General features: G+C 45.2%; 6 protein-coding genes across 15 annotated transcripts in view; 1 reads left to right on the top strand and 5 right to left on the bottom strand.

Annotated features, from left to right (window-relative positions):
* rfx5 (regulatory factor X, 5) overlaps positions 1-419 on the bottom strand; it is a 9,990-nt gene extending 9,571 nt beyond the window's left edge. For 2 of the 4 annotated variants that reach the window (XM_085262401.1, XM_085262402.1), the window contains exon 1: positions 1-317. This exon is cut by the window's left edge. The gene's annotated coding sequence lies outside the window, so the exon portion shown is untranslated. Of the gene's footprint in view, positions 318-345 lie in introns of those variants that run through there. The other 2 variants (XM_085262400.1, XM_085262403.1) reach the window with 2 other exon arrangements.
* Positions 420-5,856: 5,437 nt separating this feature from the next.
* psmb4 (proteasome 20S subunit beta 4) lies at positions 5,857-9,025 on the bottom strand. Its single transcript, XM_085262679.1, has 8 exons — positions 8,866-9,025; positions 7,417-7,543; positions 7,261-7,340; positions 7,022-7,168; positions 6,677-6,758; positions 6,377-6,493; positions 6,207-6,295; positions 5,857-5,995 (listed from the first exon to the last, which is right to left on the bottom strand). Exons 1-8 carry the CDS (start codon positions 8,988-8,990, stop codon positions 5,983-5,985), a joined length of 780 nt encoding a protein of 259 aa, XP_085118805.1. The 5' UTR covers positions 8,991-9,025; the 3' UTR covers positions 5,857-5,982.
* Positions 9,026-10,927: 1,902 nt separating this feature from the next.
* On the bottom strand, positions 10,928-12,645 carry LOC146548443 (DNA-binding protein RFX5-like). 2 transcript variants are annotated; one of them, XM_085262662.1, is made up of 7 exons: positions 12,381-12,645; positions 11,902-12,056; positions 11,736-11,769; positions 11,570-11,652; positions 11,335-11,457; positions 11,107-11,223; positions 10,928-11,012 (listed from the first exon to the last, which is right to left on the bottom strand). In XM_085262662.1, the coding sequence occupies exons 2-7, from the start codon at positions 12,021-12,023 to the stop codon at positions 10,928-10,930; spliced, it is 564 nt and encodes a 187-aa protein (XP_085118788.1). In that variant the 5' UTR covers positions 12,024-12,056; positions 12,381-12,645. The 2 variants fall into 2 exon arrangements, with proteins under 2 accessions (XP_085118788.1, XP_085118789.1); XM_085262663.1 differs by having other exon boundaries at positions 12,560-12,639.
* Positions 12,646-18,994: 6,349 nt separating this feature from the next.
* On the bottom strand, positions 18,995-25,353 carry LOC146548442 (uncharacterized). Its single transcript, XM_085261266.1, has 7 exons — positions 24,116-25,353; positions 23,444-23,788; positions 22,472-22,810; positions 22,291-22,392; positions 21,870-22,196; positions 19,960-20,289; positions 18,995-19,879 (listed from the first exon to the last, which is right to left on the bottom strand). Exons 1-7 carry the CDS (start codon positions 24,141-24,143, stop codon positions 19,800-19,802), a joined length of 1,551 nt encoding a protein of 516 aa, XP_085117392.1. The 5' UTR covers positions 24,144-25,353; the 3' UTR covers positions 18,995-19,799.
* A 576-nt stretch (positions 25,354-25,929) lies between these two features.
* Positions 25,930-37,096, top strand: LOC146548441 (BCL2/adenovirus E1B 19 kDa protein-interacting protein 2-like). Of its 3 annotated transcripts, none has more exons than XM_085261269.1 (15): positions 25,930-26,085; positions 26,414-26,464; positions 27,131-27,252; positions 27,475-27,534; positions 27,611-27,706; positions 27,780-27,815; positions 27,899-27,949; positions 31,858-31,941; positions 32,027-32,188; positions 32,265-32,504; positions 34,382-34,484; positions 34,796-34,927; positions 35,970-36,056; positions 36,214-36,312; positions 36,454-37,096. In XM_085261269.1, the coding sequence occupies exons 2-15, from the start codon at positions 26,424-26,426 to the stop codon at positions 36,476-36,478; spliced, it is 1,338 nt and encodes a 445-aa protein (XP_085117395.1). In that variant the 5' UTR covers positions 25,930-26,085; positions 26,414-26,423; the 3' UTR covers positions 36,479-37,096. The 3 variants fall into 3 exon arrangements, with proteins under 3 accessions (XP_085117395.1, XP_085117396.1, XP_085117394.1); XM_085261270.1 differs by having other exon boundaries at positions 25,931-26,085; positions 26,411-26,464; positions 27,783-27,815; XM_085261268.1 differs by having other exon boundaries at positions 25,931-26,085; positions 26,411-26,464.
* Positions 37,097-43,078: 5,982 nt separating this feature from the next.
* The window catches only part of cdc42se1 (CDC42 small effector 1), a 17,113-nt gene continuing 191 nt past the window's right edge, over positions 43,079-60,000 (bottom strand). Inside the window, exons 1-5 of one of the 4 annotated variants that reach the window (XM_085261275.1) lie at positions 59,908-60,000; positions 49,897-50,155; positions 45,894-45,998; positions 45,258-45,329; positions 43,079-44,473 (exon numbers count right to left, since the gene is read on the bottom strand). The exon at positions 59,908-60,000 is cut by the window's right edge and continues 46 nt beyond it. In XM_085261275.1, coding sequence (XP_085117401.1) covers positions 45,261-45,329; positions 45,894-45,998; positions 49,897-50,046 — 324 coding nt within the window. In that variant the 5' untranslated portion in view covers positions 50,047-50,155; positions 59,908-60,000 and the 3' untranslated portion in view covers positions 43,079-44,473; positions 45,258-45,260. Of the gene's footprint in view, positions 44,474-45,257; positions 45,330-45,893; positions 45,999-49,896; positions 50,270-59,907 lie in introns of all 4 variants that reach the window. The other 3 variants (XM_085261274.1, XM_085261273.1, XM_085261271.1) reach the window with 3 other exon arrangements.

The raw sequence follows: 60,000 nt of genomic DNA, 5'->3' as shown, positions 1-60,000 counted from the left end.
CCCAGACTCGGTGGCTGAGTTGTTCTGAACAGATGTTAGAACCGTTTCACGACTGTCACGCGTGCGTGAATCGGCTCCCGGTTAGGATGCCGGTGATGTTCCGGATAACAGACATATACGGGCTACCTGCATGCTAATCATCATAGGGTGGCTCACAAGCTAAGCTAGTAGCTAACTGATAAGCATTAGCTAGTAAGCGCTGAAACAGCCCGTTAAATCGTTTCAGCGCGATCTTTTTCATTTCCAAATAATTCTTGATAATGATACATAAATTCTGTTATTACTGTATGATCCAACAAGCGAAGCCCGCTTCACTATTTATTTTAAAAAAGAAAAAGAAAGTACCTGAGCCAAGATACAGCAAAATTCCCCTTTTCAGATTTTTTTGTGATTGGACGAGTTTGTTATGTCTGCCTGACTACAAACCCAGCGTCTATTCCCATTGGTCAGTTCTCAAAAATCTACCCAGACACCAAAAGCGGGTTTAATCCTATTCGTCGAGTAGAAATGTTTTTAGAACAGGAATTAATTTGATTGGACGCCTTTTCCTGGTCTGCCCAGTTACAAAATAGACGAATTCTTCTGTCGAATTCTGCATAGCAACAGCGAAAGCGAAACCAGCTAATACAAAACGTAAAATTGACATGCATGTAGAAATGTTAGGAAGAAGCAGGGAGCTCAGGTTCTCAAGTCTGAAATGATCATTTAATATTAATAAACTGAATTCTCATTAACCACATAAAGGATATGGTTAAATATTATCTCTAATTGCTTAGGGTATAAAATCTACACTACTCTGCCTGGTTTACACCCAATGTCATTTACCCATTATATTGTATATTGTATAGCTTTCTTGTTATATGTAAAATTGTATTGTATTTATTTAAATTTTTACTTTTTAATTATTTTACCTGCATTTTTTAATCACTCTTATATTTAAATGTTCATTTGCTATTTTATCTAGGGATCGAGAGTAACGTAGTTTCTATTCTCTGTATGTCCTGTACATGTGGCAGAATTGACAATAAAGTTGACTTTGACTTTGACTTGATCTGTTTTTTTGCCTACAAACCCCAAGAATTTTATTGTGGATAAAAGATTAATTAAAAAAAAACACATTAGAATAAAGTCAACCATTCAAATGCCATGCTATGGTAAAACTATGTTGAACAGCTGATGCAAATCAGTGATTCTACTTTTACTGAGGACATATTTAGCTGTTTAATCTTCAAGGAAAACAGCTCTTTATTTTGTCACATGAATTTTCCATCATACAAAAGAGAAAGTACACAGAGTAAACAGGAACAGACAGGAAGAGAAAGGTTTGTTAGTGATGCTGAAACCCCTGCCTCTCGTCTTCATTCAAACGCGCTGCAGAGAAACATAAACACAAACATTAGTCACATTTACAGATTGCAAATAAAGCTTTGTTCACGCTGCTTACATATGACTGCTCACCCAACCATCCAGGCTGTCATGTTGTAAAGTTTGCAGACGACACAGCTGTGGTTGGTTGCTTCAGAAACGATGAGACCGGCTACAGGAAGGAGGTGGAACACTTGGAGGACTGGTGCAGGAAAAATCTCTGCTTAAATGACAAGAAGACGAAGGAGAAGATTGTGGACTTGAGGAGGGGAAGACACACACACACACACACCCCTGCACGTTGGAGGATCTGCACTCTAAGTAGTACCCAGCTACAAGTACCTGGGTGCGTACCTAGATAGCAACCTTACCTGGAAAAACACTTCCAGCCTGATCAGGAAGGCTCACCAGAAGCTCTACTTCCTGAGGCAGATGAGATGCGTGGGAATGGAGAGCTCAGTCCTCAACTCCTTTTACAGATGTGCGGTGGAGAGTGTTCTGTGCTCTGGCATCAACGTGTGGCACAGAAACTGCACTGAGGCAGAGAGGAAAGCTCTACACAGGGTGGTGAAGGAGGCAGTGTCCCAACCATCACAGACATATACACCTCCGGATGCAAGACGAGGGCCACCTGTATAGTGAAGGACCCCACTCACCCAGCACACTCACTTCTTGTCCCGCTCCCCTCAAGCAGGAGGCTGAGGAGCATTAAATGCAAAACCACCAGACTGAGAAACAGCTTCATTCCAGAAGCTGTGAGACTTTCTCGATACATAAATGGACAAGAACTGATATTGTAGTACCTTAACCACTACTGACACCATCACTTTATCAGTGCTGGACATCATGGTCATTTGCTGCTGTATCTATACTCCATACTGGTACTCAGGTTTTTGCACTATTTATTTTTTATTCTGTTTCTTTCGCTCCGGGACCGTGTGCACATCATTTCATTCCACCTCATGTAAACATGTGATGCGAATGACAATAAAGAATCCTTGAATTCTGTTCATCTGGACGTAGCGTTTTCAGTGGGAGAAACGTTTCGTCATCATCCTGGTGACTTCTTCGGTCTCAGCTGACTGCAGGTTTCCCCAACCTTATAAACAGTACATTTTCATAATATTGGGGAAACCTGCAGTCAGCTCAGACTAGCTAGCAAGCGCTGAAACAGCCCGCTCTTTCTCATTTCCAAATAATTCTTGATAATGATACATAAACCCAGCGTCTATTCCCATTGGTCAGTTCTCAAAAATCTACCCAGTCACCAAAAGCAGGTTTAATCCTATTCGTTGAGTAGAAAGGAGGCTGAGGTCTTTTAACATCTGCAGGAAGCTCCTGAGGATGTTTTACCAGTCGGTGGTTGCTGGAGTACTTTTCTATGCTGTGGTGTGCTGGGGGAGCAGCACAGCAAAGAAGGACTCATCCAGGCTGGAGAAACTGATCAGGAAGGCTGGCTCTGTGGTCGGCATGAAGCTGGACACTCTGGTGACAGTGGCAGAGAAAAGGACATTAAAGAAACTGATGGACATTATGGACAATGCTGGGCATCCTCTGCACACGGCCATTAACAACCAGAAGAGTCTGTTCAGTGACAGGTTGCTTCTCCCCAAGACAAGAACTAACAGACTTAAAAACTCCTTTGTCCCACACGCCATCAGACTGTTTAACTCCTCTCTGGAGGGGAGAGGGAGGGGAAACAGGAGGACAAAGGAGGGGGGAACAACTAAGCTGTAGTGCCTCTTCACCTCACTGTACAATACCTTTTGTGCAATACTTTTTGTAAATAGTCAACAGTGCAATAGACTCAATACTTGAAATGTGCAATTCACTTGTATTTTTATTTTTATTCCTATTTATTCTATTTATCCCCTTTGTATATTTTATTTATATTTGTCTCTGTATTTATATATGTGTGTGTGTGTGTGTGTGTGTGTGTGTGTGTGTGTGTGTGTGTGTGTGTGTGTATATATATATATATATATATATATATATATAACAATTCTGTAACTGTAACTTCGGTCGGTGCTGTGCTTTTTGGAAGTCGAATTTCCCAGAGGACCCACCCGAGGGATTAATAAAGTTCTATCTTATCTCTTATCTTAAATGTTTTTAGAACAGAAATTAATTTGATTGGAAGCCTTTTCCTGGTTTGCCCAGTTACAAAATAGACAAATTTTTCTGTCAAATTCTGCGTAGCAGCAGCAAAAGCGAAACCAATTCAAACAAAACAAAGTTGACATGCATGTAGAAGTGTTAGGAAGAAGCAGGGAGCTCAGGTTCTCCAGTCTGAGCATTTTATAATAACTGAATTCCCATTAACCACAAAGGATGTGGTTAAAATATTTACACGATCTCAAATTTCTTAGAGTAAATAATGCTTTTTCCCTACAAACCCCAAGAATTTTAATGTGGATAAAAGACTAATTCCAAAAAGTAAAAAAAAACAAAACCCCCATTAACCTCCTTTTTTTTTTTTTTTTTTTTTTTTTTTGGCCTGTCCCGTTTGGCTCTTTTGCCATCAGAATTGTTGTCTAAAGGCAAAGAAAGATGCCCAACGGATTTACTTTACCAAACTGACCATCCCAGCCTTGCCGTAATGGTCCATTTGATTCACCTTTTATTGTTTATTTTATTTTCACTTACTGAATACGGGACAGACTTGACTGGGGGAAAGAAGGGGAGAAAGAAAGAGGGAAAGAGAAACAGCTGAGAAGAGGGACGGGGGAGAAGGGCAAAAGACAAAACCTCCTGGGTTTTAAATGCACCTTAGAACACACATGCATCAACATTACAATGAGCGGGTGGAGGGAGGTTTGGAGTCTTCTCTCACCCCCGTTCTCTGCGACCTGCTGGAGCAGGGGGGCTAGGACTAGGAGGAGGAGTTGGCCGTCCGACTGCGGTCTGGAGTGTGGAGCCTTCCTGCTGCTGCGGAGTCGGGGCAGTCTGCCTCCCCCCACCGCAGGGAAAAGGGAAACACCACCTGGGTCTGGGTGCAGTTCCCCCCTCCAGGGGCGGGGGCACCTAGACCCGGTTTGTAGAGTACGCTTGGGGAGTGTGATCGTGTGTACAGCGTCTCTTTATGTCTGTCTCCACGTTGGTTGAGTGTGGAGTAAGTGCATATGAGAGCATGAGGGGGGGGAATGGATGTTTGTGTCTGTGTGTGCCTGTATGTCTGTGTCTATATGTCAGGTTGGGTGTCAGGCGTCACCTCTCTGGGGACATCTCAGGCCCTCCAAGGTTTGGAGGCCTATCTCCCCCCACCACCACTTCCCCTGCCAGTGGCGGACTCCCTCAGACATCGGTGCGTTGGTGGTTCTTTGTGTCCGGGGATGGGCGTCCAGGTACACACCGGCTCACTCCTTGGCGGCCGCTTATCGGGGCCTGGAGCCTGGGGCTCGCTCGGGCCACTTCGGAGGTGGGGTGCCCCCGGCCTCTTGGCCTGGGGCTCGGTCACTCAGGCGCAGCTGGCTGCCGGCGGAGCTCACGGGCGCGTCACTGCAACCCCCCCTGGCTTCTGCTCCGCGGCTGCTGAGTGAGCCCTCATCTGGGACTCTCCTCAGCTCTTTCTGGGACAGTGGCGCAGCTGCCCCTCTGTTGGGCTTCCTTGGTCTCTTGTGTTCTGGGGGCCTCTGGATGTCTGGAGTTTTGATCTCCTCCACACCTGCTTCACGCCCTGGAGGACGGGGCTGTGGCCCCCCCACACCCTCTAGCAGATTATTACATGGAAGAACCTTTTAAAAAACAAAAAACAAGCGCGTCCATGCTCACAGGTGTACACACGGGTGATCGCACCCACAAACTACACCCTTTTTGGCTCCTACCTCAAAGCACACTGTGTTCTGTTGATCTTATGTGCTGCACAATAATGTTTAACATTTAGTATTTACTGTCATATTCCCATATATCATTGTGATGTTGTTTATTCTATTACTCTTGTTCTCTTCTGCTTGCTTTCTTTTTTCTTTCTCAGCAGGTGATCCAGGTGATCGATATATGCATTTTTTTTTCTCTGCCCGTTCTGTTGGTTTTTGTCTTTTGCCCTTCCCCATTAACTTCCTAGGACCTGGCGTCCACATATGTGGACATCACATTTTGGGTTATTTAGACCAAAATACTCAATTTTCCTCTACATATCCACTTACAAGGACATTATACTGCTTGTGTTCTATCAACATTTTAAACAAATATCCTCATATGTGGCTCTCATTTTTCTTAGAAACAAAAATTAGGTTTTAAAAAATCTGGTAATTCTTTGTTTTTACATTCATCGGGTCCCAATCAGCCCAAATTTCAAAGAGAAATTAAAAATGCTGCTGTGGAAGAGTTCGGGTCTTAGGAGGTTAAAATAAATTAAACTCTTTAAACCAACGTGCAGTAGTAAAAATCTGTGGAACAGCTGATATAAATCAGTGATTCTACTTTTACTGAGGACAAATTTAACTGTTTCATCTGAAGATAATCTTCAATAATCTGCAGATGACAAATAAACCAAGGAAAACAGCTCTCTTTATTTCTTACATTTATTTTCCATCATACAAAAGAGAAAGTACAGAGTAAACTGGAGCAAACAGGAGAAGGGTTTGTTAGTGATGCTGAGACCGCTGCCACTTCTCTTCATTCAAACCCGCTGCAGAGAAACATGAAGAAAAATGTCAGTCACATCTACAGATTGTAAATAAAGCTTTGTTTGTATCTGATCAACATTTTCATTACAGTGAAGTCAGGTGTTCTGCTTGGTTATGCTATCGACATATTGGTGGTGGTTACTCTCAGAAACAGTTTTTAAACTTGGAGGAAAAATCCCTAACTCTTCCTCGTCTTCTGACCTTTGACCCTACCTGACCATGTGGGCTATGTCCCAGTTGGTTTCAGAAGACAGGGGTCCGAGGATCTCCACGCCCTCTTCGGTGACGATAGCGATCTCGTGCTGAAATGAAACAGAAATAAAATTGTTACTTTCTCCGGATGGCGTCCAGTACACCTGAGTGTGCGCGGCGGTGCGACTTACTCTGTTGTAGGAGCGAGCATCTCTGTAGTACAACACCTTGAGGCACCGCTCCACCAGCTCCCGTGCCTCCTGTTTGGTGATCTCCACCTTGTTCTCCACCACCTCCCTCATCAGAGGCTGCACACAGATTCAACACAGCTTTACTGGCACATGTCCAAACTCAGCACAAACACTCCATCACTGGTCTCCGCGGTAACGCTCTAATGCCTCAACTGTTAGTCAGCTGTATGACCACACCTTAAAAACCTTTAGACATGATTAACCTTCTAAAGCCAGCAGAGCGTTACAGCTGAAACTCACCTGAGCCAAGTATGCACCAAAGCCTGTAGCCACTGTGGGAGCCTCATAAGCCACGCCCAGTTTATCCACGTAACCTAGGAAACTGGAGAGAAGGAAGGCGGCAACCTGGTGAGAGAAGAGCTACTTCCCATTTCAGGTTCACCTCTAACAGGTAAACATGCTGAAATGCATCGTGGGAGTTATATACTTCTTTCTTTTTTTTTTAAAAACCGCCGTATCCATGAGCACCAAAAACATAAAACATTAAAGAAACAAAACTGACCTAGAACTAAAAAACAGGCGGTAACAAATACGAATGCAGCTTGACTGGTCTGACCCCAACCACCCCCCCACCCAGAGTCTCACCTCTCCCCGTTGTAGAAGCCACCGATGACTACGGTATTCCACAGTGGGTTCATGCGGCTGCGGCGGTTGTACATGACGCGGGTGAGCCACGAGTGCACGGCCTTTGGGCTGTAGCTGTGCCCGTCACCTAGCAACTCCTCATCGATACTGACGGAAAACGACACCAGTGAGATGGGAAGGGGGATGTACAAGTGTGTGTATGTGAGTGTGCACATACGTGTGTGTGTGCACGCGCTTACACCATCTGCTCGATGACCTGTTTCAGGTGTTGGTAGTCGGCGTAGTCGCCCGAGGCTCCCAGGATGGTGCTGTTGTTCACCTGTGGAGGAAACACCAATATTAAAGTTGCTGAAACAAGCAGTCGGTCAGCTGACCTCTGCTGGTGGTGGCATCACCTTCATGAGGCGGGAGATGTTCCTGAAGCGAGCCAGAGAGCCATACGAGCCCAGCATGTCTGCGGCGATCACCACCCCGCCAGTGAATTTCACACCAAGTACCGACGTTCCTGTAACCATCGGGTTCCTGTGGAAGGAGGACGGGGCACAGTTACTTTAAACAAGTCCAATGGTGGTGTAATTAGCCTGTGCGATGGAACATGTGAAAACCCAGAGGGCAGAGATCATGTCCTACTGAGAGGACATCTCAGCTGGCCCTGGCATGCCTCGATGTTCCCCCAGATAAGCTGGGGCCATTGCCCCGTGGCTCGACTTCAACTAAGCAGAAGAAAATACCTAGATGCTTTACTGTCTCGATATTTTAGATGTAGAACTTTTATTGAAGTGGTTGTCATGAATTTTTGAACAGTGTGCATCGTTACTAATGCACGGCACAACACACAAACAACACGCATGTTTCTTCGTTGTCTGGACTGTGTGTGTGTATAGATATATATATTCTAACACACATACATTGTGAACTTATATATTTCACAATGCACGATGAAAGGTGTCACACAGTTAAGCAGCATGATTCTGCCTTTGTCCAGTTAATGGTCGTCAATTTTAACTTGCTATCGAAGTGATTCTTACTTTTAGACTAGCCTAATCTTTCTCCTCTTTTACTCAGCTAAGAAACTAGTTGCCAGGAACACGCCTACATGTAACAGAAAATAACTATGCTACCCACAATCCTCTGCTTAAACGTCTGATTGGTGGAGGGCACAGTTACCTTGGAAGTGATAATACACACACACAGTATGATCTGAACAGAAAGGACTTGGCTAAAGGAGGTCAGAGGTCATTCTCATGGGAGCAGTAGTTCATTCGCCTGTAGCCACTCTGATTGGTTAGTTTCTAAAGCATCACTCTGTTGATAAACAGTAAATTGCGCCCTGTGGATAACGCGTCTGCTCTCAGTCACCCACCCGTTACCATGGTGACGTAAGCAGACGCACCCTCAGGATGCTGAAAGCTCTGCATGGACAAGCCTGGCTGTATTTCCCGTAAACCTCCACACTGCAGTGACAGATCACTGACGCCTGTCCTCGAGTATTGCTGCCTGGGTCACAATTTTAACCCTGTTAACTCTGAGTGCACGTCCCAAGATGGCGCTAGTGCCAGCAAACAGCAGTGAAGCTGCTCGAGGAACGGGTCCACCCAACTCAACCAAACCTGTTGTTGAAACACCGCACGAGAGTTCAGGCGGACTCAGGTGTGACCCGTGGGTCTCCCGTCGGCGCTGACGTTACTCAGCGGAAAGGACGGAGAATACCCAGCGTTTAAATCAGTGTAACCCGGCAGTTAGCTTAGCATTAGCTAGCCTCCTCCATGATGATGCAGCACTCAAACCGAAACCCCGGCACCGGCACCGGGACCGGCCCCGGAGCAGGACCGCGGCTCACTCACAGTGTGTGTCGGACCGGTCCACAAGCTGTGCCTGCCCCGCTACTGCTGCTCCCGGGGAAGGAGTAAAAGTGTCCCGGCTTCGGACCGTCCTCCCACAGACTCAACTTCATTCTACCAGACTCCATGTTAGATACTGCCGGAAGTGACGACAACGGCCCTTCTTTTAGGCGATTAGCCGGTTTGATGTCACAGGATGGCGTTTTACCGCCGCCTACTAACGGGAGGAAACAATACAGCGCGTCAGTAGTGAACCTGAACTAAAGTCTTAAAATATTCTAAAACCATAAATTTTAACTGGAATAATTTCTTAAAATTATAATAAAAGAAAAAACAATTAAAAAACCAGCAGTTTACTGGTGTTTCCTGTGTTGCTGCCTCATTCTGATTGTGCTGTTGCTGATTTACCTTTAATTTGAAGATAATGAAAAAGAATATCTTTAAATAGCTTATCTCTGCTCTGATTTAATAACACACAGTGGCAGAGATAAATACTTCAACATCTGTCTTTCCCAAGTATGAAAAAATGTGAAGTAGATTCAGATTCTAAATGTGAAAAGGAAAATAATTGTGGACGCAGCCAACTTTTGAGATGAAATTCAGAATAATTTAGAAATACTAAACTGCAACAAATACAGACTCAAGAGAATGCTATTTCTGAAGCGCAAAACCTTACTGAGTATAGGAGACGGTGACGAGCCAAGGTTCCAGAGAGGGAGGTTTGCCAGGTTGGTAAGCTGAAGGAGGTGAGATATCTGACCTTTTTTTTAAAACTGTAAACATACAAACACGAACATACACGCCGAAAAGGAAGGAACAAGAGGTCATGGGATGATTATTAACAAAATCAAGTACAATAGTTACTTTTGCAGTAAAAGTTAGAAGCAAAATTGTATGATCCAACTGTACAATCTCACCTAGTCTGCTTCAAGAGCCAAACGATAACACCATTTCTCCCACATTTTCTTCCTGGGTCCTTTGGAGCCTTATAGCACATGTCATTTGCTCTAATGCATGTAACTGTTTCATAACAAAAATAAATAAAATGCCTGTTAAGGGGCATTTCTGAAGCCAGCACTTTGTGATGGCTTTTTTGTTGGCTGCTGACATAACTTTCAGAAGGTATTTATCTGTACTGTTCAAGTGATCTGAAACAAGTTTTGCCATGTTGTGGAAAAAGAATGACCAGTAGGACAAGCGAGAAAATGCCCTGAGCGGTGCAGTAAAACAATGGGCTCAAACGCCTTTTCCTCTCCTTCAGGGTCAACCGCAAGCACCGACTCTGCATGGGCTCCACTGGTGGCTGAAGAGAAGAGTGGGCGGTGTGGGGACGGACAACAGAGGTGAACTAGGTGCCTTATGGGCCTTGTAGTTCTTTTCAGCTTCCCTTTGCCTCAGGCAGTTGTCAATCGTGAAAGTAAGGGAGGTTAATTCCTCAAAAGAAGCAGGTTCACTGGTCTTTCATCTGGTCATTTAGTGCCTGCAAAAATACAGCCCACTGTGATGGTACTCATAACTATTCAATGATCATTGATCAATGATCATGGCAGTTTGCATAGAATAATCCTTTAATTGTCCCACAAGGGGAAATTTGGTTGTAACAGTAGCAAAAACACACATATACAAAAAGAACAGGACACAGGTGAGAAACACAACTTTAACATATTTACATCATGGACAATAGTTACCAAAGCAGAGTCCTGTACAGTTATTAAAACTAAAGTACAGATAAGTGGCAAACAGAGCAGGATACTGAAAGATGTTTAAAGATTTAAGAATATTTAGAATAATTAGAAAAGTGCAGATTGTGTGATTGTACCTGTGCATTAAAAAGTAAACGTGTAACTTCCAAAAAGTTAGCGTATATAAGCTGAGAAAAGTAATATGCACCTATAACAGTAGCAGTTGTTCGGTTGATTAGTGCAGTTACAGCGCTGATGTAAAGATCTATGCTTGTTGGGAGCAGTTCTGATTGTACAGTCTGACAGCTGCAGGGAGGAAGGAAACGCTCCTTCATGCATCGAGGATGCAGCAGTCGGTGACTGAAGCAGCTCTGCAGCAACACTTACATGGGGTCATTCTTCAGGTCGAGGTTGGGCAGCAGAGGCATGTTGAGGACCGTCTTCCTCCTGATGCCGCTGTAACAGTACGTTTCAGCGGGTTAAGGAAGGCTAAAGGTTACTCCTGGCATTCCTGACCTTAGACTGGGTTCGGGTTTTCTGCACTTTTAATCTGAAAGGATATTTGGACTGTCCTCGGCCTCCGAGCCGTCTCGCTTTGATGTTGGGAAAAATGTCTCTGATGATCTTCCCAAAGTTGGCGGCGCTCAGAGGACGCTGCTGCAGGTTCTCACAGTACCTCCTGCAGGACAGACAGACGCACAGTCAGGAAAGCATCGGAGCGCCATGGCAACCAGATCTATGTCAAACCACCCTTGTTACAAGGTCACTGTGTGTGTGTGTGATTTCTGACTTGTAGGTCTCGTAGACGTCCTGTTTGGGCAGGCAGGTGTCTGAATGCTCCTCCAGGTGACTGCGGATCCAGTTACAGGTGTGAAGCTGGTCGGCCGTGTTAAATGAACTCGAATCGCTGCCGCTGAGAACACAAATTCAAGATTTACAGAGGTTCACCGTTTCTGACAGAAAAACGACAAATCACAAACTATCAGGATAAAAAACAAAGGAGCAAAATGGAGAAGCAACGTCACCTTTTGTCTCCAGAACTCGGTCCAGAGGGCAGCTGCAGGTACAGGTACAACTTGTCATTGTCAGAGAAACGCTGAACATCTTGCTGTTGAAAAAAACCCCACAGTGAATGAACCAGACCTGAGGTGAGCACCAAACCAGACTTTAACCTCACATCAAGTTTCTTACCAGGATCTGCTCTACTTTGGTCTGAACGTGTTTCCTGTAAGAGGACAGAGGACATGCTGATCAGATCCATCACGAACACCACACAGGGACGTCAGAGCTTCAGAAATTCTAATCCCCATTTTCACACACAAACACTTCCTGCTTCATTGCCCTCACTCAGACTTACGAGATGTTGCTCTTCAGTTTCTGCAGCAGCATGCTGGGCTCAGTGTCACCCTCCCCTGTCTCCAGACCGCCCTGGCCCCTCCGGGAGGCCTCGGCCCGTTGGTGACACTGGTCCTCGGACATCAGGACCAACTAACCAATGCTGTGAAACACCATCTGAGAGAGACACACAGGAAAACGCACACTGTAAGGACAAAAGCAGCAACTGAAGCCAGCTTTGTGGATGCTGTCCAGTCTGGGGCCTGCCGTCTGCCTGCAGCGAGCTCTTTATTCATTTTTTTTTTTAAATCTTTGCAGGGTTTGTCTGCAGTTCTCTTCTCAACAAACTCTGCTGTGCGTATTGCAGCCCACTTGTCAACCGATCAAATTGTGTCATCCACGCTCAACAATGTGCAGTCAGGATCTTGGAAGACTGCACGCAGACCCCCCCCCCCACCAATAATGTACATGGACAGACACATTTAAAACCAGCCTGCCCACCTGCAGTTCCTCTGAAGTTCAGCAGAGGGGCCAGCATAGGGTCAGTCCCCACAGACTCCCATAGCTTTCCAGCAGAACTAACCATGTTTAATAAAATATGATGAGACACTAACTGTGTTCAGGAAACAGTTTAAGAACTAATTTGATCAGCTTTGGCCTAAAAATCAACAATTAGTTACTAGGACATCAGGCAGGTGTGGCTCTCAATGCAGTTCACAGTCCTGCTGCAGTCCAGTGTTGGGATCCAGCGGGCCCTGAGGTATCACTGCTGCCCAGGCACATACACACGCACGAGCCCAGCTGAACATATTAGTGATGGGATTTCCGGCTCTTTTTAGAGATCCGGCTCTTTCGGTTCGGCTCACTAAAAAGAGCCGGCTCTTTCGGCTCCGAACCGGCTCTTCAGGTTGTTTTGTTGCTTTAATTAATTTATTATTAACAATAATATAAAATTATGCACAAAAAGAATTACTAACGTAAAACAAAGTGGTTTTATTTATATACCGGTATGTTTATATATAAATATATGCGGTGGCCCCTAGAGACAAAACACGTACAAACTCCGAAAAACATTTCTAGCATGAACTGAACTTCCAAAGCAGAGCTACTAGATCACTTAAATTACACAATTGAAAGCATGTGTGTATTGTTTGTGTATTTATACACAGGCACTCATATATATTCAAATAATTTTTAAAAAAGTTCATTTACCTGTTACTACCACACACCAAATCCGGTTGTTGGTACTTGCTGGCTTGTGTAGCCACAAGATACCAAAAGCTCCACACTGACTACAAACCCAGCGTCTATTCCCATTGGTCAGTTCTCAAAAATCTACCCAGACACCAAAAGCGGGTTTAATCCTATTCGTCGAGTAGAAATGTTTTTAGAACAGGAATTAATTTGATTGGACGCCTTTTCCTGGTCTGCCCAGTTACAAAATAGACGAATTCTTCTGTCGAATTCTGCATAGCAACAGCGAAAGCGAAACCGGCTCAGACAAAACGTAAAATTGACATGCATGTAGAAATGTTAGGAAGAAGCAGGGAGCTCAGGTTCTCCAGTCTGAAATGATCATCTAATATTAATAAACGGAATTCTCATTAACCACATAAAGGATATGGTTAAATATTATCTCAAATTTCTTAGGGTAAAAAATCTGTTTTTTTGCCTACAAACCCCAAGAATTTTATTGTGGATAAAAGATTAATAAAAAAAAACACATTAGAATAAAGTCAACCATTCAAATGCCATGCTATGGTAAAACTATGTTGAACAGCTGATGCAAATCAGTGATTCTACTTTTACTGAGGACATATTTAGCTGTTTAATCTTCAAGGAAAACAGCTCTTTATTTTGTCACATGAATTTTCCATCATACAAAAGAGAAAGTACACAGAGTAAACAGGAACAGACAGGAAGAGAAAGGTTTGTTAGTGATGCTGAAACCCCTGCCTCTCGTCTTCATTCAAACGCGCTGCAGAGAAACATGAACACAAACATTAGTCACATTTACAGATTGCAAATAAAGCTTTGTTCACGCTGCTTACATATGACTGCTCACCCAACCATCCAGGCTGTCATGTTGTAAAGTTTGCAGACGACACAGCTGTGGTTGGTTGCTTCAGAAACGATGAGACCGGCTACAGGAAGGAGGTGGAACACTTGGAGGACTGGTGCAGGAAAAATCTCTGCTTAAATGACAAGAAGACGAAGGAGAAGATTGTGGACTTGAGGAGGGGAAGACACACACACACACACACCCCTGCACGTTGGAGGATCTGCACTCTAAGTAGTACCCAGCTACAAGTACCTGGGTGCGTACCTAGATAGCAACCTTACCTGGAAAAACACTTCCAGCCTGATCAGGAAGGCTCACCAGAGGCTCTACTTCCTGAGGCAGATGAGATGTGTGGGAATCTCCTTTTACAGATGTGCGGTGGAGAGTGTTCTGTGCTCTGGCATCAACGTGTGGCACAGAAACTGCACTGAGGCAGAGAGGAAAGCTCTACACAGGGTGGTGAAGGAGGCAGTGTCCCAACCATCACAGACATATACACCTCCAGATGCAAGACGAGCTCAGGGAGCTCAGGTTCTCCAGTCTGAGCATTTTATAATAACTGAATTCTCATTAACCACATAAAGGATGTGGTTAAAATATTTACACGATCTCAAATTTCTTAGAGTAAATAATGCTTTTTCCCTACAAACCCCAAGACTTTTAATGTGGATAAAAGACTAATTCCAAAAAGTAAAAAAACAAAACCCCCATTAACCTCTTTAGAACCTGGCGTCCACATATGTGGACATCACATTTTGGGTTATTTAGACCAAAATACTCAATTTTCCTCTACATATCCACTTACAAGGACATTATACTGCTTGTGTTCTATCAACATTTTAAACAAATATCCTCATATGTGGCTCTCATTTTTCTTAGAAACAAAAATTAGGTTGAAAAAAAATCTGGTAATTCTTTGTTTTTACATTCATCGGGTCCCAATCAGCCCAAATTTCAAAGAGAAATTAAAAATGCTGCTGTGGAAGAGTTCGGGTCTTAGGAGGTTAAAATAAATTAAACTCTTTAAACCAACGTGCAGTAGTAAAAATCTGTGGAACAGCTGATATAAATCAGTGATTCTACTTTTACTGAGGACAAATTTAACTGTTTCATCTGAAGATAATCTTCAATAATCTGCAGATGACAAATAAACCAAGGAAAACAGCTCTCTTTATTTCTTACATTTATTTTCCATCATACAAAAGAGAAAGTACAGAGTAAACTGGAGCAAACAGGAGAAGGGTTTGTTAGTGATGCTGAGACCGCTGCCACTTCTCTTCATTCAAACCCGCTGCAGAGAAACATGAAGAAAAATGTCAGTCACATCTACAGATTGTAAATAAAGCTTTGTTTGTATCTGATCAACATTTTCATTACAGTGAAGTCAGGTGTTCTGCTTGGTTATGCTATCGACATATTGGTGGTGGTTACTCTCAGAAACAGTTTTTAAACTTGGAGGAAAAATCCCTAACTCTTCCTCGTCTTCTGACCTTTGACCCTACCTGACCATGTGGGCTATGTCCCAGTTGGTTTCAGAAGACAGGGGTCCGAGGATCTCCACGCCCTCTTCGGTGACGATAGCGATCTCGTGCTGAAATGAAACAGAAATAAAATTGTTACTTTCTCCGGATGGCGTCCAGTACACCTGAGTGTGCGCGGCGGTGCGACTTACTCTGTTGTAGGAGCGAGCATCTCTGTAGTACAACACCTTGAGGCACCGCTCCACCAGTTCCCGTGCCTCCTGTTTGGTGATCTCCACCTTGTTCTCCACCACCTCCCTCATCAGAGGCTGCACACAGATTCAACACAGCTTTACTGGCACATGTCCAAACTCAGCACAAACACTCCATCACTGGTCTCCGCGGTAACGCTCTAATGCAAATGTCAATCATTTCTTGGAAGAACTGCTCTCAGATACTGGATAAGCAAAAGTCTTTTTCAGGTCATTGAAGAAAGCATCATATCGGGAGGAAGCAATAGGATGAAAAGTGAAAAATGCTTTGGCCCACAAAAGCGCTCTTCCCCTCAGTAATCTCCCACCTTAAGAAAGCTTAGTGGCGTTATCAGGGAAAGAGTGTGACAAGCAGCTTAAGGCTGGGGAACATTGTGATAAGAATCCCCCACAACATCCCAACTCGTGGTTTAAGCAAAACACTGTTGCTAAGCATGCCCACGACATCGACGTCGATGGATGGACCGTTGGACAGAAGGATGGATGATGGATGGGTGAACAGTCGAATGGATGGATGGAAGGATGGACAGATGGATGATCGGTGGGTGGATGGATGAATGTTGCATGGATAAATGCTTTTATTCCAATTTATAGACCACACTGAAACACCTCGAACCTTCACAGGACTTTTTCCCTTGACATTTCTTCCCCACGGATGTTCTGATATCCATGATCTCACTTTGAAATCCATCAAAGGACCAAAGTGGATACCATAGTGAGCCGGCTCTGGATCTCAGCCTACGTGATGCTGCTGATTTATCTGCTTTTGTTTGTGTAATGAAACTGTCGTTTAAAGAAATCAAAGAGAGAGTTCAGGCACACACTGACAGGATGCTTTTATTCATTTCCATTTTTTCTCAGTACACAGAACTCCTGCACAGAATCTCTCACTTTGTGCCCACTTGGTTTCACAGGTGCGGCCAGAGTGACACAGGCTGCTCATTCTGACTGCTTTTATGTCTTAAAGCTGATGAAACCTGATCACATGATAAAAAGTTGATGTAGGATTGTTGAGGTTTTTGTGCTCATGTTTAGTCCTGTGATGACTTCAAGGAATCATGAACATCTCAAACACGAGTCCGACTGAGAATAAGTCAATGAGCTCAACAAAAATCCTTTGTTCTCTGTGTCGTTTGTGGATCCTCCACTGGAGCTCCTGCTGAGACCTCCTTCCACATGGAGCTCTGAGGCTGATTCTGGTCACAGGATGGAGGACACACCTCAGAAGTGCTGATGGCTTTATATGGCCTAATGCTTTAACCTGCAGCAGAGCTGTGAATAAGGTTGCAGGTGTCTCTTTATATTAATAAAATTATGTGTGTGTATGTGTTAGTCACCGTAGGGAAATTACTCCTCTGCATTTTCCCATTCACCTAGTGAAGCAGTGTGCAGGGACGGTACTTTGCTCAGGAGTTCCTCAGGGTAGTCGTTCAGTGGAGTCGAACCCCCGACCTTCCAACCATGGGGCAACCACTCTACCTACTGAACTAGCCTTGCCCTAAGAGAGAGAGCGCTGCAGTGGAGTAAATAAGCCTGGCCACTAACCATAATGCAGTGCACCTGATAAGAGCTGTGTGAGACTGTACAAAGGTGTAACGATGTGCTATGTCTATACATTTGCATTTACAGTAAAGGCAAACTCACAAAGCTACACTAGTTTCAACTCGTCTTAATCCAAGTGTGCAACATATTATCATTTGTTTGTCTTCAGTTCTAGTCTAGTATATGTTCTTCTTCGTCTCCTTAGTTATGAGTCTTTTCCTGTCCTGTGGTCTGTCTTGTCCTCAGTGTTTTACTTTCAGTTGTACGTGTGTTTGTGTCTAATTGTGTGTGTTCTAATGATCTAGTTTGACCTGCTGTTTCCTGTTTTATTTTGAAGAGTCTGGTGTTTCCATGGCTGTATCCCAATTCAGGCTCTGCAGCCTTAAAGTACGCATTTCAAGGCCGATTATGTCACAGCGGCGCGCCGAAGGCTGTCCCGATTCAAAGGCTGCTCGAAATGCGGCCCTCAAATGCATCCTTCATTTCCCTGAATTTTAAGGCTGTGGTGGTGTAGACTTCGTGGCCCAACATATCCCAGAATGCATAGCGCTGCGATGGGTGTGGATAAATTTGCAGAAAAAAACGGCGGATGAGGGGCGGCCGAAGAGTAAACTTTAAGTACTGAATATTATGTCACTTATTTATGTGCAAATGTTTAATAATGAAGAACATTAAAACATTACTGTTGGCCACATGTCGGCAAAGTTATGTGACATCAGTGACGTTTGTACTAACTTGGTTTTAAAGCCTTTACTTTAAAATACACGCCGTTCAATAGCTGAGCTTCATCTCACAGAGAATGATCAAAGCTCATGTAGAAAGAAACAAATGAACAAAAGATTTTCTCCTTCATCTCTGTCAAACACAGCTGTATGACACGTTTCCAGCTGTTAGTATCATGGTTGCTTGGCAACCTGGGCAGCACAATGGAGGCTTTTTTTTTTAAACTTTATTGACAAACAACAGTATCAGCGCAACGGAGGCTAGACCGTCCCATTTCACAAGCCTCGCACTTCCGGCCTTAGCGGTCTTTGAGTACGCGGCCCTTGAGGATCGTTGAGGCTGCAGAGCCTGAATTGGGATACAGCCCATGTTTAACGGGTTAAGTTTTACTTCCCCTGTGGTGTCATTATGTTTATTCCTGTCAGCTGTTTCCCCTTCACCTGATCACTTCCTGTGTGTATTTAGCCTGTGCGTTTTCATTCAGTCTGTCAGTCTTCCTCCCTCCACGTTACCTCAGGTTTAAAGTCTTTCATGATTCTGTTCAGGGCGTGTTCATGTTTCCTCGCGTGCACCTGTTCAGAATCATGTTCGTGTCACTTTGTCGTAGTCGTCACAGTTTAGCTTTTAGTTGTAGTTCTCTCCCCCTGCTTTGTTTTTGTCTTCATGTCTTCAGCCTCATAAACGCTTCGCCTTTTGTGTAAACTCAGCTCCGTCTCCTGGCGTGTCTGCACCTGGGTGCTCCTTCTCACTCCCACATTCAGAAGTTAGGGAGATTGTCACAGTCTGTGGAAGTGGACGATCTCCCTAACTGGGTCCGATGTCCTACAGTTGTTTGTGGCGGTAAGCACAGACCCAACCACATATTTGCACTTGACACACGGTTGCTGATACAACACCCCTGGGCTGCAGCTTTTAGCAACACGTGCAGAACAACAACAACTCAGGACCCTTTTCATTCTTCGTATACATGATTGATAGGTTTGTAGCTTGAACCTATTCGCTGGAACGTTGAAGGCAATATAATTACACAGCAAGCAAGACACGAAGTAGGCAAAGTTCTCTGGTTTACTCATGCATGAGGGAGATCCGGCTGGAGCCAAGTGTCGTCCCACCACTTGACCCCCATCAGACTCTCAGCCAGGCTCCCCATAACACTCCTTTTATTGTGGTTACATGAATATGCATAGGGTCATTAACATGTAACATCTTACATAGGTATACATGTGAACAAAGAATACTGTGTGTGTGTGTGTGTGTGTGTGTGTGTGTGTGTGTGTCCAAGATAGCTGGTGCCAGGAGTCTAGGGCTCCATCTGAACAAAAGGCTCTTATACTTAAAGAGATATACGTGTGTACATATATCAGAAAGAGTAAATACAACCTCTCCTAGGAGGAGGTGTGTGATCTATGCCAGAACACTCTGTAGAGGAGTGAACGCACTCCCCCCCTCTTCATGCTTACACAGAGTTGTTACAGACCTAGGATGAGACATTCTTTCAATCTACAAATGATTATATACTTCTAAGCTTAAATGGTTAAATATTTCTAAGCATAAATGACAATCAACAATACAAAACCTAACAATGATGGAGCTGCGGTGTGTCGGTCTCCCCCGCAGACGTGCCACAAACCAACGCCTGCCACAGTGTTAATGTCAGCTAAACGCTTTTTATCACGTGGATCCTGAGAAACAAACAGTACATGTTCTGTCGTCTGAAATACTTTAAAAATGGATGATGTTTAAAAACCTTTGAATCCCGCCGTCTTATTTCTTCCTTTCCTTTGTTTGGACTTTTAAAATCTTTCTTTACTGCTTGATACTGAGCGCAGTTCACTGAGAGGACCTGAGGGGGAGCCAGAGATCAGACAGACTGGGGCCCACGATATCTGATCAAAGGAGTCTTTTCTCCATTTTCTTCATCATCAGAGATGTGATTGAAATCTGCAGAAGGAGCAGACAGATGGTCAGACAGCAGGAAGAGACGAAAACAACAGAAACAGGAAACAAGCTCCTCCTCTGACCTCTGACGTGGAGCCTCAGACACTTTGCCCTCACGACTCGTTCTTCCTCTTTGATGGTGCACGTATACTCGCCACTGTCGAGCACCGTGGGCTCGCGCAGGACCAGACTGAGGTTTCTGTTCTTACGAGGATCTTCGTCCTCCATCTTTGTGCGGCCACGGTACAACCAGGTCTGCTTCTCCAGACAGTTCGAGCCGCTTTGATAGACATGGACAATCATGGGCCACGGCTCATGACGGCTCCACTCCACAGTGGCTTTTTCTGGTGGAGGAATCCAGGTTTTCCAGGGCAGCACAACATCGACCCCCTCTGACACCTTCACCTGAGGGACTGAAAGGACAGCCGATCAAAGCATCAGACCAGACATTTGATCACAGACTGTATATAAAAAAATATACATATCCACCGTGATGTCACCCAGTTGTTTGTTGACTCCATGTTTTGTAATTTTGGAGCCAAAAATGAGCAGAAGTTTCATAAGTAAATACAAAGTGTTGATAACAGAACCCCGAGGAGCTCCGTGACTGCGAGTACAGCCTCTGGGACGTCCTCCACTTTCTCTTTTTCTGTTTCCTCTTAAAGCTGCAGGCTACCTGCACTATCTTTATATGACGCTGACATCATGTCAAATATTCAAGTGTACACACAGATGTACAGGAGGTCCAAAGGGGAAAACTATCTAAATTGTTTCTGTATCAGGCTGTAAACATGTTTCCACATGGGAGTCTAAGGCAGACCTTCCCAAAGTGTGGGGCCCGCCCCCTAGGAGGGGCGCAGAGCCATGGCAGGGGGGGCGCGGGATGAAAGGGGGAGAAACAAACAAAACGCTTGGACACTGCTAGCACGGCGCCTACAGAAACACAAAGCAGGAGATGAAGCATCGCTGAATGTTTCCAAACCAACTTCATTCTAAGCCAAAGACTACAAAACATGGTGAAGCAAATCTGCCCTTTGGCTTCACCTGCACAGGTGCGGAGGTAGGTCTCCCTGCAGGGTTGGTTTTCCCTGCGTCTGGAGCAGCGCTGGGCTGTTTAAATCACAGACAAACAGGATCCCACATTCTTGATCTTTAGTTCACAAACACTTGTTGTAATGACTAACTGCTCCTGACATGTTGGAGATGTTTGCTCTTTATACAGTAAAGTTACAGCAGGATACAAATAACATCAGGCTGATCCTGACACGATTTGTTCCCTCGGTTCAAATCACGGACAAACAGAATCCCACAGCTGTTTATGTTTTTAAACCCATTTTGCACAGAGAGGCAATTTTTGAAAAATGTATTGATGCAATGTCGAACATTATTACACAGGAAAAAAACAACTACATGTAAAATAATGACACCGTGACGCCTCTGCCTTTGTAATGGAGGGACAGCGTGTAAAACCTGCAGACAGTCAGATTAACAGTATTTTGTCTCTATCATTCTGCAGTTCATCTCATGTAAACAATAACATGGCCACAGCGTGACGTGAATAAAGGCACATACCTTTGACGCTGCGTGACCAACTCTGTATTCCTCGTCCACACGTAAACGCAAAAAAAGGAGTTTTAAAAAAGTCTCAGTTTTCGGTGATTCCAAACGCCGTTTACGTGGACGAAACAGCTGTGTTTTCAGAAATACCCGTGTAGGTGTGGAGGTAGCCTAAAAGAGTTAGTAGTTTACTTTATTACTACCTGTAATTTATTGCAGTTTACTTGTATTTGCTTAATTGTTTACTAAATGTTTGAGGTGTGAAATATGGAACAAAATATGGGCGTGTGTGGTTGGAGGATGAGTGTGCGCGTGCACGCGGGGGGCGCGAACATCTTTCTTGTAAAACAAAGGGGGGCCCAGCAAAAAAAGCTTGGGAACCACTGGTCTAAGGGGACTGCAGGTACGAGCTTCAGCCCTGGAGCGAGGTTCTTACCTCTGACTTCCAGCCTCAGTCGTTTCTCATCCAGCACGACTTTGCCCCTGCAGAGGGTGCAGAGGTAGATCCCGCTGTCTCGTCTTCGCGGTCGCCTCAGGGTCAGACTGAGATCTCCTGATGTCAGCGGGTCCTCGACCATCTCTGTACGGTCCATGTATTTCGCACCTGGTTTGCTTTCGCCGTTTGAGTACTCATGAACTGTGATCAGTTTGAAGCGAAGCCTGGAGCGCCTCCACACCACCGTAGCACCGACTGGCAGGTTAGGTGTGGTTTTAAATTGCAGGTGAACAGACTCCCCCCCTTCATCCACCTCCGTGGTGGAGACTGAGAAGAACCAAAACCAAAACATTAAATATGGAAGCTGAACCTAAACCACAAGATACACAGAACCAAAACGTAAAACAAATGGAAAGCATACCCATCTTAAAATAATACCAGAAATATGCTACAAAACCTCCGCCAGCAACCAGACTGATGGCCATGACGCTCAGGAAAGCCGTGGCCCAGGTGGGAAACGGTTCTGTTGGTCAGAGAAAGAGGCCCAAATGTGAGCGTGTGAACCGCATCCCTCCCTCTCACCCGTGTCCCCTTCCACTCACTTTTGACGTGCTGCAGGGCTACTTTCTGCCTCAGCGTGTCCGTGCCCGTGTTGATGGTGCAGACGTAGTGACCGTTGTCTCGCTCTGAGGGGTACTTCAGGGTCAGACTCAGGTCTCCCGTTTTCAGCGAGTCCTCACGCATGCGCGTGCGTCCGCAGAAGAATTCGTCCTGTTTCTTCGGCAGCTCTGCGCTGCTGTTTGGGAACACGTGGACAATCATGGGGATGGGCTCGGAGCGGCTCCACTCCACGGTGGTGTCGGCAGGCAGCGGAGATGTCGTTTGGCAGGGCAGTTGGATGAACTCGGACCCTTCTGTCACCTCCACCTCCAACATGCCGACTGAGAGGGTAAAAGAAAAGGTGTGCATGACGGTCAGGGTCAGGTTAGTGTGAGGGGATGTCGGCCTTTTTCAAACGACTTCATCACAAACTATCATTATGTCCATGAGTTTGTTCAACATTTAGTTTTGTTTTGTCAGTTCAGCACAGATTTAACCAGCTGCTCCATGTTGTTATTCTTGGACCCTAGAGCAGCTTTGCTTGAGAGCCAGTTCAAGATCATCTTTCTCTATCGGATCCCAGGACTCGGAGCAGCTGAGAAAAACATAGCATGTGGTTCCTGATCTGAAGTCATGCTACTCTTACTTGTTCTCGAGGACCGAATAATTAAAAATTTGTGTCATCCTCAAAAACTGAAAGCTGGTGGGCGGGGCTTCTGTGTGCTACAGTGACCATATGTTAAATGGACAGGTTGTCATTCACAGACATCTTTTCTGTGTTGAAGTGCTTTCTGTCTAACGTTCACACTGTGATGGATGCATGGGTTGATGCAACCAGGGAATTGAACCATCAACTTTTTAATTAGTCCTGTTGACCTGCTGCACTGAGTGAGGTAAAGCAGAGTGGTCTAAACTGTTAAATCTTACGTGCCTGAGCTACTTTGACTTCAAAGAGAGCAGAGTCCGGTGCTGACCTTTGACCTGGAGCTCTACGTCGGTCAGCTTTAGCACGTCTTTCTGCTTGCTGATGATGCAGTCGTAACTTCCGGTGTCAGACAGCTCGGGTTTGCTCAGAGTGAGGCTCAGGTCTCTGGGGTCCGCCTCGTTCGCCCTCATTGCCGTGCGCCCACGGTAACGCATGTTCTGACCATCCGGCTCGTCTCGGTCTTCGTGCCGCCTGTGGATGGCGCTGGGATCGAGGTCAGGGCGGGTCCATGTCACTGTGGTGTCCTCTAGTAAAAAACCTACCCGGCAGGGCAGAAGCACAGACTCCGCCCCCTCGTACACTTCCACTTTTGCAGCCAAGGCATGCTGGGAAACTGGGACACACGCACAACAGTGTTTTTTAACTTTGCTGTCACTGTTTGGGAGAGAGACAGAATCTACCAAAATAAAACAGGAAGTGCACTTAAGACTTAAAACTCAGGAATGAAGTGAGAATAACCCCATTAGGGGGTAAATAAGCGAGAGAAAAAACTGAAAGTAGACTGAACAAAAATAGAGCTGAACAGTGCAGGTTAGGAGCTTTAGGACCACAAACCGTGCGTTGATTCCTGATAAAAGTCTGTCTGAGACCGCTGTGATCCAAAGCTGCTGCTGAGACAGCAAGAGTCAGAGATAACCCACAGCTGCCCACACTATCTTACCGAACACGAGGATCAAAAAGCTCCTCATCTTCCTTGAGTAAGTGTCGTTTTAAGGGCTGGCTTTGTCCAGAGTGGATCTATAATGGTGACAGGTGGCTCGTCGCTTCCCCAGCAAACAGAAAGAAAAACAAGCTCCAGAGAAGAGGCACCGGGAATGTGAAGATTCCAGTCGAGCAGCTTTCTGCAGCAGCAAAGAGGAGAAATCGGAGCGCCCCGTCCACAAAGTGCTTTTGTTGTTTGTGATGGATCAGTGAAGGACGCATAAATTACTGCAATGAAATATTGTTGTAAAGAGACAGGGAGCTGAGACGGAGGAATGAAGAGGCTGAACTGGGCGGTGTTGCAGCTGCACAGGATGAGACGAGCCTGGATGATGAGCTCAAAGGGAGGAAGAAAAATCTTCACTTGTTTATTCATATTTTACATTTATAAGATTAATTTTCAGTTATCAGATGCAATACATTCATTTCAGTTCAGCTCTGAGTTTTAATGACTGTTTGCATTTATAACCAATCAGCTTGTTCCATGATTCTTATGGAAAAATCTGCAAAGAAATCTTCCTGAGGGAGACAGTGCAGTGAAAATGTTCGAGTGGCACTAAATAAAGAAAGAAATGATCAAAGTACTGGAAATACTGAAGTACATCAAGTTGTTATTTAGAAATGTTCCACTTGTATATTATTGAAACTATCGTCTGATGCACAAAATGCACTACAGGATAGAGACAACATAACTATTACTGTGTTGTTGCTAGGCTTTCATCTCAGCACACCACCATACAAACATTCACTCGTGCATTCATCACTAGGTCCATTCAGCGGGCTCAGCGCTCCGATGGCCTCGCCGTCCTGCCTTTCAGACACCTGCACCTGATCCCAGAGGGCACGAGGTCACGCAGGGGCAACGAGACACCAAGCGCTGACCACGTCCTCCAGAGACAGCCGAAGATCTTTTGTGCTGTGTTAATGACCCTCTGCAGGTTTTTAGTGTCTGACACTGAGCAACTGGCATATCAGGCCACGATGCAGAAGGTGAGCACGTTCTCTAAGATCCCCCAGGAGTCTCAAGGAGGACGCTCGCCGAACACAGTTAGGGGAATGTGTTTCCCTATGACGTCAGTTACAGTCTCCTCCGTTTTGATGGTGTTGAGCAGAAGGTTGTAGTCAGCACGACATCTCGACAGTGTTTAACCTCTTCCCCGTACGCAATCTCGTCAACGGCCGTTCTGTCGTCACCAAGTTTACTGATGGTGTTAGAGGGGAAGGGAGGTGTGCGATCATGAGTGTGCAGGGCGTAGACACGAAGACTTAGCCTTGGGTCAGGGTGGAGGAGCAGGCGGTGCCAATGTTAACCACCTGGACAGGAAGTCCCTGATCCTGGTGGGCAGGGTTACAGTGTATATAACTACAGCATTTATATGTTCTGCTCATTTATAAAGCAACTCCAAAATTCTCAGAATTATTCATTAATGATAAGCCACCAAAGTATCCTGTAAATATTTGAAGCTTTTCATTCTGAGCCCCTGCCAGCAGTCCTAACCAAAGCACTGGTGCAACAGACTCACACATGCTCCTCCTTCCCTGGGATCTTTTAATGTTCTCATGAAACAGTAATACCTGAACCACAGTGACACACATGCAGCAGGTAGCGACCTGCATGCTGCAGTTTCCACACCTGCATGTCTACTTGTACAGTCATAGTTGCTGTGGTAACGGGGCGGGCCTCTTGTTGCACCAACAAATCAAACCCGCCACACCTCTGTTGTCCTGTTGGCTAAAAGTACAGCGAGAGACGGGTGAGGGAGGGGCTCAGGTATCAGAGTTCACTCATAAACTCACTAAAGGCAGGTGTGATGTCATCAGGTGAGCCTTCAGACACACACACTGACTCTCAGGTGATCTCGGCTATTTACCTTGAACCCGTCTCACCTGTCTGACTTCACCTGGCCGTCGTCTTTCTGAGGACTCGCTGTAAGTCTTTTCTGACTCTCAAACTTTTCTTTATCACAGGAAGTCTTTTTCTGCTTAGACTTTTATTTTGTAATGTGTTCTTTGTCTTTCCTTTGCACTGTTTTTGTTAGATAACAGTTGTGTCAATAAAGATTATTGACCTGAGCCCAGAGTGTTTTCTCAGATCTTAATGCAGCAACGTTTCAGCTGATTCACAGTGTGCTGACGGTTATAATGTTACAGAATAATGTTTTCATGAATTCCATGCTAAACACCAGAAATGTTAGCTCGTTTAGTCTTGATCTGGCAGCAGGCTCTGGACTAACGCGGTCTCACTGATCCTCAGCAGCAGTAACAACATGGAGTCACGAGAGGAGGAGCCTGATGAGGAAACACAGAGGTCAGAGTTCATTTCAGCCTTTTGATTTCCTTCAGTTTGAAATGTAATCAAACAAAATCATTTAACAAACAGATACGTCCAGCTGTAGCGTCGTTATGGCCAGGGCTCCTGCTCCTCTGCAGCCAATCAGAAGAAGAAGGGCTTTTAGCGAGGGGAGGGGCCCTAAAGAGACGATAGAGCTAGCTTCAGTCACAGTCTGAGTCACCTTTAAAAACAACAGCTAGGACGTACATATAAAATAATCAAACACATAACAACAATTTAAGAAAATAAGAAAAGCCTAGTGAGAAATCAGACAATCGAAGCAGTCAGAGGTCATCCTGATGTAAAACGCAGAGAGTAACAGTGTGTTTCAGACAGGTTTGAAACATGTGTGATGTCAGGGAGGTGGAGATGTGAAGGGCACTTTGTTCCACAGTTTTGGAGCAGACTGAAGACTGCTATTGATCACAGACAGCACACTCTGGGCCTGAGCTGGTTGCTGTTGTTGTTGCTGTGTGCTGCTGTAAAGCTGCAGTGTTAGAGAAACAGGAAAGTGTGTCAGTGTGTAACTCTGTGGCCGGGTCATGCCACAGTGGGTAAGAGTGAAATTTAGGCAGCATTACTGGACGAGAGAAAAAAGAATAAACAGAAGTAAAGTATCGCTCAGTGTGCTTCTGTGTGCAGATCATTTCTGAAAGCCAAAGCTACCGAGAGCATCCAAGCAGCCAACAGCTTAACAGATGATACGACCTCTACTAGCACTGCGACAGCTGTGAGCGCAACGTCTGCTGCAGACGGTCGATCAGGTACTGACAGAGCCGTCAGGCATGTCAGACACTATTCATGTATTCAAATACACTCACGTTCATTCATGCTGACCCACTGAGATCCAATATGTAGAGTTCATTCAAACAAATGAACATCATCAGTGAAATTAATCATATCACCAAATCACACTGCTGTGTCTATTACTGAAGGAGCACTATCGCTTTAGGAAAACTCAAACCTGAATCTGCATTTCTCTGCAGACGATGAGGAAACGGGTGACAAACCGCTCATCTCCACGCCACGCACAGAGCGGTCAGAGGGTATGGAGAACAAACGGTACGTCCTGGTCTCAGGCCAGTCCCTGTCATGAACTCTGTGGTGTTTTTGGTTTTAAAGATGAGGAGGAGGAAGAATGTGGGGGGCAAATATCTGTTGGAAATGAGGAGGCTGAACAAGGCAATGCGTGTAAGGAGGATGAGGAAGACAAGGAGGGTAAGGAAGACTCATCCAGTTGTTTTTCCTTCAGATGACATTTTCTCTTCTCAACATATTCACAATTTTCCAGCAGATGAACTGCAGCAGGTGTCTGATGTCCAGCCAGGTAACTCTGACAGCTGCTCCTTTATTCCTTTATTTTCTTCTTCTTCGGAGGTTCCTCTCTGATTGTTTCCTGTGTTCTGTCAGGCGGTGGCGACTCGGAGGATAAATCACTGACAGCCACGAGACAGAGACCGGGTACGCAGACAGTTTGTTGTTTCTGAGACGATGAACTTTTCTCTGCTCTTTTGATGCCACAAGAAAGAAAAATATACGAAAGCAAATACGGTGATTCAAAATAAATACATGTGTATTACAAAGTCATAGCTTAAAGCTGCGCACAGGAGGAAAGCAATAATAAAATATTAATAATGAAAAAAACATCAAACTCATTAAGGAAGCCATCAAAAATATTGAAATCTAAAATAAACCATAAATAGCAGTATGTTACTGTAAATACATACAGGAAATGAAAAATAAAACAATATAATAAAATAAAAAATAACAAAGCCTTTAAAACAATAATATTTTGAAATGGCTTCATACATTTTCAGCTGTAATTAAATTAAAATAAACATTTTCATCTCAAACCTTTACAATAATTTTGTGATTCAAATACAAATCTGCAAATAATTCCACTTCCCAGCGACCGGAGGCAGCGTGCACCCACACACTGTGCCACCAACAACCGTTCACACCTATGGCCAGGTTAGCCGTCCACAGACTGAAATCTAGAGCAGAGACAAAATATCAAAACAACCAGAGACACCACCAACAGAGCTGCGCCCATCTACTCCACCACATGGGTGGAGGGAGTGGGCAACCAACAACAATCACACAGGATACGATATTGTTCATAAACCAAAGCAATGCCCCGACGTGCCCAGTAAAAAGATCAGAACCAGACCAGAGCTGGACTGGAATCTGCTCCCCTGTGCACCACCAAGTCATCACTGTTAGCAAGAGCGAGCTCCAAAGACGGTAACTTAGCCGCTGCAGGACCGCATAACTTCTTCTTTGTGTTTTTTGGTGGTGCATTATAGTGATGCGCGAATCATGAACGAATCGTTCAGTACTCGAGAATCACTTTACTGACTCATGAATCATGATTCACAAGCCCAACTGACTCAGTGAATCAAATGACTCAAAAAATGCGATTCACTTTGGTGAGTGACTCATTAAAATCGATTCAGTAAAAAGAATCAAATTTACCATCACTAGTGCATTACTGCCCCCAGCTGGCCTGGAGTGTGGAGAGGACGCCGCTGACTGGCGTAGCTGCCTGTCGCGCCTGTTCAACAGTTGGCAGGAATAAAATATCTTTTTTTTTTTTTTTTTTTGGAATAGGAATAAAATATCTAACTACACAGAAAATGAGCAAATGCTTTGCAGTCGTTTCGTTTTTCTGTACACTGAAGGCAAACCTCCATACAATGAATTCCACTGATTAATAGAAACCCAAGTTCAAAGTCTACAAACCATACAGCTCTAAGACTTACGGGCCAATCACTTCCTCCCAGTATAACAAGCGTTTTCACTGGTCTTTGAATGTTAAGCATGTACATGTTTTGGTAACAATGCTGGTTTAACACAGCTTTCAGCCTTTTTCTCTTAACCATGCACAGCTCCAAATAACTTTTCAGTTCCTGCCAGTTATTCTGTGTTTTATATCCGTGTCATTTAACTCGATAGCAGAGTGTGAAGAAAAGCTGCAGAACTCTGTGTCACGGGCTGCGATGGCAGACTGTGGAGTAGCAGTAAAAGTAGGAAAAACACAACTTGGCGATTCTCCCTGAATCCCACACAGTGCACAAGTCCATGCAAGGTGAGAAAAGGGGCAACCCCCAAAACTCCCGTTCCCACACCTAGACTCCAAAAACACCCCGATTCCTGGTAACACACAAACACACTCAGGTTAGCGGGATATCTACAGTCGTGACGGTTTTCTCATACAAAAGTCCACGGCTGGACTAATGAGTTTTGACTCAAGGATCCAGCGCCGACCAGAGCTCAGCCACACTCTTAAATACAGCTCCCTTGACGATCTGCTGCAGCTGCTGTGGCTGCCTCTAGCGCACAAACACTTCTGGGGATGCGATCCCTCAGGCGACCCAAATCATCCGGGAGCACACACGGAGAGACGAAGGGAAAAAGCAGAGAAAACAAAACACCACACACAGAAAAATATACATGTATACAAAGATACATGAGCCCTGGGCGCTTAGACCCAGGCCCCGACACTTTGGCCTTGTTGCTGCCTGGTACCTGGTTCCTCTGTTTGGAGCTCCTATTCTCTCCCTCCTTAAACACCATCCTCTAACCACAGAACAAAGAAAGGCTGCCCATATCACCCATCAAGCTGTCACCGGGACTCATCCTCCCTTAGGTAGTCCTACTAAGCATGACAGGAAAGAGCAATAAGTAGATAAGGGATGCAAGGAAGAGAGCAAGGAACAAAAATAGGAGAAGGAAGCAAACATGAGGCTCAAGGCAGTGAAACGTAGCCAGCTACAGCTCATGGTTTGACTTTGAGCTATGCTGAGCTGTGCAAACAGTCATGGCCAAGCAGCTTTTGTGGCAGACATTTACAGTAGCTTATCACCCCGCGGGGTGAAAAAACTACTGTGGCTGAGTACGAGCAACAGTTACTACCGAAGGACGGGTCCTGTTCCTGCTCAATCTCTGCCTCGAAAAAAAGAAAGGCAAATTAAGATCAATTTATATTTGTAAAGTAATCCTTTAAAAAGACGAATGAAAATTTAAAATACATATTAAATTATATACAAAATAATAATAATTAATAATAAAGACATTATTTTGTTATCTATGTATATATTCACAGATGCGTGTGAACCTGAGTGAAACTCGCAGTCCATGGGCTGTAATACAACGTCGGCCCCCTTTGCAGCTGTAACAGCTTCAGAGTGTTTCTGGAAGTTTCAGGCTACGTTCACTCTGCAGGTCTTAATGCTCAACTCCGATTTTTGATCACATCCGATTTTTTTGTCTGCGTGTTCACACTACAAACAAAATGCGACAGCAAACGCACTCTTTTGTGAACCCTCAAAGCGGCCGCATGCGCAAAAGAAGACGTCACACACAACGCGCTCCGTTTAGACCCAGAGCAAACTTATTGCTGTTTTAGAGGAGCGGTGCTTCAAAGGATAGCTGCAGTACAAATAAAATGTTCACGTTTCTCCAACGTTGTTCCCAACAGTTTCACTGGATGGACAGGAAGCGTTCGTGATGTCTTCTCCGGCGCTGATAATTGGCGTCTTCTTGTGTCAGACTTAAGAGACGTATTTAATGCGACCTGACCATCAAACAGCAGTCGCTTTCTGAAACATCGGATATGTATCGGATTCAGGACCACATATGAAAGTGACCCAGATCGGATTTGCGCCGTTCACACTGTCACACCATGATCGGATAGATGGGTCGCACATGGTCAGAAAAGTCGGATTTGATGAGCTTTCGCCTGCAGTGTGAACGTAGCCTTTGACCACATCTTTCAGAAGCGGATTTGTGAGCTCAGACAGTGATGCTGTCTGATTCCCCCCGCCCCCACCAAACTTTACACTTGGCACAGTGCAGTCAGATTCATGCATCACAGTCCCAGATGGAGAAACGTGATTGGTCACTCCAGAGAGCACGCCTCCACTCCTTTACAGTCCAGTGGCAGCATCCTTTACACCCCTGCATCCGAGGCTTTAGATGGTGCTTGCTGATGTAAGACTCGGATGCAGCTGTTCATCCTTGGAAACCCTTTTTGATGAAGCTCTCTACGTGCTGTTCTTGAGCTAATCCGAAGGCCACGTGAACTTTGGAGGTCTGTTGGGCTTGACTCTGCAAAAAGTTGGGAATCACTGCACACTATGTACCTCAGCATGTGCTTCTCTGTGATCTCATGTGGCTGAGTCGAGGCAGGCAGAATCTGCAGCTTTTAGGCTTTTTTTCCTTCAAAAACTAATGTTTGCGCTTACTTGCTTTAAAAAAATGAAAATAAAAATCCAAACAGGCCCTCATTGTCGGGTGGCTGTCATTGGTAAACAGAAACATTCAGCAGGTATGTCACTGTTGACATACCGTGTTCTCTCTTTCTGCAGCTCCTCCCAGCACTCTAGCTTTGACCAGCCCGCCGCAAGCAAAGAAAAAAGTCCTGGTGGCTCCGACTCTCAGCCTGTCATTAGGTAACGAAACAATAGCTGGGAATTCTCTTTAAAACTCCACAGTTTTCGTTTCATTTCGTTTCAGCTCTTTGGTGTTGGGTTGCAGGTCGCAGCGGGTCCATGGTCTCTGATGACCTGCCTTCTGTCTTCCTTTCCCCCTCCCCTGAAGATGAAGACGACCAAGCACTTGACTTTGATCTAGATGCTATAGAGACACCCTCAGACAGCGAATCGCTGCCCTTCCCAATGTACGACCTGGACCTGGAAGGTGAGCGGTCATAGAGAGGTCATATAGGCCAAGGTTTGCGAACAGCTGTTTATCTTCTTACCTGATTGTTTCTCAGATGACCTGCGGCGTCTTGGTGTTGCCTCCAGCCACCACAGAGGTCACAGCTCCAGGTCTGACCCACAAACTGGTTGCCTGATGGAAACAGACCAGAGCGGACTGGGTTTTCTGGAAAGGGAGGATGTGGTGGACAGCCATGGCACCAGGTGGCGTTGTTTCACTACAGGTGACCCTCCGCAGGAGAGCCGGGTCAATATGAGCGTCCTGGAGCCGTTCCTCAGGGTGCTGTCTCATGGAGGTACTGCTAGCTACCTGTGCACTGATTTACCTGTTTTATCTGTCTTTGAATAGCTTCCGAGATTGCATGTGTGAGGTCAAGAAATGGCTTTTGGCAAATACTCTTATCCTTAATGATAAGAAAACCGAAATTATGATTTTTGGTAGTAATGCCCTTCGTGCCAAACTTCGGGATGCCTTTGGTTTTCTCACTAGTTCTTTCTCTGACACTGTTAGGAATCTGGGTGTCTTATTTGACAGCTCATTTAAACTTGATAAACAAGTGTCTGCTGTTGTCAGATCTAGTTTTTACCAGCTTCGCCTTATTTAAGATAAGATAAGATAAGATAGAACTTTATTAATCCCTCGGGTGGGTCCTCTGGGAAATTCGATTTCCAAAAAAGCACAGCACCGACAGAAGTTACAGAGTTACAGAATATTATATATATATACACACACACACACACACACACACACACACACACACACACACACACACACACACACACACACACACACACACACACACATATAAATACAGAGACAATATAAATAAAATATACGAAGGGGATAAATAGGAATAAAAATAAAAATACAAGTGAATTGCACATTTCAAGTATTGAGTCTATTGCACTGTTGACTATTTACAAAAAGTATTGCACAAGGTATTGTACAGTGAGGTGAAGAGGCACTACAGCTTAGTTGTTCCCCCCTCCTTTGTCCTCCTGTTTCCCCTCCCTCTCCCCTCCAGAGAGGAGTTAAACAGTCTGATGGCGTGTGGGACAAAGGAGTTTTTAAGTCTGTTAGTTCTTGTCTTGGGGAGAAGCAACCTGTCACTGAACAGACTCTTCTGGTTGTTAATGGCCGTGTGCAGAGGATGCCTAGCATTGTCCATAATGTCCATCAGTTTCTTTAATGTCCTTTTCTCTGCCACTGTCACCAGAGTGTCCAGCTTCATGCCGACCACAGAGCTAGCCCTCCTGATCAGTTTCTCCAGCCTGGATGAGTCCTTCTTTGCTGTGCTGCTCCCCCAGCACACCACAGCACACCACAGGCAGGCCAGGCACTATATCCCGTATAAAGACCTAGAAAAGCTCATCCACGCCTTTGTAACGTCAAGGCTAGATTACTGTAATTCACTTTATTGTGGTCTCCACTCTTCCCTTTTACATAGATTACAGACAGTTCAGAATGCTGCAGCACGCATTCTAACTAAAACCAAGAAGTTTGCCCACATTACTCCTGTCCTTGCTGATCTGCACTGGTTGCCTGTCAATATCGTATTCAATTTAAAATTTTGTTGTTTACTTTTAAAATTACCAATAACACTGCACCAAGCTATCTTAAGGAACTTTTAAACCCATATGCTCCTGCTAGGGCTTTAAGGTCATCCTCACAGTTACTGCTGGTTCAGCCCAGATCTCGACTGAAATCTAGAGGTGATCGATCGTTTGCTCTAGTTGCACCAGAGCTGTGGAACAATCTCCCGATTGGCATCCGGGCGTCTGATTCTATTCATTCTTTTAGATCACGGCTAAAAACATATCTTTTTAAACTTGCCTTTTCTACCAGTTAAATGCTGGCTTGCTTGCAGTGACCTATTGTATTAAATTCTCTGCTATCTTTCCATTACTGGTGTCTTTTATCATGGTGGTACAGTCTTATCTTGCTATAACCTATGTGCTGCAGTTTACTCTTATTGGTGGCTTTTATCTGTGAACATAATTCGTTACCTTTATGTATTTGATATTAATGTGTGAACTGTTTTATTTTTTATTGTTTTATGTAAAGCACTTTGGTATGCCCAAGGCTTTTAAATGTGCTCTATAAATAAAGATTGTTGTTGTTGTTGTTGTATCTTATGCCCCCTCACACTTTTAACACCTGTTGGCAATCCAGGTTACTATGGAGATGGTATGAATGACATCATCGTGTTTTCCTCCTGTTACCTGCCAGAAAACTGTCTGGAGAACTACCAGTATGTGATGGATAATCTGTTCAGGTAATGAACACACATTGGCCTCTGACCCCTGACCTTCACCTCTGAGTCACTGCTCTTACCTACCCCACAGTGAGAATCAGACTCAAAGTCGTGGCGAAGAAAAAGACGGATCAAAAGGCTGAATTTGTCTTAGTGCACAGACCCACTACGGGTTCCAGTGTAAAACCAGTAAGAGTCTTTGTGGATGTGATGGTGCTGAAGGGGAACTGGCTCTGGTTCAGCTGTCAGATAATTGACCAGTGGCAATGCGGCAGATCAGTTCAGAGCTTTTGCGATCGACCGCCTCACCACTGCCTCTCTGTATGTATCAGGTTCGTAGTGGGCACTCTGGAGCTGATGGTGGCGGAAAACTATGTGATCGTGTATCTCTGTGCTGGAGGTCAGAAGGACAAACTGCCAGGAATCAGTTGGCTCAGAGAATGCTACACCACCATCGACCGCAGGTAAGAAAAAGCAGGTCCGAACATCCATCCGTCCATCTGTTATCGTCTGCTTATCCAAAGCCGGGTCGTGGTGGTGGCAGGGCGAGCTGCTATTCATCCTTTACACTTCCCAGTTTCTGTTGCGTGTTTTGTCTCACTCCCATTTCTTCTTGTTGCATGTTGAAGCTCTACTTGGAACCTTGTTAAGATCCAACGATGCAAAATAGGAGTTTTTGCCATTTTTCACGTGGTCTTAAACTTTTGATCAGGACTTTATCAATGGGCACATATTCAAGCTTTATTTCACTGATGTGTCCAAAGCTCAGGGATCTTTTTCATTGCTAAGAATGCTTACTCAGCCTAATAAATAATAAAAACACAGTTTTAGATCCAGTTTTTTCACTCGTGGCTGAAGGAGAGGGGTTTATTATTATTATGAATATCTGGAGGACATCGTCTTCATGTCATGAACTGATTTTCAGGTGATTTTCAGGTGTGCCAGGCATAATTTTTAATCTATTTCCTCCTTCATTCACCTGTTTTCAGTCTTTTAACTTTTTTTTTGTCTTTTACTTCACAAATTGTATTTCATTGTTTGACCCTTAACCCTGACATAGGCCCTAACATCCATGACCCAGAAATGGATAAATGGGAGACCATGGCTGGATGGATGATTGGATGTTGGTTGGATGGTTGGTTTATTCCAGCGGTCCCCAACCCCCGGGCCTCGGACCGGTACCGGACCTCGAGAGTTGAGGCTCAGGTGTGAAATGTGTGGTTTTCAGGGGTTTTATCGGTTTTCAGCGTTATTTTGTTATCGTTTTGATCGTTAACTGGGTTTTCCTGGGTCTTTTCACGTGTGTTATGAATAAATCTTCGTTTTTTTCGGTACCGGTACTAGTTTTATTTTGTTGTATTTATCCGCGACATCTTAAAGGCCGGTCCGTGAAAATATTGTCGGGCATAAACCGGTCCGTGGCGCAAAAAAGGTTGGAGACCGCTGGTTTATTCCAAGTCCCTAATTCGGTGTTTCTTTATGATTTTGGTGATTTTCTGCCTGCAGGTTGAGGAAGAACTTGAAGGGTTTCTATGTGGTTCATCCCACCTGGTACATTAAAGCTCTCATCACCATCATCAAGCCCTTCATCAGGTGCACAATCTTTTCTTCATCACCACCCGTCTGATACAGACACAGATCATTGTTTTGCTAGTAAAAGCTTATAAACCCCATCATGCTGTTTTCTTGGACAGGAAGTGGTCATATCTGAATGACTAAAACTCAAACTGTCTTTTTATTTCATCCTCAGCACCAAGTTCAGCAGGAAACTTCAGTTCATCAGCAGCTTAAAGGAACTTTCTAACGTCATCCCCACTGAGCATGTTCAGATCCCAGACTGTGTCGAGCAGTGAGTGACATCATTACTTATTTGTTCAAAGCTGACAGATTAGACGTATGTTTTAAAACACATTTCCTTATAAATGAATTAAAAACAGGAACAACCTCAGCTGAACACAAGAAATATTGAGACATATTGATTTCCCCGCAGGTATGATGACAGCCTGTCCAGGTGAGACTCCAGGTGGCGCTGCAGAGTCACGTACGTGTTTCTCTGACATCCAGCAGGATCTTATGCACTGTGTCAGCATCTGGGCTTCCTGAGTGAATCGCCGGCACTTCAAGACTTCTAACTTTATTGACAGTTTGTGTGGTGAACAGTGTTAATGGGTCCAACATCTTTATGCTTTAAGTTTAAACTGAGGGCTGTTGCAGTATGAGCCAGGAAAGAACAAGTGTCCCCTCAGATACATGACTTCATTTGTGATTTTAAGTGAAACATTTCCCACAGTTACAACCTGGTTTGTAGAACTTAAAATTAAGAGTATTAGGACAAAAGCACAATGATGTAAAATGAACAGCAGGTTCTGTGCGTCCTCAGAACGACACGCAAACATTCAAGTTTGATACAAAAAAGTGTTTGTGAGCCAGAACTGTCAGAGATTTCAACGGTGGATATTTTGAATCAAAGGGTTTTATTTTAGAAATGCGTTTTTAAGGTTTGTAACACATTTCCTCCAACTTTCAGTGTTTTCTGTCAGAGTTGAACCTTCAACCCTGTCTGCAGTCAGGGTTCGCCTTACAGTGAAATGTTCTGTGCTGCTAAATAAACTCCCAATAGTTCCACAATCTGGGCTTTGTGTTTGAACCTCCCGCTTCCTACTTTGCAAGATTCACACTTCAAAATGATGCTATTATAAATAATGTTATTATAGACATGGTGCTGATTCTCAGCTGCTGGGCTGTGATCCTGAAAACAGCGAATAGTGTGCACAGTCACTGAGAACGAGTCTGACTCACTGCTGGTGATGCAAACGGCTCGATATCCCAGAATCCTCTTCTGCTTTGTAACATCTGTCACATCCTCTTTATCGAGGATAAGTGGAACACCGATATAATTATAATGATAAACAACTGCATATAACTGGCTCACTTTCTGTGTGTTCATCACATGTTAGTTACCTGAATGTGTATGACACGAGGGATAATCTACAACTGCAACCCATCTGTTAGCAGAGCCTGATGTAAGGTATGTTTGCTGCTGAAGTAAATGTCTTTTGTAGTGTGTCACCACCCCACGCCTGATCCCGACTCCCCACCCAGGAAAAAAGAAAACCTGAGAGCCGCGCTGGTTTGTCTCGGTGACTCGCATCACTGAAACGGCAGAGTTTGTGTGGACACTTGAACACAGAGAGCATTTATAAAGAAAAGGAAAACATGTCTGTGGGTGTGTGACTGTTCCTGTTTCACTGCTTTATGGGGACACACAGTCACCTTGTGGGTTCTGGTCTGCCTGGGCCCAGAACCTTTAGGTCCCTGTAACGTAAATCATGACAGTTACAGTTAGTACTTCACTGAGATTTGCTCTGAAGTGATGGAAACATTGCTGTGTGTGTAAGTGGTCTGTATGAAACCAGCCGCTGGTCAGGAAATGAAGGCTGACAGGAAGGAAGTGAGGTCACTGCTGAGGAAACTCCATAAACAGGAACACAGAGCCGACTGTGTGCGAGTCTCAAGCCAACCGAAATGTGTTTTTCTGCTTTTTCTCCATCTGTCAAAGACTGAACACTCAAAAAGACTGTCAGCTGGGAGGACAGTAACAACAGATTTATTCAAACACAGTTTTAACACCTTATACTTGCTGTATGTTGTGCTTGTCACTGCACATAAATGAGACCATCCAGCCCTGAACAGCGGCGACGCAGCAGCGCATGCAGCGTACGACCCATTACACTTCACAGCTTAGTGCAATATTTAACACAAAGACAGAAGATAATTGGCTGCATTTTACAAATTAATCAGAATTCAAATCGATCTTTTCACCGCCCTCAGTGACTTCAGGGGAGCCACACATACAGACACATATGTCCACACTGGGTGAGCTGACAAAGTCAACGCTAGCAGCCAGGTGCTGATAATCGAATGATTATCAGATAATCACCGAGCTGCTGAGGGTGACGGAGCACAGATATGACAGACATGTCTCTGTTTAGATACATCTCTAACGATTTAACACAATTCAGCCAAGCTTTGACAGGAGAATGGTGGCTAAGCTGTCACCCCTGTTGGACAACATCTCCCAGCCCATGCAGCAGACTGTGACAGCACTGAACAGCTGCTTCAGTGGCTGCTGCACCCACGGTGTGGGACGGAGAGATTTCACAGGTCTCCCCACGGCTGTCAGACTCCACAACAAAGACTTCAGCTGATCAAACACATCCACACATGTGCAATAACACTAAGTGCAATACTCTTTTCTGGCATCGTTGTATTATACTCATATTATATATAGCATTTGTATTCTATTTTATTTGATTGTCTATAGTATTTTATTCTATTCTATTGTGTACAGTCTTATTGACATCTTATTCCAGTGTTTTTCTCTAATTTGTCTATGCAACTGTCCACTGCTTTAACAATAATTTCCCACGTGTGGGACTAATAAAGGTTATCTTATCTTAAGATCGCGAGAGCTCTTCAAGAGAGTGTCTTCTAAATGAACAATGAACTGCGAGGACACACAGTCCCGATCAAAAGTGAGACAAAACAGCTTTTCTTGGAAACAACAAACAGGCTGTTTTACAGCTGATCAAAAAAGGACCCACAAACCCCAAAACAGAAATCAAAGTTCCGAACATTAACTCAAGAAAGAGCAGCTCCAGCTTATTGTTGATCAGATATTCGCTTCAGCACTCTCGATGCAGCGTTTCCATGAGGCGAGGGGTTTGTCCATGAAGGGCATCGACCGTCTGGAAAAAGCTCGGGGAGCTTTTCCAAGGCTAAGAACTCTTACTGAGCCTCATAAATAATAAAAACACATTTTTGACTTCAGGTTTTTCACCCATGGCTGAATGAGGGGGGTTTATTATCACTATAATTGAAGAAGAACATGTCAAGAACTGATTTTCAACATAAAGGTAAAATTATTGCCAGAAGCATTTCTGTGATCCTACAAAATAAAAGCCTCTGTAGTCTCAATCTGTCTGTATAAACATGTGCTGCTCGTGACTGCAGATGGACACCGTTTTCCTTCAAAGCCACAAACACCCTGCTGTGGACGTTTGCTGCTGTATACCAGAGTTCAGATATAAAACACACAAACATAATAAAAGCGTTTCTGCGGCTCGGGGCAGGAACGTGGAGCCGGAGCTTTTCTGCGCTGTTTCCCTTTGAAAGCGTGGAACATTTATGACATCACACACGCGTTTCCCACACACGCTCAGCCTGTAACAAACCAGCTCTGACCGCCTCCGTGTTTCCACTCGTCCTGCTTCCTCCTCAGTGCTCGGCTGGCGTTTCCATAGAAACACCTAGTTTAACCATCATCATTATAGCTCTGCGGTCTGTGCACAGCTGCATGTAATAAAATGTGAACGCAGCCTGTGAACGGGGTCATACGTGTAGAAACACACGTCTGCCCTGACTCTCAGTGTTTCTCATTAGCCTGTGCACAGACTCACGCTTCACGAGAAAGCGATGCTGCGGCCTTCCTTAGACCTGTTTGAGCTCATTCATAGTTTCTGTCAGAGCACCTCTGGTCCCCGTCAGTCCTGCACATTAAGCTACAGGAGCTGTTCCTGTGCTAACACTAGCCAGGCTGAGTCTGATTCGGTGAGCTCGGAGGAACGGCCCAGCCTGCGCGAGTGAGTTTATACACCTGTGCCTGAAAACACCTGCATTTAAAGATTAAGTGGTTTGGTCCAATGCTTTTGTCCATGTAGTGCATTTAAGACCTCAGTGCTGTTGGCCAACAGCGTGCTGGTGGAGACTGTGCTTGAAGAGAGGAACAACATCAGTAATCTAAATGTAGGCACTGCCACCGGGAGCGCTGCTGCGATGATGGAGAGCAGTTGGAAAGGAAGCAGGGCCAGGAGCAGTGGAGGTGGGTTCAAGCTGTGGGGCATCCTGATGTGAACAGTGTTGTGGGTGAAGAGAGCGTCAGACAGGATCATGCATTTGAAAGTGGACATTAAATCGGTGATGTTGTCAAAGTGTTTGCCCCACAGCTCAGAGGTCAGTTAGAGGAGAGAGAAGGAGTGTCCCAGTGGGAGAGGGTGCTGGGTGCTGCTGAGGAGAGGACTGCAGAAGGACAGGTGAGAGGGAGAAACACAGGGTCATGTACACGAGTGAGACATACACAGGTGCACTACAGCCACTGCAGTCTGTATGTATGGACACTGTAAGGTGCTGCTAGCAGAGAATGTGGCTACTCTGCAGGATGGTGCTGCGGAGAAAGACAACCACACATGTGATGGTTGCTCTGAGAGTGCTGACGGAGAAGGACAAAAGCAGCTTCGGTGTCTTCGTGGATCAGAGAAAGCAGACGATTGGCTGCCAGAGAGGAAGTCAGGAATGGCAGAGAGACAGTGGTGAGGTGTGAGTGACAGGTGGGTGGAGCCCCGTCCTGTCTGCAGCGGTGATGTGGACTGACCAACCCCTGACCTGAATTCAAACATTTGTAAGACATCCAGGCCTACGAGATGAAACCCCGTCTCCATGACGACAGCTGAACATGTTTGCTGTGATTTACTGGGAACAAAACGAAACTGAACCATCGACCCTCAAAGGCGTTCCCATCCACGTTTCAGTACTTTAGGACTGATCAAAGTGTTATGTTTGTACTACTCTTAGAATAAACTTCCACTCTTGTCACACTAAGCCACAAACACAGGTTTGGTGAGACAGATTTATTCAGCCATCATGAGACACGCATTACATAAGAAGAATAAAGGTGTTTTTGTGCCTCTGCAGGAGGAGCCGCTTACACAACACAAGATGCCACACAAACCTGATGATGATGATGTGACAAACTCAGGTTTTGTAAACACAAGGATGCAGCTGCTGCAGGTTTCATTAACGTGACTTTTCCTGCATGCAAAGTTAAAACCTTCCAGATCTTTGAACAAATATCCTCGTAAACCGAGCCAGGCTCACGAGTCTAATGTGTGATCCAGTTTATTACTCAGTGCACAGAAGAGTTCAACGTTTCACATCAGTCATCTGCACAGTAACGGACGCAGGAAGCAGCTTCGCTGCCGACTTCAGCTCGTTCCTCAGATCTCGCCGGGTGGGCAGACCATCATTGGACCAGCAGGAAGTGTCATGTTTCACGCTCACAGCTTTAAAACCAAAACCCCCACAGCTCGCTGACTGACAGTTTCCTCAGCCAATCAAACGTGAACACAGCTCAGAAGAAATCCATTAAAACCCTTCTGCCCAATCATTTGCATTCACTTTAATCCCAGCGCAGCTGCGGGGGGGCTGCTGATTGGCTGACATCAGAGTTTATCAGTGTCAGATGACAAACAGCTGCAAAAGGAAAAGTTAATCTGATGAAGACTGTGTGGTTTTGGACAGCGTTCCCACCGAGGCTCTTCCAGAGAAGCTCTGTGATCAGCACTCTCAGTGCAACAATCATATGCACCAATAGAATCAGCGTCTATCACAAAATAAAAGCATAGTGTGACACAAAAGCACTCTGTCTGTTTCCACCTGAAGGGAAAGGACTGTCGACAGGAAGAGGCTTCATTTCCCAGAATCCAAGAGCGAGAATGAGCCACAACGTCGACTCCAGCCTGGACGTCCTCGTCTCCACCTACACGCTTTGTAAAGTCACCGCAGTCGGGACGGTTTCTGACGTGGTCAGATTTTTGTAATCAAATCATTATCTGTGCACGACTCCCACATCCAAACAATCCCTCGTATGCTCCCGTCTCTTTAAGACAGCCCTCCCTAAATCCCACTGTTTTCTCATTGGTCAGTGTCTGGAAACCTGCAGTTAGTCGGTGGGCAGAGATGCGTTATAAAAGTAGAACAAGCTGTTGGAAGCTGAGCGTTCAGAGCAGCCTGAACATTTTCTCTCAGGAGGATTAAATACGTCTGATATGACACAAAAAAGGAAGAAGATGCGAGTTTCAACTAGTCTGGGAAAAAATCTCAGGCTGAACATCTTGATCTTAAGAAAACATCCTGATCTTCTTCAGGCCTCGGTGGAGGAGACGTTCAGGTTCCCAGCATGAGTCTAGAATGAGAGTAACAGTTTCTGGAGCTAAAATGATCCAAAACAACGATGCTCCACAGGAAAACAGTTTGTCCCGGGTGAAAGTGTTGGAATCAGAGACCTATCCTTCCTTTGTGTCCATTAAAACAGTCCCCGTGTCTTTGAACCAAAGTACAACACGTTCAGGTTTCAAGTCGAGTGTTGACACGGTCAGAGGCGTTCCTGAAGCTGGTTTAACGGCAGCGTTAATGCCGCATGTCTCAGTTTGTGAACACAAACGTTTTCAGTGGGAAGCTGGAACGAGCCGAGTCAAATACAATAACTCCTCCCACGCTCTGCACAGTTCACCAATGCACCAGAAGCTCGGGCACTTACGTTCCCGTCGTCGCCATTGTCGATGTGGAGCAAGTGCCCAGCTGCCATGTCACTCTGTGGTTTCCGCGGTAACCAGTCAGACAGTTTTCCCTGACGAGTCAGTGCTGCTGTTAGAGCATCCGGGCACAGGATGGCGTTCATGAACGGCGCGACTCGAATAAACAGACCAATCAGATGTGGTTCACTGTCCTGACTGTGCTGCGTTTGTGTGCGTGTTTGGAGAAACAATCAGTGCTGGCTCTTACTGGCAAACACATTTAATAACTGGATGTGAAACAGGATTGGCTGGTGCACACAGAGCTGGGAACAGCTGGACCAACCTGTACGTTAGTGTGATTTGCAAAAATAAATACAACGTGGACGAATCTTCAGCTGTGACAGAAGAGCTGCAGTGAAACTTACACGAAGCAGTTTTTATCAGCAGATGTTTCAAAAACTACAAAATGATCTTTTTCAAGACAACATTAAACACATTTGGTTTGTGAGCTGAGATCAACCTGAACATCTGGATAACAGCTGAGCAGATGTGAGACAGCCAATCAGGAACAGCAGAAGATTACACACGTTTAAAGCAGTAATAACTGTGACACCTTAGCTTACAACAGGCCTTTCAAGCAGTGCGCTAAAAACAGGGAGCTAAAATATCTCATCTGAAGCCCCGTTTGGGGTCCCTGAACCACAGTTTGAGTAACACAGTAATTGGATGAAGAATTTAAAAAGCGTTAAAAATAAAAACAAAGAACTTTCTGAATAATAATAATAATAATGATAATTTTTGGTGTTTTTCTAGTGGAGGTTTAGGACTGTGGGTCCAGTCCTGCATGTCTGGATTTCTATCGTTGTGAGGACCCTCCATGACACAACCTGAACAACAAATCTCAATCTGCAGGCATGTCCTCACATGATCCAACAATCACACAGGTCTCCACAAAGATAGACATGTAAGAGCACAAGCACACACAGTGCAGTCCAGTGTAGCAGGGATTCATGGGACTTTCCCGTCTCCTAAAACAAGAGTCCTTTAAAATTCAGCACCAGCAGCGTCCTGGGAGACGGCATCCAGTGATGTAATCACTTTGGACACGTGATCCCTGAACATACGCACGGTTCAGAATCTGCTGACGAAGCCCCAGAAGGTGTAATGATCCTTCAGGAGCTGAATACTAAACAACGGGCCATCCTCGAAATGAAGTCCAGTAAAAAACACTCCACAAAAAACGTCCACGTGAAATCTTAAATCGAACACTTTGGAGCCAGAAAACTTTTTCTTTCATAAATACAGACATCCTGTCATTTGTTTGATACTGAAAAAATTGAAATGGATGCTGGGAAATGGAGTCTAATGACGTTAATACTGACAGGGAAACCTGTAGTGACCAAAAATATTAGTTTTATTCTGGTTTCTTCAAAGGTGGGAACTGATTATCAGTCTTTGTGAGTAAAAAAAATCCACAGTTATATCTGGTCAGGCTAGTGCCTCCTGTAGGTGTTAGGGGTTCAGCGCTTTGCACAAGGGCACTTCAGTAGGGTGGAGGAGGGAGTCAAAGCACCTGGCTGGCAGTCAAGTGCTAGAGGCGAGGCTCAGTGTGGAGAAGAAAGAGTTCGGTCAGCTGGTCTGGGTCGATGTCATACACTCCTAGAAGATGAAAGACAGGAAACGTCAAACGGTGCTGACTAGTGTAAAAATGTGGCAGTCAGCGCCCCCTACAGGCAGAACATCCTTCAATCCAAAGGGTTCATCCTCTGGGGATCAGGATAAACATCTGTACACTTCCACAAACTCTAAACACGTGGAGGAACAGTGAACTGACCGATGCTGGAGGTGTGCTGCAGCATAAACAATTATGTAATAGTTACAGTTTATGGGCAAGTGCCCTCTACTGGTCAAATGAATGGTGACAAAGTGCGGGGGGGTGGTGACAGGGTCAGAGTGTGCAGGAGGGGTGTCAGGGTGGGTGGACGGAAACCGTCGGACCGGCTCAGCACCACAGCTGGTTTTTGTTTTTCTAAGGACATTACCGACAATACAAAAAACTGTAGTTCTGTTTCATCAGGTTGTGTTCTGCGATAAAGTGACCCATGGAGATCAAACAGGTGCAAGGTGCACACTCAGGTTTAACGGGAAGGCAGGGTTCATCGCTGCTTCGATCGCTAACAGGAAGCTCGGGCTCAACCACACTGAGCTAAGGCTGCCAGCTGTCTATTCTGTTTTTAACCTACTCAGGGTTACTTCCTGTTTCGTTATAGGTACAGAAGATCTGCATACCACGGTACAGGAAACCATACAGTCCTGGACCCGACTAAATAATCAGTCCTTTACTCATCTTTTCTAAAAAGTGATTTTTAACAGCGGCTGCTGGAACATCTTCGCCTGTGATGCTAAATGAGCTGAAATGAAAAGAGAAGCTGAGCTGGTTTACCGGCTATAACAGGCTGTTCCTGCCGTTCATGTTTGGGCCTTTGGACCTCATCTGCTCCTGGACCGACCCAGACTGTAAAACACAACAACACTTCTTTACATAGCACACTCACATGCATCAAACACAGAAGACAACAATCATGATGAACTAAAATGACACAGTCACACCTTCTTTATAACCAATAAATCCGTCAAAGGTTTAAACAGGTGTAACACTGAACTGTATGTGGGTGTTCTCATCTATAACACAGAGTATATATTAAAATGCTGTTGCTCCAAACTGTAGGGGTTTACACCAGTAGAGGCTGCTGGTTCAGTTCCAGTAGAGGCACAATCCCAGTCTGGGGTCGACGGGCGACCCGCGGTAAAACTCGAACACGCTACGGTTCAAGTTACGACTGAAGTGCGACAGCTTCCATCATACCTGTAACTGGTTTCTGTTCAGAGTGATGGTTTCACACACGTCATTGTTCTGCTCAGTATTTTACTTTGTTCTCAAACGTCCCTGTTGTTACTTACCCATTTTTTATGCGCTGATTTGTGATGTGCACACACACACACACACACACACACACACACACACACACAAACACACGGCTGCATGGTGAGTAAACAGGTAGACAGGATTGTTACTGACCGGCTGCAGGCCTTCTGCCATCTCTCCAGAGCCGATGTGTGTGAGGTGGATGAAGTTAGTCGGTTCTCCGATCATGCTGCGATCAATCTTCCTCCTCTTCTTCTTCTATGATCATATAGACACACATTAGAGTCTCTGATGTGTGTTTGTCCTTCATAAACAGCTGATCATGGAGCTCCACAGGAAACATTTTCACTGCTATGCAGATGACACCCTTACTCGTGTACTTGGCGAGCACGGACTCGCGATTTGTACAATTGGAACACCAGCGTACTTGATGTCACAGCTCTGGAGCCTCTTAATTTAACTGTGAGTAATATGTTATGAAGCTTAACTTTAATCACAGCCAAACCGGTTTACTCAGGAACAAATAAAACACTGAAATAAACCCGGAATAACCGTGCCCCGAATCAAATCACTGAATCGATTTGAAATCCAAGAAAGAAACACCAGAATTAGAGATTCAGATGATTTGATAAACTGATTATTTGCACACACACACACACACACACACACACACACACACACACACACGCACACGCAGGTGTGCACGCACACACACGCACACACACGCACACGCAGGTGTGCACGCACACACACGCACACACACGCACACACAGGTGTGCACGCACACACACGCACACGCAGGTGTGCACGCGCACACACACACACACACACACACACGCACACACACGCGCACGCACACACACGCGCACGCACACACACACGCGCACACACACAGGTGTGCACGCACGCACGCGCACACACACACACGCAGGTGTGCACGCACGCACACACGCACACACACACACGCAGGTGTGCACGCACACACACACGCACACACACGCACGCACACGCACACACACGCACACACACGTGTGCACGCACGCGTGCACACACACGCACACACACGTGTGCACGCACACGCACACACACGTGTGCACGCACACGCACACACACACACACACACACACACACACACACACGTGTGCACGCACACGCACACACACGCAGGTGTGCACGCACACACACACGCACGCACACGCACACACACGCACGCACACACACACACACACACACACACAGGTGTGCAGGCACACACACACACACACACACACACACACACACACACACACACACACAGGTGTAAACAGACGCGGGTCCCGCTCGGCCACGCTGCCCCCTCTGAACGTGAATCGTCGCCGCTCGGCTCGCGCGCCGCCTCCTCCGCGGGGGTGGCGGTCGTCATGGCAACGTCAGGAATAAAACAACTGCTCGGTTGACAAACTGGACGAGTCACGCTTGACTCAGCGGGAGGTTAAAATAACACCCGTCAATCATCCAATCAGTGCGAGGCGCACCGGGGTCCCTCCTACATCCTGCTCCACACCAGGGGTCCCACATTCACTCCAGTACGTGCTGCTGCCATTAGAACAGAACAGCCCTTTATTAAATTGTCCGTTTTACAGGATTCTTGTGTCTCCGTTGTTCAGGTTTCCTTTTGGTTTATAAAATAAAATAAATTACACACAGCAGTTTGTGCAATTCAGTTTTTTCCTTTGTCTTTTCATGTGTTTGTTACGTGGGCCTTCTGTGCGTGAGCAGCGACCAGCCATGTTTGCAGTGGTGTCTTTGGCGTCTCCCACAGACTTAAACACATGTCTGTGTTGTGTGTCTGTGCTCCTTCTGCAGGGTTGTAGGTACGTTGCATTTGTTTACAGGGTCACACATGTTTTTAATAAGATCCAAAGTCTGTGACAGAGATGTGAGTTTGCCTGTTTTAACTCCTGTCACATGACCTGACCTTCAAACAGCAGTGCAGACACGCTCACTTCAGTCCCAGACACCAGTGTGTGTCTCTGTGACAGTGTTGTGGTCTTTCCCTTGTGTGGAGGGCTCTCCTGCACACACCCTTCCTCTCTGCCTCAGGTTATTTCCATGACTCTAAAAACTTGTAATCAAAGCTTTTTCTTTATGTTTCTGAAACGTCAGAGATCCAATCAAAGTGCAGAAAATTGTAAATTTTTGTAGTAAATTGTAAATATTGTAAAACTTTTCTTCTGTCATTTAATGGTCGGGCATTGTACAGCTACAAGCATTTCACCCCCATGTCATACTGTGTATGGTTGTGTGTGTGTGACAAATAAAATTTGAATTTGAATTTGAATCTGAGCTGATGTAAGGTTTACAAACTGAGCACGCTCAGTGGCTTCACAGCTTCATTACGTAACCCTGAGACGCTGCCGAGCAAACAGCAGAAGAAGAAAACAAATCTCCTGGCAACGTCTGTGTTGAGCAGCTAAACACTACACCCACCCTCGTCATCGTCATCGTGTAATCAGTGAGTCAGAGCCGTCTGAGCTGGTGAAAGTCTGGAAGGATCATAGCCAGGATCAGCTCACAGACCTCCAACATGGCCGACATCATCCACTCGTCCTAAACAGGCCAAATGTAAAAGCTCCGCCCCAAAAAGACGAAAATGTAAAAACCTTAAAACAGGCGACGCGTTTGCTCGTTCGAGTGGAATTTACGCAGGACCTGATGGGTGAAATATGTGCAGTCAGCCTCAGACGTTACACAACATCTGTAGTGCTGACGACAAACTGAGCGTGCGCAGAAACAACCCCACTTCTCTTTGATTTAATGACGTCTACATTACTCACACCGTCACAACTTTATCACAAACAGCTGCACAAAGAGACGATGTGAAAATACGCACAATAACGATGAAACGTCCACCAAAACCTTCTATGATAAACTTTGTGCGGCTGGAGTTCAAACCTGCCCACTTTAACCTTACGCACACTTCCTGAGTGAAGTCAGCGCTGGCATCGGTGCGTCTCGCTGTGTTTATTAAAGGTGTATTGTTGTAGTGCCACAATGGAACAAACACAGAGCTAAAAATAGAGCCAGAGGAAGGAGGGAGGAGGAAGAGGAGGAGGCTCTCTGGGGAGAAAGGCCACAGCAGCACTTCCTCCCGTCACGGCAGCGTCGCTACCATCAGGAACCTTTTATTATTGTACTTTATTGAGCCCCGTGGGGAAATTGCTCTCTGTATTTAACCCATTCACTCAGTGAAGCAGTGGGCAGCCATTGGGCGCCCGGGGAGCAGTGTGTAGGGACGGTACCTTGCTCAGGGGTACCTCAGGGTAGCTGTTAAGGGGAATCGAACCCCCGACCTTCCGATCATGGGGCAACCACTCTATCTACTGAGCTATCCCTGCCCTTTATTGGGTGTAACGTGGAGATCTGTGCTGATGTTTGCGTTCTGTTTATGTCACGTGAAGCAAAAAGAGAAGCGACGGCTGCAGAGGTCAGAGGTCACAGAGAAAAGGGAAGCTGTGCATATGTGTGTGTGGAGGCCACAGTAACTCTGAGGCCTCGTGGGGACATTTGTGGAAGAGCACACAAGCCCCGCCTTTACCTGTGCAGCGTCACGTTCAGGCACATAAACAACACCGATCACATAACTGTCCACTTCATTTACCTGCTAAGCATCAGCCATCGTTTTAGCTAGTCCAAGTTGGTAAATGGTAAATGGCCTGCATTTGTATAGCGCTTTTCTAGTCCATAGGACCCCAAAGCGCTTTACACTACATTCAGTCATTCACCCATTCACACACACATTCACACACTGGTGATGGCAGCTACATTGTAGCCACAGCTGCCCTGGGGCGCACTGACAGAGGCGAGGCTGCCGGACACTGGCGCCACCGGGCCCTCTGACCACCACCAGTAGGCAAACATGGGGTTAGTATCTTGCCCAAGGATATTTGACATGCAGCCAGGAGGCAGCCTGGGATCGAACCACCGACCTTCTGATTAGTGGCTGACCTGCTCTGCCACCTGAGCTACAGCCACCCCGGTAGTTACCAGTTACCAGTTAACTTCAGCTTTGAAACATTGTATCCGCTAACATTAGCTAACATGATTAATTCTAATATTTGTACAAACTTAGAATCACATGCAGCATTTAAAGTTATCAAAAGACAGCACGTCTCACCGGCGGTGGTTTAGCTACCACGCAGCAGCCCATCTTGTGCCAGAAGTCGCTCATGCCGAGGCTCGGTCTGTCCAACGGCCGGACGCTGCTCTCTGCTGCTGCCCTGCAGGCCAGAGGAGGAACTACAGCCTGAGGGTAATCTTGGGGCATTCAGGCCAAAAACTTGATTGACGACAAAGCTCAGGTGCCTAAAACCCCCAAAATGCCGGCACAGGGTGGAGTCGGGATGTCCCCGATTAATTCAACGGCTCTTTAGCAGCTGAAGAAAAAAAAAAAAAAAAAAAGTGTTTATTCTACAAATCTGGTGAAGAAAAAAAAAAAAAAGGTCAAATCCAAAGTGTGGAGAGTTCAAAGCTGCACGTTCATGCACGATCTGTGGAGAGAGAAACGTTGATCTAATTAAATGACTACTATCATCATCACAGCTTTAACAGCTGGAAGTTCACAGTTTCCACCTTCACTTTACACCTAGCAACAAATTTATATCCAGCCTGCTTTATTTTGAAAATCCTATATGGATAGATTAAGTTAATAGAAACACCTGGACCGTGCTGGCTGTCAGACACCATCTGATTTATTTGTAGTTTTTAAAAAAATCTAAAAGTTTCACAAATATTGTCAGTTTGATTAAAACACAGTAACTAATCATGCTGAAAATACCCAAGAGCTGCACTTCAGTTATTAATGCTTACATAAAGGCTCTCCGAGCTCTGCAGGTTCAAACATGAACGGCTGACACTCTCAGCCAGCTTACAGCCTTCACATTTATTCTGCTGTGATTTCCTGTGAACTCTCACATGTCCTTACAGCAGCACCAATGCAGGGAAGCAACAGCAGATTTACACACAGCGATGAAATGACTGCGAGCCCAACATCTGAGACCCAAAAACCACAGAAAATTCCCCCAAACGTCCCCACATGGCAGGGAAACAGGAACGCAGTGAGACACCCAGCTACGTGGGAACCCTCAGAGACGTCAACAAGGCAAACACATCGAGCATGACTAAACACTGGGTGTGTCCAAACACACAGTTCTGCTGTGTGTGTGTGTTTCTGGGCGTTCTTCTCAAGCTGATCCTGAAACTTGACTCCAGCTGTTGATTAAATCACACAGTTCTGACCTTTGACCCCTCAGGTGGGACATTTAATAAGCGCTGCAGATCAGTGGAGACCGACGCTGAGGGAGCGCTCGTGCACTTTTATAATATATATTCTGACTTCTTACACACAGAACATGAAACAAATAAATGATTTCTACTTCATTTTTAGAGAATCTAGAAAAGTGTGGAAGCACTGTCAACACATCTATGCTGCAGCGAGCTCTGCGTGCTGGTTTTTAAGATTAATAAGACGTGTAAGCTCCTCCCACACCTTTCATGTGTGAGCTCATGAGCAGCACAGGCGTGAAACGCTGTTTTTACGTGGGCATGCGGCCCGATTCCACGCAGGACTGAATCGAGCGTCTGCTCTGGACTCGGTCCAGCACATTTCAGCAGACGATAAGGGAAGAATGTGGAGGCCAGGAACATGTAGCTTCACGCTCCACATCCACCCTGATCAGCAGCCAGGAATTCAGCCTGCGGCTCCGACTCCTGACGGAGGCCCAGAGAGGATGTCCTGCGCTCTGCTCTGTCAATCGAATCATCCTCTGTCACCTGACCTGCAGGATCAGAGCAATCACCTGAAGTTCAGCCTTCAGGTTGAACTCACTGTAATTCAGCTGTGAGCCGATGACCTGACGCGCTACATTTCCCTGTTAGGAGCTGCACTCAGACCTCTAGTAGGGCTGCCACGATTATGTCGTCTATTAAAATCGTCGTCGACTAATTTACGTCGTTTGAAGCTTTGTAAGATCCCAAAAGCCGCAGGAATAAGTAGCAGGATTTAAGAGTGCAATAACGGACTGAAACAGAAGATGGCAGCACTGCATGTACAAGGATGCCAGCTGCCGTTAAACCCCGAAGAAGAAGAAGAAGCTGTGTCCAAATTCAGGGGCTGCATCCTTTGAAGGCCTCATCTGTAGGCCGATTAAGTTACAGCGACACGGCAAAGACTGTCCAAATTCGAAGACTGCCCCATACGTGGCCAAAAAAATGCGTCCTTCATTTCCCCAGATTTGAAGGATGGGTCAGGTGTATACTTCGTGGCCCAACCTATCCCAGAATTCATAGCGCCCAGTTTCCAACAATGGCGGCAGCTAGTTAGTTTTAATATTACTCTTATTATTCTTTCTGGGTCACAAAATAAACGTTTAACATATTTTCAGGGAGAATGTAGCTGTGTAAACCTCAAATATCTGCTCAGTTTATCAAGACACCGCATATTTTCAAAAGCGCTCCGACGTTTTCGGAGACGTCTGTTACCCACTAGCTCGATAGCTAGCCGGGGGCTAGGCTCACTAGAGCCGTGAGAACAGCGGACTCCCGGCAAATCGTTTTCAAAACCACCGCCGTCTTTCGCTACTCAGGTTAAACATGATATATGAGTCACTTAGATAACTTAAAGTGTTATTGTTTGGCTTTTTTTTAGTATTTTATTTGTTCCTGAGTAAATCGGTTTGGCTGAGATTAAAGTTATAGTTTTTACACAGCTGAATAAACATCAAGCAGACAGCTGATTATCAGAAGTGTGAGATGCTCGAGAATTTACTCCGGTGTCCTGTTATATTTTAGATAGCAAGGAGTTTATTAAACTTCACCAAAACAATCTGCAAATTTTATTAAAATTGAATAAACTATCATCTTGTCTTTATTTTTAGTTAGCACAGACCTTACACACTTAAAGCTGTAAGCTAATGATAGTTATATGAGAGCAGATGCTGCTGGTGCAATAAGCTGTACATTTTACGTCCAATGGATGATGATCTGATTAGTCGACTAATCGCAAAAATAATCAGTGACTAGTCGACTATCAAAGTAATCGTTTGTGGCAGCCTTAACTCTGGATTGTTATGAGCTGGGAGAAAAACACAACTACAGCTGCTTTTTTTGTCACGTGTGACGTCTAAACACGTCGCTGAACCGAGGCGAACGTTTGGGTTTCTGTCAATGAATGATGTGAAGTCAACAGCTTCATCCTGGGAAGTCTTATTCTTGTGCCTAAAATCAGAAGTCAGGCCTTTTCCTGCAGGAGTGATGTGAGCGGCGGAAAATGTGTAAACTGTGCGTTTGTGTTTGCTAGCAGGAGATCTGTCACGCCAACGCGAGGAGGAGGAACAGACTCTTCCTCCCTCGTCTGGCTGCAGGTGGTACGGGCCAGTCTGATTATAGGAAGTGAAACGAGTCTGTTTAACGAGTGTGCGAGGAAGTTTAAGGTGGAAGTGAACCAGAGATTTCATCTTTATCTGACATCAGGACAGTTTCATCTGTGAAAACACCAGAAACTAACCCGCAGACATCATGTGATTACCATCGTCGTCACAGCTGACCACCTGATCTGACCACCTGATGTGACATCAGCTGAGCGTTCATGAGCCAGGAGGCCGAATCAGCTGAAACAACAACAACAACAACAACAACGGCCCATTTGTCTGTGTGGGACGACGGCCTGCAGGTCACATGACTGCACTTTAGTCAGCTGACAGAGGAAGGCCTTTATTTAAACTCATCTGCTGAATGACCTCTGACCTTCATCAGCTTCTGCTTTTTCATCAGTAGAAGATTTTTTTAGACTTGTGTTTAGTTAATGTGACATTTTGACTGAACAATCTGCTGTAAACATCGTGCTGGACCTTTCTGCTTGAACTCCACAGAGAAGCTTCACAATCATCCCCCTGTTTCTGAACCTGCGTTTCAGCCTCTGAAACGAGCTCATTCAGCTCCTGTCTCTTTAAGATCTCCCTAGAGGCCCGTCTGATTGGCCATCTCCTGGAAGCTTGCTGAAGGGCAGCACCCAGAGCATGTGGCTGGAGCACATGCTCACTGTTTTCTGATAACGTACGATGACACAGAAAGGTGTGACATGCTGACATCACAACAGCGCTCAGCCTAACAGGGGTTATTTTCACACAGTAGACTCAGCATTGGACGCAAACCACAGCTAAACATACACGCTGGTCCTGAGCGAGTGTGGCTGACCCTGCCTGCAGTCTAACACTAACAGATGTTGGTCTTCTTTCTTTACCGTCATCCAGTCATTTCAGTCGTGCTTCTCCAACACGCTGACGACACACGACTCCATACTTCAGGTAAATTCTTAGATAACAGGCAGATTGAAGTGCTTTATTTTCTGCTTTCACTTCCTCCTTTCTAAACTGAGACACTGGCTTCCTGCTGATGCTTATCTCAGCTGATAAGAAGAAAAAACACGGTGCAGAGGAAGGTGACCGTTTACACCGCTACGACAAAAACAGGGAAATAAATCAACGAGTCTGTTTGGAAACTAAAGTGAAAGTGATTCAGCACCACAAACACACCTGTGACACACCTGTGTGATCACGACAACATCACTCACACGTTTCAGTCCATGAAGAGCATAAAGGTGTCTGTAAGGTCAGAAAGCGCGCACACACACACACTGACACCTTTATGAAGTAATTGAGGGATTTTAAAGACACCTCTGTGCTGAACTGGGACCCAACAGAGTACCTTCAGTACTGCAGTAATATGGTCACATGTCCATCTACTCCTAATGAGCTGCTGATGGTTTGGAGACTCCTGCAAACTGAGCATGGCAACAGTCTAACCTAGTTAATGTAAAAGGCCGACTTCTCAGTTTCAGAGAAGACTCTTATACAGAGAGCAGCTCTGGTATTGACTCTGCAATAGTCGGCCTCATCACTGATGGGGACGACATGGAGTACAGAGGACTGACCCAAGACTGGTGCCAGCAGAACTACCTCCAGATCAACACTAATAAAACCAAGGAGCTGGTGGTAGACTTCCACAGGCACAAACATCCTCCACTGCAACCACTGAACATCCAAGGTATGGACATTGAGGCTGTGGACAGCTACAGGTACCTTGGTGTTCATCTGAACAACAAACTGGACTGGACTGATAATTCAGACGCCCTCTACAGGAAAGGGCAGAGGAGGCTGTACCTGCTGTGGAGACTCAGGTCGTTTGGAGTGAAGGGCCCACTCCTGAAGACCTTCTATGACTCTGTGGTGGTCTCAGCTATCTTTTATGGTGTGGTCTGCTGGGGCGGCAGCATCTCTGCTGGGGACAGGAAGAGACTGAACAGGCTGATCCACAGGATGCCCTCTGGACCCAGTGGAGGTGGTGAGTGACAGGAGAATGGTGGCTAAGCTGTCACCCCTGTTGGACAACATCTCCCACCCCATGCAGCAGACTGTGACAGCACTGAGCAGCTCCTTCAGTGGGAGACTGCGGCACCCACGGTGTGGGACGGAGAGATTTCACAGGTCTTTCCTCCCCACGGCTGTCAGACTCCACAATAAAGACTCCAACAATCAAACATATCCACACATGTGCAATAACACTAAGTGCAATACTCTTTTCTGGCATCGTTGTATTTTTACTCAGTTATATATAGCATTTGTATTCTATTGTTATCCTATTGTATATTTTATTCTATTTTATTCTACTGTATATAGTATCTTATTCTGTACAGCTGTGTACTGTATTTATTCTTATTATATTCTAATTTTTGCTTCATAACTTTTGCACTGTCCACTTCCTGCTGTGACAAAACAAATTTCCCACGTGTGGGACTAATAAAGGTGATCTTATCTTCATCATCTGTATCGACGGCTGAGCTCAGCGATGATGCTGAGCGTCCTGACTCGTGCGCTGGAGTTCAGACAAACTAGGGCTGCTCGATTATGGCAAAAATGATAATCACGATTATTTTCACTGAAATTGAGATCACGATTATTTGACGATATTTATTTAACCCTTTAAGACCTACTATAGAACCAAGTCCACCAGAGCTTATATTCTTTTTTTTACATGCTGTAGTGCCATTTGTGGGAGCATTTCAAGTTGCTATACATCAATACAACTGTTATAGCCCATATTTTAATAATATGTATGCATTAAGTCCATAGTAATTACATAAATTGCAAAAAAGTGCAATAAACTACAAAAAAAAATGAAAATCGCTTTTGTTTTGTTTACATATATTTCTACTTGGAGAAATTTAAGAGGCTTATCCCTCAAAACTTTAAATACAATAAAGTTGCAAAAAATAGTTTCCCACCACAGGAAATTTATTTTGAGTGTCTTCATAGTTTTATTTTGGAGATACAGCAATTTTTATACACTGCAGGAAAAACAAAAAACAATCCTATGATGCAAATTTGCAAAGAAAACAGCAGGTGCATCATTTCACTGTGGGAAGTGTTACGAACAGCTGATAGGAACGGCAAAACGTGTTTCTGGAATATTATGTTTTTGTTCCTGCAAGCGCTTTTTATGCAATTTTTGCAAAGCTATATGTGGAACGAAACCGTGACCGAGGACAAGCTGATGGCATCAGATGTAAGTACAACTCCTCCGGTTTCATATGCAAAACAAATTATTGCGCTAGCTTACACGGTTCAGGTTCTACAGGGATTTAACAATAGTTACACAAAACGGAGCGTGCTGCTCTGACCGGCTTTAAAGGGTTAACAATGACTTTAAAAAATAATATAAAATAGTGTGCAACACCACTTAAGTTTTTTTTTTTAACTCTCTTTTCAACCAACGGCAGTCACTCTCCAAATAACTTCTGCTTAGCTTTCCGAGCTTCCCTCGGGTCCTCTTAATCAGCGGTCTCCAACCTTTTTTGCGCCACGGACCGGTTTATGCCCGACAATATTTTCACGGACCGGCCTTTAAGGTGTCGCGGATAAATGAGGGAGGGGCTAATAATCGGCTCAGTCATTTTTAATGATCGTTGAAAGCCCAGATCGTAATCGTGATTAAAATTCGATTAATTGAGCAGCCCTAAGACAAACTGTTCAATTCTAATCCCACAGGTCACGTGAACAGATGCTCGCTCAGAGGAAAATGATGAGAGTAAGTGTGTATCATCGACATACGAACGGTGGGATGTATCATGATTCTTTCTGACAGTACTAATGCGAGCGTGTAAAGCTTTCACAGTAATGGGCCAGGACAAACCTGAGAAACCACAGAACTTTTTGTTAGTGCACATCTATGACTACTGCATGAAACATGAACACTTTGTCCCTATGATAAGAGCCAATCAGTCCTTATTACGAGGAGCTCAAAGGTTCATTCATCTGTTTGTAAAAACAGTTTTCAACTGTTTCACTGAGAAAAGAAGGATCACAGAGTCCGAATGGATCCAGGTGAATCCAGCACGTTTCAGACAAACAGACTAATAATAAAGCGTCTGCACTGATTTCATCACATAACCATGTTTTAATGAAACGCTGCTCGTTACTCCACATTCACGCTGACGACGTGTTGTTATGTAGATGATGAGATCTTCACAGTGACGAACTTTATTCTGAAATTGTTCCACAGTTTGTGTCACGTTAATCAATGAACCTGATTGGCTGGAGTTCTACTTTTCCAGCTTTTTGGTTTCCTGTCTCAAATTTTTGAGATCATCAAATTCAACACGAGCTCCTTTGCCTCTTGAAATAGTAAAAAGCAAAATCAAACCTTACACATTAAACATGAGTTTTCTGAGTTCTACTGTGAAGAAAACATATTTACGCAGCCAGCTCTGGTGGGGTTGGCTTACTTTGGACAAATAACACGTGTAAAAGTATGGATTACATCCACAATAATACTTTCACTCAAACCAAGAGAACAGCATTAATGGATCAGAATGTTGAGGTGCAGCGGCATGAAAGCCAGCATCCACCTGAGGAGGAACATGAACGCGTGTGAATTTTACATCGATTCTTCTTAGACAGCACGTGTGCTCGAGTGAAGGCGGCAACATGTTGTTTCAACAATACAACTCTGTGGCTGCTTTCACACCGTTCATACCACGGCGAGCGGCTTCAGGTCTGAATCACAGCAACACCGCTCGACCGACGTCTTCGTCTTCAACCTTCACACCAGCGCATTCGTTGTCGACCTTCACACCAGCGTCTTCGTCGTCCGGAGAGCAAAGCGTGAGCCACTCTGCCGTGTCTACTTTAAATCATTCAATGAAAAATAAAAGTGTCCAGATTCACATCCCTCAGCCACGTCTGTGGTGAGCCGTCGCTTCACATCAAACCAGATGTTTCTTACAGATGTTCATCCTACCGAGGTTTCAGCAGCTACAAAGAGTCGGTCATTAGAAGCTAAAGTTGGGTTGATTTGAAATCTCAGACATCAAACATGCTCTGTGTGCGATTATCGAGTGAAAGTGATAAATGATGCTAATCGCGAGCCTGACAAGGCTGCATTCCTCTCCCTGTAAGCAGCTGATGCTTATCAGCCAGTTCCACCTTTAATGTGACGAAGAGTTCAAAGACATTTTAAAGGAGGCACAACAAGAAGAACTAGTAAAAAACACTCGGTCTCGTATCGACCGACCGTCAGTTACACAACCTCTGAGCAGGATGTCGGTGTCCCAACACGTCCAGAGGAACAAGTCAGGTCAGCGTGCAGTCACGGTAATGTCAGAGGAGTGTTACGGGAACGTCACGTTAACCTCTTCAGCCCCGAGTGTAAAACACAAACAGCTCCAGATTTGATCACTGCAGATTCCTGAGCCTACAAACCAACTGTGACGACCAGGATAGCGCTCTGAGCCGTTCACCCATTCCTGTCCTCGCAAACAGAGACGGTCAGAGGTCAGAGTCCAGCCACCACACACTGCCCCGCGCCTCTGAATCACTTCCTGTTCCTCTGCAGGAAACACCCTACACTTACTGAGCCAGTTTTAAACAGACCTTCAGGCGTACAAAGTGTTCACACGTCAGCACGATTCAGTCCCCAAACATCTGCAGGAGAACGACCTCAGCGCTGGGAGCTGCCGTCACCAAGGTGACGGCTGACGATGCATCCTTGCCGCTCGATCCGACCCGTCTGCATTCAACGGGCCGACAGGTGACAGGTCCAGAATCAGCCTCGGGATCAGGGTTAACCCCAGAACCATCACAGCCTGTTTGGACTCAGAAATGATGCTTTATCTGAGCTGTGTGACACTCAGAAACGTCCCGATGCACATGAAGGCAGCGGCAGGAGGACAGAGCCAGACCACAAACTCCATCATGGAGATGGTGGAGGGGAGCTGTATTTTTGGATCAAAGTTTCCGTCCCCTGAACCCTGTGACCTCTGACCTTTAACCTCCACACTCAGCTCCCATAGATCTGCATTTTGTGCAGCTGTCTATATTTGAGAAATGTGTGAAGCATGTCAGTGCTGCGGAAAGCAAAATTAATCTGAAACCTGCAGATTTGACCCTTTGCACCAAAGTCCAGTCAGAAATCAGCCAATTTCACGCCTGCTGTCCAAAACATGCACGTCGTATTGATTCACGTTCCTCCATAAAAACTGAACTCAGTCTTTATGTCGTCGTGTTATTCCTGTCCTTCACACTTCTTCATCAACTTCCTTGTTCCTCACATAAAACTCCACTTAAAACCTTTTGTTTTCTCCAGTCTGAAACGTGCACTTTTTCCTTTCTTCAGACCAAACTCCACTCAGAAACAACCGGATCATACACGCCAATGTTCCGTTTGCTGAAAGCATTCACGGGGGAAAATAAGTGAAAGAAAGAGAAGGTCAGAGTGAAGTTTGGACTACAGAAGGAAAACTGGCAGGTTTATGAGTCTGCGCTCACACACCGACACAGAGTCCCTGTACAAACCTGCAGATCTGACTTATTCTCATCCTTCTCTTCATGAAGCTAGGCACTCTCCCTGCTTCCAGCCATTATGTTAAGCTAAGGTAAGAACTTACACTTAATATGTCAGGTCAGAAAAAGAGCGAAGACAGACCTCCCAAACCTGAACTTTGACCCTGAACACAGTCAAACATGAAGGTCAAAGAAATGAGCAAAGGTCAGCCAGTCCTGCGTGTCAAACACGAGTGTGCAGACCTAGAAGCCTTCAGCTCACATTCAGCTCTGTTAATCATTCACAGACGAACCTTTGTTCACATCGACCCGGTAACTCCAGCTGAACGTCTCCCGTTTTAACCAGCGTTAGACTGAGCCAGGCCTGACCCTGCTTCAGTCTGATG

The sequence above is a fragment of the Mchenga conophoros genome, linkage group LG22 (assembly GCF_057382185.1).
Source record: "Mchenga conophoros isolate Kocher_MC1m ecotype Shallow Benthic linkage group LG22, M_conophoros_male_GT1.1, whole genome shotgun sequence".
NCBI classification, from domain to species: domain Eukaryota; kingdom Metazoa; phylum Chordata; class Actinopteri; order Cichliformes; family Cichlidae; genus Mchenga; species Mchenga conophoros.
Note: the sequence above shows the minus strand (reverse complement) of the source record. Positions and strands in the feature narration are given on the sequence as shown.

Coding starts and splice junctions, on each gene's coding strand:
- LOC146548441 (XM_085261269.1), top strand. CDS start 26,424: ATGGAGTCACGAGAGGAGGAGCCTGATGAGGAAACACAGAG. Junction 36,057..36,213: donor ATCATCAAGCCCTTCATCAG/GTGCACAATCTT, acceptor TTTCATCCTCAG/CACCAAGTTCAGCAGGAAAC. Junction 36,313..36,453: donor ATCCCAGACTGTGTCGAGCA/GTGAGTGACATC, acceptor ATTTCCCCGCAG/GTATGATGACAGCCTGTCCA.
- psmb4 (XM_085262679.1), bottom strand. CDS start 8,990: ATGGAGTCTGGTAGAATGAAGTTGAGTCTGTGGGAGGACGGTCCGAAG. Junction 7,544..8,865: donor GGACCGGTCCGACACACACT/GTGAGTGAGCCG, acceptor CTCCTTCCACAG/GAACCCGATGGTTACAGGAA. Junction 6,759..7,021: donor GGCTTCTACAACGGGGAGAG/GTGAGACTCTGG, acceptor CCTTCTCTCCAG/TTTCCTAGGTTACGTGGATA.
- LOC146548442 (XM_085261266.1), bottom strand. CDS start 24,143: ATGAGGAGCTTTTTGATCCTCGTGTTCG. Junction 23,789..24,115: donor CTTTTTGATCCTCGTGTTCG/GTAAGATAGTGT, acceptor CGTGTGTCCCAG/TTTCCCAGCATGCCTTGGCT. Junction 19,880..19,959: donor TCTGAGGCTCCACGTCAGAG/GTCAGAGGAGGA, acceptor CTCCTTCTGCAG/ATTTCAATCACATCTCTGAT.
- LOC146548443 (XM_085262662.1), bottom strand. CDS start 12,023: ATGTCCGAGGACCAGTGTCACCAACGGGCCGAGGCCTCCCGGAGGGGC. Junction 11,653..11,735: donor CCAAAGTAGAGCAGATCCTG/GTAAGAAACTTG, acceptor TTTTTTCAACAG/CAAGATGTTCAGCGTTTCTC. Junction 11,458..11,569: donor CCGAGTTCTGGAGACAAAAG/GTGACGTTGCTT, acceptor TTGTGTTCTCAG/CGGCAGCGATTCGAGTTCAT.